Consider the following 72,089-nt stretch of genomic DNA (forward strand, 5'->3'; position numbering starts at 1 on the left):
GTCAGACAAAGTAGTAGTCCTCTTCATCAGACAAGGACGAAGGTAAGCAGGCAGTATAATGATGCTGTGCTTTGCTGTAGTCTTAACAAGACTAGAATGTGCATATACCCCAGTGCAATTGCCGAACACATTGTGTAGATCTCACAGCAGAGTCCGTCCTTTGAGATTTCCAACCTGTGTATTTATTTAGACAACTTTTAAATGTTGCTGATTTGCCTACCTCAACCATTATTTCTGCCAGCTCATTCCAAATATGCACCACCCTTTGATGTAGTTGCCCCTGATGTTCCTCTTAAGTTGCTCATCTATGATCTTAAACCTCAGCCTCTTGTTTTTACCATCAATAGATCTGGGTCTATATAGTTCTAACTTTACACACATGAGGAGAATGAATAAAAAGACCATTGCTGAATATTGCATTGTGGTTTACAGACTGTGCTTTGCTTTATAATTATGAGGCTATGTTTCTCGTGTAATTAATTGAAATTGCAAGGATTGCCAGACACGTAGAGAATGCAGAGTGGTCCCAATCAAAGCAGCATTCAAGCCTGGTAATAGCTGCAGAAACATCACTCAAATACCATAACTTGTTGCTCTTCTTCCATTTGTTTTTTTTTTCATTAATCCACTGATCCCATTGGATCCTCATTGGATGTACAGCTACCAGACATTCTTGCTAAATGAGCCCCCGATGCTTCACCTATTGTCTGCTAGTTTGTGCTCCTTCCCCTTCCCCCACCTTCTTATTCTTGTGTCTTCACCCTCTTTATTTCTAGTCCCGTTGAAGGGACTCAGCCCGAAATGTCAACTCTTTATTCATTTCCATAAATGCTGCCTGATCTGCAGAGTTCCCCCAGCATTTTGTGTGTTGCCCTTGTGTTGTAGTTCTGAGATTTGGCTATTCAGTTAAGGTATTCCCAGTTTTTTTTCTCAAATGTTCTCCATCCATGTACAGTTTCAGCAGTGATTAGCAATGAGAGCTTTTAGCTTCTTCCTACTCTCTAACCCATTGGCACTGAGGCTAATAATGAAAGCTCAGTGCTATATTCCATGTTGAGAACCAAGTCTGGGGATACAGTCATGTCCCTACTGAGATGCATGGCTCTGATATCCACTCATAATTCTCCATCCTCTCCATCTATCAGTACATACTTACAGATGTCCTTCCCCATATCTTCCCCAGTCTATCTCCTGCCAAATTCTTCATCTATATAACTGTCCCCTTCAGACTGATAATTCCTCTCTTGGCCGGATTCCTGTCCTTCACCCTTTGAGCTTTACAAATGTATGTTTTAGGGGCTACAGGAACATCTGGAAAGATTTTGCCTCATTTGTCTCTAAAATATCAGGAAAGACTTTGAAATGAGAGTCAGTCTTTTGAGCTGAGGAAGGCAGCATAAGGATGCAAACTCACACCTATCAGCTTCCACATCTTTGTTATTCCTTGCCAGTGGGTACCTGGGAATCCTGAAGGCATAAGGTCATAGAGTTGTGGAGCATAGAACTGGGCCGTTCAGTTTACTAAACGTTCTAACCTTTCTCGGCATCTATGGTCATCCCATTTGCTTGGAGTAGGTCTATCTCCTTCAGTGCCTTGCGTATTCAAGTGCCAGTCTAAATGTTCCTTAAATGTAGTGATGCCCCGACTTCCTCTGGCAGTGAGTTTTAGTTATCAATTAGCCTGTGTAAAAAGAAAATAATAATAATTCTCTCTCAGGCAGTGGAGGCCAAGTCTCTGGATGCTTTCAAGAAAGAGATGGATAGAGCTCTTAAAGATAGCGGAATCAAAGGTTATGGGGATAAGGCAGGAACTGGATACTGATTGTGGATGATCAGCCATGATCACAGTGAATGGCGGTGCTGGCTCGAAGGGCCTAATGGCCTACTCCTGCACCTATTGTCTATTGTCTCATGTCCCTTTAAAATTCCTTCTTCTCACCCAAAAAGTAACACAGGGGAGCCCAGAATGGGGAATTTGAGACGGGGGAAGGGGGAGAATTAGCAGAAGTTAGAAGAATTGATGTTTATGCTGTCATGTTGGAGATGACCCTAACAGAATATGAGGCATTGCTCCTCCAGAATGACCTCATGGTTGCAAATAGAGGAGACCATGGATGAGCATGTTGGATTGGGAATGGGAAGTAAAATTCAAGTGGGTGGCCACAGGGGAATCCCACTTGTACAGGGTGCTAAACAAAGTGGTCTCCCAGTTTACACTGGGTCTCACTGATGCAGAGGTGGCCGCACCGGGAGCACCGAATATGGTAGATGACCCCAACAGATCTGCATGTGAAGTGTTGCCTTATCTGGAAGGACTGTTGGACCCTGAACGGTAGTAAGGGAGGAGGTAAAGGGGCAGGTGTGGCACTTGTCTCACATGTAGTTATATGTGTGAAGTGGAAGATCAAAGAAGAGGAACAAATGGACAAGGGAATCACAGAGAGAGTGATCCCTGCAGAAAATGGAAAGTTGGGGGGTGGGGCATTCCTTCCTTCCCACCGATCTCCCTCCTGGCACTTATCCCCCCAAGTGGGACAAGTCATGATTCCCTTCACCCCTCCCCCTCGTATTCTGGCTTCTTCCCCCTTCCTTTCCAGTCCTAATGAAGAGCCTCAACCCAATCCATCAACTGTTCATTCCTCTCCACTGATATAGCCCGACCTCCTGAGTTTCTCCAGCATTTTGTGTTTGCTACTCTGGACTTACGGCATCTGTGGAATCTCTCGTGTTTATACCTAAATTTCCTTAGCTCTAGTCTAAGCTCACTTATATCTGGTAAGAAACAGCAGCAAATAATAAAACCTAACTATGCTAATGCTGTAATTGTAGTTTGTATTCTACCTGTGCAATTTTATTCTGGTACATTAGTGCTGCTTACAGGTATTACTGAATATGTTTCTCCTTAGCTGGAGTAAGTCTAACATTAAATAATGATGTTTGAGAATGAACTGCATTAATCTCAAAATGGAGTCTGTCTTGTAAGTGGGTGAGTGGTGCAGTCATCCAGACCCCAAGCCCCACTCAAACATTTGTCACCCATTTGCTAACCTTCAGCAATTTGCAGAAGAGACACCCCAGTTAATTGTGTTTTACTTCACTTGCTATAAAAGGGAGCTTGTGCCGCAACAATTGAAATTGGCCTCTGCCCAATGCACAATAATGGAGCGAAACAAGCAATGTTCAGAGCTTCAACATTTCAATTTGCTTCTTTAATTGTTCACCAAATAAGCAGTTGCAAACAGGGGGCTACATCAGGAATAATTTCAGTGAGGAAGAATTTACATTTAAATTTGTGATTTGAGGATGAGCCAAGCAGCCAACGAAATACTTCGGTCTAGAGATGTGTGTCATTTTTTGGATTGTAAACAATGTGTTAGCCAAGGGCACACGGCAAGACATCACAAACAACAACAAGCTAATGACCAGGATCATTTCTTATTTCAGTATGTCTTGTTACAAAGCAGGAATAGAGACCATTCTGCCCATTAATTCTACATCCCCATCAGTCCCAATCCCCAAATTAAGACCGTAAGATATAGAAGCTGAATTAGGCCACTTGACCCACCAAGTCTGCTTCACCATTTCATCATAGCTGATCCTTTTACCCCCTCAGACCCAGTCTCCTGCTTTCTCCCCATATCCCTTATCCATATCCCTGACCAGTCAAGAATCGATCAACCTCTGCTTAATTATATGTGAAGATTTGACCTGCACAGCCCCCTGTGGCAATGAATTCCACAGACTCACCACTCTGGCTGAAGAACCTCTTTCCCTGTAGATTCTTGCCCTCCTCTGTGGCTTTTCCTGCTGTGCGATCCCATGCTCCCCACCTCTGCTCCACAAATACTCTCATATACACCAATGGTGGTCAAGGGTTTGCCTAGTGATCCAGCTCCAGGCAGAGTTCCCAAATTCAGACAATAGGAAGGGAACAGGTCAATGGTGACTGTGAATTATCATTCTTTCAGGATGCTTTGACACCATTTCATCATCCTTTCTTAGTGTTGTTACTCATTTTTTCCTAGAACTCTGCTATGTGCATTATGACCAAAGAAATAAATGGCTGGAGTCGCTTAGTAATTTAGTGCAAGAGTGTTTATTAGGTGCGTCAAAAATGAAGCTTACAAAAATTATCAAAAATAGTGAAAGGAAAACTGCAAATATTTGCAAAAAGATATCTACCAAAAACCACAATAATAGTTCCATACTTGTACTTTGACAGAATCAGAACCCGATTTATTATCACCTGCATGTGTCATGAAATTTGTTGACTTTGCAGCAGTTCAATGCAATACGATAATATTGAAATAAGTTAATCAATCAATCAGTTACGATAAGTATATATGCATAGCGAATAGATTAAGAATCATGCCAAAAAAGAAATGACGTATATGAAAAAAGTGAGGTAGTGTCCATGGGTTCAAAGTCCATTTAGGAATGTGGATGGCAGAGGGGAAGAAGCTGTTCCTGAATCGCTGAGTGTGTGCCTTCAGGCTTCTGTACCTCCTACCTGATGGTAACAGTGAGAAGAGGGCATGTCCTGGGTGATGGGGATCCTTAATAATGGACGTTACCTTTCTCAGGCATCATGCCTTGGAGATATCTTGGGTACTACAGAGGCAGCCCCGAACTCAAACCTACTGACAGCAATGAGCCCCATTTTGTTTAGGCACGAGGATATACAGTACTATCTTTAATTACTAACCAAACTACACATGAAGGGTCTCGGCCTGAAACGTCGACTGCACCTCTTCCTAGAGATGCTGCCCGGCCTGCTGCGTTCACCAGCAACTTTGATGTGTGTTGCTTGAATTTCCAGCGTCTGCAGAATTCCTGTTGTTCATGAATTAGAATATGAAGCACCCCACAATGCAGTTACAATCATATTGCAAAATAAACAGAAGCATCTACCTTAACTACAGTATACAAACAATAGATACTCATTTACACATCCCCATTACTAAAGAAATGGAATATTCTATCAGCTGTGGTGGGAAAGGCACCATAAACTAACTGTTTAGGAACCATTATGAAAATATACCGGGGAAGATATTGAAGTGCATGCACACAGCACAACGACAGCAGAATGACAAGGCAAGGTTTGAATGTGAGTATGTGTGAATGCACATGTGGAAGAAGTGTGTTAACCAAGGGTTCCTGTCACAACCTCTAGTTTTGATCGTTCCTCCCATCACTGCACTTGCTCTTTCAAATTAAAACTTGAACGTCTTTAATAATATCCAGTTCTGACAAGAGATCATCAGCCTGAAAGACGAACTCTCCACAGATTTTGTCTGACTTGCTGAGTTTTTAGAATATTTTCCATTTTTAGTTCAGATATCCACACCTCTAGAATATTTTTGTTTTGTTAATAAAAAACCATGTCACTGACATCTCTCAAGGACACATGAAAAACTAAAGACATGGGATTGTGGATCCTGCTGTCAGGAGCAACGAGCTTCCTGCTGATCTCAGGAGCAGTGAGCTTCCCACTGGGGTCAGGAATAATGAGCTTCCCCTGGGGTCAGGAGCAGTGAGCTTCCCACTGGGGTCAGGAATAATGAGCTTCCCCTGGGGTCAGGAGCAGTGAGCTTCTCACTGGAGACAGGAGCAATGAGCTTCCCACTGGGGTCAGGAATAATGAGCTTCCCCTGGGGTCAGGAGCAGTGAGCTTCTCACTGGAGACAGGAGCAATGAGCTTCCCACTGGGGTCAGGAGCAGTGAGCTTCCCCTGGGGTCAGGAGCAGTGAGCTTCTCACTGGGGTCAGAAACAACAAGCTTCTCACTGGGGTCAGGAACAACAAGCTTCCCCTGGAGTCAGGAGCAATGAGCTTCTCACTGGAGACAGGAGCAATGAGCTTCCCCTGGGGTCAGGAGCAATGAGCTTCTCACTGGGGTCAGGAAAAATGAGCTTCTCACTGGAGACAGGAGCAATGAGCTTCCCCTGGGGTCAGGAATAATGAGCTTCCCCTGGGGTCAGGTGCAGTGAGCTTCTCACTGGGGTCAGGAGTAGTGAGCTTCTCACTGGAGACAAGAACAATGAGCTTCCCCTGGGGTCAGGAGAAGTGAGCTTCCCCTGGGGTCAGGAACAACAAGCTTCCCCTGGGGTCAGGAGCAATGAGCTTCTCGCTGAGATCAGGAATAATGAGCTTCCCCTGGGGTCAGAAACAACAAGCTTCTCACTGGGGTCAGGAACAACAAACTTCCCCTGGGGTCAGGAGCAATGAGCTTCTCACTGGAGACAGGAGCAATGAGCTTCCCCTGGGGTCAGGAACAATGAGCTTCTCACTGGGGTCAGGAGCAATGAGCTTCCCCTGGGGTCAGGAATAATGAGCTTCCCGCTGGGGTCAGGAGCAAAGAGCTTCCCCTGGGGTCAGGAATAATGAGCTTCCCCTGGGGTCAGGAGCAGTGAGCTTCTCACTGGAGACAAGAACAATGAGCTTCCCCGGGGTCAGGAATAATGAGCTTCCCCTGGGGTCAGGAGCAGTGAGCTTCCCCTGGGGTCAGGAACAACAAGCTTCTCACTGGGGTCAGGAACAACAAGCTTCCCCTGGGGTCAGGAGCAATGAGCTTCTCACTGGAGACAGGAGCAATGAGCTTCCCCTGGGGTCAGGAGCAGTGAGCTTCTCGCTGGGGTCAGGAATGATGAGGTTCCCGCTGGGGTCAGGAATAATGAGCTTCCCCTGGGGTCAGGAAATGAGCTTCCCCTGGGGTCAGGAGCAGTGAGCTTCCCCTGGGGTCAGGAACAACAAGCTTCTCACTGGGGTCAGGAACAATGAGCTTCTCACTGGAGACAGGAGCAATGAGCTTCCCCTGGGGTCAGGAATAATGAGCTTTTCGTTGGGGTCAGGAATAATGAGCTTCCCCTGGGGTCAGGAGCAATGAGCTTCCCGCTGGGGTCAGGAATAATGAGCTTCCCCTGGGGTCAGGAGCAGTGAGCTTCCCCTGGGGTCAGGAACAACAAGCTTCTCACTGGGGTCAGGAACAACAAGCTTCCCCTGGGGTCAGGAGCAATGAGCTTTTCACTGGGGTCAGGAGCAGTGAGCTTCTCACTGGAGACAGGAACAATGAGCTTCCCCTGGGGTCAGGAATAATGAGCTTCCTCTGGGGTCAGGAGCAGTGAGCTTCCCCTGCGGTCAGGAGCAATGAGCTTCCCCTGGGGTCAGGAATAATGAGCTTCCTCTGGGGTCAGGAGCAGTGAGCTTCTCACTGGGGTCAAGAACAACGAGCTTCTCACTGGTGTCAGGAGCAATGAGCTTCCCCTGGGGTCAGGAACAAGGAGCTTCCTGCTGGTGTCAGGAACAATAACCTGCCTGCTGGAGGGAGTCAGGAGGTCAAGCAGCCTCTGTGGGGGAGAAATGAATGATTGACATTTTGGATCAAAACCCTGCATCAGGACTAAGTAAAAGTCCCTGTCTATTGATGGGTATATCCATCAAATATGTTTTTCTGAATGAAAGCAGGGTGTAAATTACTCTTGAGGTCCTCTGTTGGTCATGGTCGACCACGAATGTTGCATCCCAGCTTTCCAGGTGATATTCAAGCCAGTGAAGTATGATATGGAGAGCAAGCGGTTTCCCAAGCAGTCTGCACCCCCCCCTCACCCCCCACTCCGTGCAGCTGATGAATCCAAAGGGATGGCAGAGTCCCAATACTGTTTGGCTTTAGCAGCGTTGCAGGAGTTGACAGTCAGAGTTGAACTCAACGTAGGACTATCAATGCAGAGATTCCAGCTCCTGATTTTTCTTCCCCATGGCCATGAATAGTCGTAAAGCAGTGGAAGTTTGAGATCATAGTTTTCCTCCTTCTGGGGTGAGCTTTCAAGTCTCATTTCCCTGAATTAACAGGTTTTAAGGTGCCAGTAACCCACCTTTGCCCCTTTTTCTGTCAGTAGAAATGGTTCCACAAGGATTAGTAGCAATGACACACTTGAAGCCTAGGAGCTGGACTTGGTTGTCAGAGGCTATTTGAAGCGCACACCATTGAGAGCATTTAATAGGTAGTGGGAGCTTTTCCCCATTACCACTCCTGGCTATAACAACCTTAAGGAATCAGGCTAATCTGTGCAGTTGTTAAAACAGAAATTAATAAATTTGTTCATGTATGCCTCAAAACTGAGCAGGATGGAAAAAATTACATTTAAACCGTGCCTCAGATGTTCAAAACATCTTCAGATGTGACTCTTTCTGCATCTTTCCTGAGTGCCACTTGGTTAGTTATTCCAAAATTACTTTAAGCAAGCTGTCAGCATTTCAGTTAGTCATGGTGAAGAATTAAAGCAGTATGCATATTTATTTGTGGCAGATGGGGCTTGTCAGCCGTGGTTGGCAGCTCATCTAGGAGAAGGAAAATTCTGATCTCAAACCTCTGCTGCCTTGCAGCTCTACCCTCTCATGGGGAAGGCTTCGGGAGTAAACCCCGAGGGAAAAATCCGGAGCTGGAGTCCCTAAGGCAGTCCTACGTTGAGTTCTGTATTACTGCTGCCACCAAACTGCGTCAGTCTCTGCCATTTCTTTGGGTTCATCTGCTGCATGGAGAGGAGGAACTTACTACAGGGGCAACAGCTTGCTCTCCATATTGTACAGCCCAGGCTTGCATATCTAAACAACTAGGACACAATACCCTTGGTCGACTCTGGTCAACGGAGGCCTTAGCATTTTTAGTGACTCTTACTGCCCAGAAGGAAGCTACTTCCCTCATTCCACCCATGTCCAACACAACCCATACTCTCTAAGTTCCTCCAGCATTTTGTGCTTCTTGCTCTGAATTTCCAGCATCTGCAGAATATTTTGTATTTACAATCCACACTGGTGATCTCAATTCCAGTATATGGCATCGTGCCATTGAAAATTCCTCTGGAATCTGATTCCACAATACATTCATTGTGAGGAGATCACATACCATTCCTGAAGACCAAAAGTAAAAAAAATAGTAGATGCTGGAAGTCTGAAATAAAAACAAAAAATATTGGAAAAGCACCATCTGTGGAAAGAGAAACTGTAGTAATGTTTAACGTTACAGAACTTTCATCGGTACCCTTCTGGGCAATGTTGTGTAGTCAGTCCAGGTTAATTTGTCCTCTAGATGTTGAATATAAGGCCCATCTTCTCATATGCTTCTGTGTATGAGTCCGTGACAGCTCGGGGTGGGCACTGAATGTATATTGATATCAGAATTATTTATTAACTACATGTACACTGAAACATACAATACATTAATAACCAACACAATATGAGGACGTGCTGGGTGCCGCCCACAAGTATCATCACCCGGTCTGGCACCAACATACCATGCTCGCCATGTGCAGCAGAATAACTCACGGCCAACATACAACAAGCAACAAAAGCAAAGCAAACCCCTCTCCCACCCACACACCAGCTGGGCCTCCAACCACAGGAGAGGCCGTCCCCAGGCCTCTGGCCTCCAGACTGGCCGCAGACTCACAGACCTTCAGGTTTTGACCTCCAGGTTTGTCAAACTTGGGTTCAGCCTCTGGGTTTGCTGTCCTTGAGGCTTCGACCTCCAGCTTTGCACCTTTGGAATCACCGACCTCTAGGCTTTGACCCCTGAACACTGCTGATCACAGATCTCTCACCTCAGGACCTGACAACCGAGCTAAGGCCTCCAATCCTGGGACTCACTGACTTAGGGGATCACCAGCCTTGGGACCTGCAGGCCTTGGACCTCAGTCCTCCATCACTGGTCCTTGAACTTGGAACACTCCAACTTAAACTCCTAGTTCTTCCCTGAACTCCTCAATTACTACTTTGTGTGGAACGAGCTGCCAGCACACGTGGCGCATACGAGCTTGATTTCAGCATTTAACAGAAGTTTGGATAGGTGCATAGATGGTAGGGATATGGAGGGCTATGGTCATTCAATGGGAGTACGCAGTTTAAATGTTTTGGCACAGACTAGATGGGCTGAAGGGCCTGTATCTGTGCTGTACTTTTCTATGACTCTACTGTCCCTGACCTCTCACACTCTCATCCCTGTTCCTAGCCCTAACCTAACTTCCCAAGCTGTCCCCAAAAGCCCATCCCTACGAGCCTAAAACTAAGTTTGAGCCAGGAATCCGATGGATATCAATATGTTAAACAGTTCTGTTCTTCTGGAAAGGGTGTTGGAGTTGAGATAAAACACTGCAGCAAGGAAGGCTGAATGAGGAGGTAGGCAGCAGTCTTCTTTGAAACTGATGCTCACAGCTAATTGGTTTATTGTTGTTACAGTGTAAAGCTTTGTTTTCATGCCATCAGAATGACCATTTCATATTTAAGCGTATCCAGGTAAAGCTACAGGAAAGTAAAGCATTGCAGAATATGTTATAGTTACAGGGAAAGTGCAGAGCAGACAGAAAAAATGAAGAGCAAGAGTGATGACAATATCGACTGGAAAATCATGAGTTCCTCTTTGTTGTATAAGAATAAAGTAAAGGCATCCGTTAGTCTTGCGAGACCATGGATCTGCGCCTGGAAAGTCTTCACTCTCCAGGCGCAGGCCTGGGCAAGGTTGTATGGAAGACCGAGAGTTGCCCATGCTGCAAGTCTTCCCTCTCCATGACACTGATGTTGTCCAAGGGAAGGGCATTAGGACTGATACAGCTTGGCACCAGTGTCGTCACAGAGTAATGTGTGATTAAGTGCCTTGCTCAAGGACATAACACGTTGCCTCGGCTGGGGCTCGAACTCACGACCTTCAGGTCACTAGTCCAATGCCTTAACCACTTGGCCACGTGCCCACACTGTATAAGAATATAGAACATTACAGCACAGTACTGGTCCTTTGGCCCATACCATTTTGCCGACGTTTTAACCAATTCTAAGATCAATCTCCCCCTTCCCTCCCACACAGCCCTCCATTTACTTTTTTATCCATGTGCCCATCTAAAAGTTTCTTAAATGTTGCTAGTGTGTCTGCCTCTACCACTACTCCTGAGGGTGTGTTCCAAACCCACCACTCTGTGTAAAAAATAAATCTCTGACATCCCCCCTGCACTTTCCTCCAAGCTCCCTGAAACACCTTCTCGTACTTTGTATTAGCCATTTCTGGCCTAGGAAACAGTCTCTGGCTCGTCATGCGATCTATGCTTCTTGTCCTCTATACACCTCTATTACATCACCGCTCAACCTCCTTCGCTCCAAAGATAAAAGTCCTAGCTCGCTGAACCTATTCTTATAAGATGAAGATTCCCCTCCGTTGTGAACCCACTGGTCAGCATGTTGGGATTGCAAGCCACAGCCTAATACCATTCACAATGCAGTTCAGCCTGAGAGTGAGCCAGCGTGAGGGAAATCTGCCCCTCTGATGGTGCTGTCACAGCAGTGAGGGCAGAGCAGAGCAGCTGTGCTCACAATGGACGTAATTTTAGCAGTGCAGCACAGGGGGAATGGAGTAGCTGTTTAGTCAATTACCTACAGACTGCATTTAAAATACCATTAATCCTGGAATGGGGTTTGTCAGCTGCACTGCCAGGCCCTTGTGTGTATATCTTTGCACTGTCTTATGATGTTAGGCCATTTATATCTAAGATGAACTGTGCACGCACCCACTTACAACCAATATAGGGGAATAGTATGTTGGACTAGTCAGCAAGGTGATTTGATTTGCAACAAGGTTTTCTGCGCCTCATTTCATTACCGAGTGCAAACAGGAAGAAAAATCTCCTCTGATTGATATGTTCGCCTTTTCCTGAAGTCTGCATGCTTGGAAGTATAGTGACAGACGGCAGCTGTAGCTCCCCAGCTGAATGAACAGAGCCTCGGCAGAGTCAAATGAATCTCAGCATTTACGAAAGAATATTTCCAGTTGCAATGTTATGTTGATGGAAATTATTGCAAGCAATTTCAAATATTAGTGGCAAAGGATCAGCATACGGTGACTGAAGCAGCAATTAGACTAAGTATTAGGCGGCCATTTTGGGTCTATGTTTTATTCATTTTTCAGGGATGCAGTCAGGGCTCGTATTTAATTGCCTTCGAAAAGATGGTGGTGAGCTGCTATCCTGAAGCACAGCAGTCATTCTGGTGCTCTTAGGAAGGTTCAGACCTGGATCTATTGCCAGACCAGCATAAAAAGTCAAAATCAAAATATGTGTTACGTATACATTCAGTGGCCGCTTTATTAGGTACACCCGTACACTTCGTTAATACAAATATCTCATCAATCGATCATACGGCACCAACTCAATGCATAAAAGCATGCAGATATGATCAAGATGTTCAGTTGTTGTTCAGAACAAACATGATTTTTTTGTACCAGGCGGGGTAGTTTGAATATCTCAGAAACTGCTGATTCCTGGGATGTGTACAACTGTCGCAAGTTTGCAAAGAATGGTGTGAAAAACAAAAAACATCCAACAGTGGTGGTTCTGTGGGCAAAACCGCTTCGTTAGTGAGAGAGTTCAGAGGAGAATGGCCAGACTGGTTCAAGCTAGCAGGAAGGTGACAGTAACTCAAATAACCATGCTTTACAACAGTGATTTGCAGATTAGCATCTCGGAACGTGTCAAACCTTGAAGTGGCTGGGCTACAGCAGCAGAAGACCACAAACCACAGCAGTTTCCACTCCTGTACCTAATAAAGTGGCTACAGAGTGTAAGTCCCACATACAACCTTGAGGTTTATTTTCCTGCAGGCATTTACAGGGAAAGAAATACAATAGAATTTAGTAAAAACAAGACTATACATAAGCAAAGACTGAGAACCAACCAATGTACAAAAGAAGTCTAATATTGCCAGTGAATTTAGATGGTTCATAGGTGTGTTTCTTAAAGGGAAAAGAAAGTGACTTGGAGTGAAATCCACTGTTAATGCCTATTGGTGTGTGACTAGTAGCTGTAGCATGGTGCTCATCGACAACATCACCTTCTGTAAACACAAGAAATTCTGCAGATGCTGGAAATCTTGAGGAACAGATAGGAAATGCTGGAAGAGCTCAGCAAGTGAGGCAGCATCTATGGAGGGGAATAAACCGTTGACATTTCAGGACAAAACACAACATTCATGAAAATGTCATCACTCCTAGATTACCCCACCCTCTCTGCCACCATCAAACATCACACAGTGATGACTTTCCACAAGCATTATCGCTGGGGGACGTCTGTGTGGAGTCTGTGTGACCACACAAGTAATCTCTTAATCTACCACATAGAGGGCTATGCGGTCGGGTATTTCTAGACAGATTCTGGAGTACATAGAAACATAGAAAACCTACAGCACAATAGAGGCCATTCGGCCCAGAATGCTGTGCCGAACATGTACTTACTTTAGAAATTACCCAGGGTTACCTATAGCCCTCTATTTTTCTAAACTCCATGTACCTATCCAGGAATCTCTTAAAAGACCCTATCGTATCCGCCTCCACCACCGTTGCTGGCAGCCCATTCCATGCACTCAACACTCTGCGTGAAAATCTTATCCCTGACATCTCCTCTGTACCTAGTTCCAAGCACCTTAAAACTGTACCCTCTTGTGCTAGCCATTTCAGCCCTGGGAAACGCCTCTGACTGTCCACATGATCAATACGTCTCATCATCTTATACACCTCAGTCAGGTCACCGCTCATCCTCCGTCGCTCCAAGGAGAAAAGGCCGAGTTCACTCAACCTATTCTTATAAGGCATGCTCCCCAATCCTGGCAGCATCCTTGTAAATCTCCTCTGCATCGTTTCTATAGTTTCCACATCCTTGCTCTAGTGAGGTGACCAGAACTGAGCACAGTACTCCAAGTGGGGTCTAAGCAGGGTCCTATATAGCTGTAACGTTACCTCTTTGTTCAATCCCACAGTTGATGAAGGCCAATGCACTGTAGGCCTTCTTAACCACAGAGTTAACCTGCGCAGCAGCTTTGAGCATCCTATGGACTCGAACCCCAGACCCCAATGATCCTCCACACTGCCAAGAGTCTTACCATTAATGCTATATTCTGCTATCATATTTGACCTACCAAAGAGAACCACCTCACACTTATCTGGGTTGACCTCCATATGCCACTTCTCAGCCCTGTTTTGCATCCTATCAATGCACCACTGTAACTTCTGACAGCCCTCCACACTATCCACAGCAGCCCCAATCTTTGTGTCATCAGCAAATTTACTAACCCATCCCTCCACTTCCTCATCCAGGTCATTTATAAAAATCATGAAGAAAAGTAGTCCCAGAACAGATCCCTGAGGCATGCAACTTGTCATCAACCTCCATGCAGAACATGACCTGTCTACAAACACTCTTTGCCTTCTGTTGGCATGCTTGTTCTGGATCCATAAAGCAAGGTCCCCTTAGATCCCATGCCTCCTTACTTTCTCAAGAAACCTTGCATGAGGTACCTTGTCAAATGCCTTGCTGAAGTGCATACACACTACATCTACTGCTCTACCTTCATCACTGTGTTTAGGCACATCCTCAAAAAATTCAATCAGGCTCGTAAGGCAAGTCCTGCCTTTGACAAAGCCATGCTGACAATTCCTAATCATATTATGCCTCTCCAAATGTTCATAAATCTTGCCTCTCAGGATCATTTCAATCAGCTTACCAACCACTGAAGTAAGACTCACTGGTCTATAATTTCCTAGGTTATCTCTACTCCCTTTCTTGAATAAAGGAACATTATCTGCAACCCTCCAATCCTCCGGAACCTCTCCCGTCCCCATTGATGATGCAACAATCATCACCAGAGGCTCAGCAACCTCCTCCCTCGTCTCCCACAGTAGCTGGGGTGCATCTCATTCTGTCCCGGAGAATTACCGAACTTGATGCTTTCCAAAAGATGCAGCACATCCTCTTTCTTAATGTCTATAAGCTCAAGCTTTTCAGTCTGCTGTAAGTCATCCCTATAATCGCCAAGATCCTTTTCCATCGTGAATACTGAAGCAAAGTATTCATTAAGTATCTCTGCTATCTCCTCCAGTTCCATACACACTTTTCCACTGTCACACTTGACTGGTCCTATTCTTTCATGTTTTATCCTTATGCTCTTCACATACTTGTAGAATGCCTTGGAGTTTTCCTAAATCCTGTCCGCCAAGGCCTTCTCATCGCCCATTCTGGCTCTCCTAATTTCATTCTTAAGCTCCTTCCTACTAGCCTTATAATCTTCTAGATCTCTATCATTCCCTAGTTTTTTGAACCTTTCATAGGCTTTTCTTTTCTTCTTGACTAGATTTTCAACAACTTTTGTACACCACGGTTCCCTACCATCCCTGTCTCATTAGAATGTATCTATGCAGAACGCCACACAAATATCGCCTGAACGTTTGCCACATTTCTGCCACATTTCCCTGAGAACATCTGTTCCCAATTAATGCTTCCAAGTTCCTGCCTGATAGCTTCAAATTTCCTCTTACTCCAATTAAATGCTTTCTTTTCCTAACTTGTCTGTTCCTATCTCTCCAATGCTATGGTAAAGGAGATAGATTTGTGATCACTATCTCCAAAATGCTCTCCCACTGACAGATCTGACACCTGACCAGGTTCATTTCCCAATACCAGATCAAGTACAGCTTCTCCTTTTGTAGGTTATATCTACATATTGTGTCAGGAAACCTTCCTAAACACACCTAACAAATTCCACCCCATCTAAACCCCTTGCTTTAAGGAGATGCCAATCAATATTTTGGAAATTAAAATCTCCCAACACGACAACCCTGTTATTATCACACCTTTTCTGAATTTGTCTCCCTATCTGCTGCTCGATGTCCCTGTTACTATTGGGTGGTCTATAAAAACATCTAGTAGAGTTATTGACACCTTCCTGTTTCTAACTTCCACCCACAGAAACTCAGTAAACAATCCCTCTATGACTTCCTCCTTTTCTGCAGCCGTGACACTACCTCTGATCAACTGTGCCTCTCCCCCACCTCTTTTCCCTCCCTCCCTGTCTTTTCTGAGCCATCTAAAGCCTGGCACTCGAAGTAACCATTCCTGCCCCTGAGCCATCCAAGTCTCTGTAATGGCCACAACACCATAGCTCCAAGTACTGATCCATGCTCTAAGCTCATCCGCTTTGTTCATGAGTAGGTTACATGGTCGGCACAACATAGTGGGCTGAAGGGCCTGTAATGTGCTGTAGATTTCTATGTTCTATGTTCTATGTTTTCATCCTGTTGGGGGTAGGCTGATCCTTACAGCTGATAGCACAACTGGCACTATTGGAATGCCTGAGATAGTCCGCAACATGAAATTATTCTGATTTTGCACACGTTAATTCTGTCTCGACTTCCATGAAGACAACTCATGATGGGGGTGGGGGGAGTGAGAAATTGTTTCTAGAATACAGTTTATATAGCAGGAGAGATTTTCCCTGCAGTGCATAGCTGGTGTGCTAATTGGTAATTAGATTGGGGGTGTACTGGGTGCTCAGGGAGGGGTAGCTCCTTTAGTGAAGGAGCTTGTGTGTCCATTCTGGGGCAACTCGCTCTCCTTTGGTCCCCCCCACATACTCAGCTCTCACCTATGGCTCCAAGCAGCTGTTCGCATGTGACAGTGTTGGTACACTCCTTCGACAGGCGGGCTAAACCAGTTGAGGGTAGTTAGAGGGCCTCATACCTCAGTGAAATAAGGACATGCCTATCCTAGCGTGTGTAGTCAGCTCCGGTGGACTGGGTGGATGAGATCAACAGTGAGATCCAATGGCCAGGAAGGCAGTTCTGCAGCCACACCACGGAGACGGAGACGAGGCACAGAAGACGTCATGGTCATCCACTGCAACCAAGGAAGACCCCAGTTTGCGACACTTGCTTATGGACATCAAGGTTGAGAGAGTGGAAGTGCCCCAATATAACAGCTTTGACACTTTAAAAATTCTCCCGCACAGGTTTCCTGCCATTGTCAGACTCAATGGATAATCACCGCTCAGATTAACAAAACACAAGCCTTTTGGGATTACTTTATTTTCTTCCCTTACCAGGCAACTTCATTCACTTTTATTTTATGTGCAAGTGATTTAACCTCCAGCAGAGGAAATTATGTTTTTTCTGTAGCCCTCACATTCTGCCATGTGTAGCTGCTGTCTTCCTCCTGCCAGCACTCCCAACATAACAGAAAGCTATTCTGATGAGCCTATTAATATTTGCCGAGCTATGCAAAGCTTGCTCAGGGTGGTCCAAAACAAAACACTACGTGCCCAGGTACGCACGCATTCAAAAGAAGAGATGATATTCACATACAACACTGCGACAGAATTAGGCCAGTTGGCCCATCACGTCTGTTCCATATGAAATAATTGTTGATTTATTATGCCTTTCCCTGCCTTCTCGCAGTAACCTTTGATGCTCTTACGCTAATCAAGAACCTATCAACCTTCCCTTTAAATGTACCCAATAACTTGGCTTCCGCAGTCAGTTGTGACAGTAAATTCTACCGATTCAGAGAGGGGAAAGAAATAGGTTTTCACTTTGCTGCGCAGGTCACTGGTGAACGCATACAGGTCCGGGTCCATGTCTGACAGTCTCTCTCTTTAGCTCAGTGTTAATAGATGTGGGGCTTGAGGATAGCAGTCACTCTCAGGCTAAATTAGTGTCCTGCTGATTTCAGGTCACATCTATGGTAAAATAAGCACAGACAAAATCCTTGGGCACCGAGGGACGTAGGGTGTCAGGTGGGACAATGGATTTGAAGTGCACAAAGCAGCCGTGATCCAATTGAATGGAAGAACAAGGTCAAGGGGTTGAATTTCATGTCTTAAATGAAGTGGGATTAATAGCAGAGACGGTATTTTGCCTGTGGCAGAAAGAACTATCTGGCTGTTGTATAAAACATCCTTCACAATTTTGTCATGTCCCAGTGGGTATCACAGCCAGTGAGGCCCTGTCTAAAGTGTAATCACTGCTGTAATGGAGGAGGCGTGCCTGCCACTTAGTGGAGAACAAGGTCCCACCAGTCGTCATCCAGTAGGAAAATCTGTGGGATGAAACAAAGCAGGGTCCTTCTTTTCACCTTCTTGAACAGTTACCACTGATTCATTATTAGGAACTGTTGTATACTCTGAACAAGATTTGGGTGGCAGGGTGGAGATGCATCTCGACCAAAGGAGGTGAAAGGCGCCCCTTTCCTCCGCTAGCCTCCACAGGCCACTCTTGGGCAAGGTCTAGGATAATATAGACAATAGACAATAGGTGCAGGAGTAGGCCATTCGGCCCTTTGAGCCAGCACCGCCATCCACTGTGATCATGGCCGATCATCCACAATCAGTACCCCTTTCCTGCTTTCTCCCCATATCCCTTGACTCCACTATCTCTAAGAGCTCTATCTAACTCTTTCTTGAAAGCATCCGGGGAATTGGCCTCCACTGTCTTCTGAGGCAGAGCATTCCACAGATTAGCCCCCAGATTAGGGTCAAATGAAGCCATGGGAGCAGGTGGTGGATGGTCGTATAAGCAGCTAGTGCAAATCACAAGTCCTGGTTATGTGACCACTGATGCCAGGCAGACTATATCTGAAGAGTACTATGGCCGAGATAATAAGTTAATATTATGGCCGGGTCACCCATCTTGTAAAGACACTACCCAGAAAGAGTTAATGGAAAACCACTTCTGAAGAAAAATTTGCCAAGATCAATCAAGGTCATGGGACCATGATCACCTATGTCATAAGACAGGCACATAATGATAATGATTACAAGATTGTAAGACAGTGAGCAATTTTGCGCCTATATCTAAGGCAAGGCGTGCTAGCCCTGGAGAGGATCCAGAGGAGGTTCACAGGAATGACCCCAGCAATGAAAAGCTTAACATATACGCTGGGCCTGTGCTCAACTAGAGTTCAGAAGGATGCTAAATACTGAAAGGTCTGGAGAGGGTGTATCCAGAAGTGGGAGAGTCTAGGATCTAAGGGCACAGCCTCAGAATAAAGGAATGTCCCTTTAGAACTGAGATGAGGATGAATTTCTTCTTCAGAGAGTGGTTAATCAGTGGGCTGTAGAGGTTGACTAACCTGCGTGCATTTAAGGCAGAGGTTGATAGGGTCTTGCATGGTAAGGGGTGTTCTGTTATGGGGAGAATGGGGTTGTAAAGAAAATTTATTCTGCGGGTGCTGGATATCTTGAGCAATGCGCACAAATGCTGGAGGCACTCAGCAGGAGAATAAACGGTTCATGTTTTGAGCTCAGTCCTGATGAAGGCTCTCAGCACGAAACATCGGCTATTCTGCACAGATTCGATAGGTCAAGTGCCCTAATTCTGCTCCGATATTTTGTGGTCTTACATTTGACTGATGGGTAACGCAAGTCCTTGTACAGGGTGACACCTTGGCACAGGTAGTAGACCCACTACCTTGCAGTGCAAGAGACCATGGTTCACTTCTGACCTCCGGTGTTGTATGTATGGGGTTTGCATGTTATAGGGTCATAGAAAAGTACAGCACAGAAACAGGCCTTTTAGTCCAGCCAGTCTGTGCCAAACCATTTAAACTAGCTACTCCCATCGACCTGCACTGGGATCATAGCCCTCCACACCCCTACCATCCATAGACCTATTCAAACTTCTCTTAAATGTTGAAATTAAGTTTGCACGCACCGCTTCTGCTAGCAACTTGTTCAGTACTCTTACGACTCTCTGAGTAAAGATCCCCCTCGTGTTCCCCTTAAACTTTTCACCATTCACCCTTAATCAATGACCTCTAGTTGTATTTCCACCCAACCTCGATGGAAAAAGCCTGCTTGCCTACACCACTCATAATTTTATCTGCCTCTATCAGATCTCCCCTCAATCTTCTACATTCCAAGAATAAAGTCCTAACCTATTCAATCTTTCCTTATAACTCAGGTCCCCCAGAACCGACACCATACGTAAATTTTCTCTGTACTCTTTCAACCTTAATGTAAATAGTAGTAGTAGTATGGGTAGGTGACTAAAACTGGACATAATACTCCAAATTAGGCCTCACCAAAACCTTATACAACTTCAACACAGCCTCCCATTTCCTGTACTCAGTACTCTGATTTATGAAGGCCAATGTGCCAAAAGCTTTTTTAATGACCCTATCTACCTGTGACACTACTTTCAATGAATTATGGACATGTTCTCCCCATTATCACAGGATTTTCCTCTGGGTGCTCCAGTCTCCTCCCGCTATGAGTCGCTAGGTTAATAGGCCCCTGTAAACTTCCCCTGGTGTGCAGGTGACAGATCAAATCGGGGGGATGGTTGAGAATAAATAAAAATGAAAAATTCTGCAGATGCTGGAAATCAAAGCCACACACAAAATGCTGGAGGCAATGACCTGCTGAGTTCCTCCAGCATTTTGTGGGAGTAAAGGTGGGATAAAATAGGGTAACTATAAATGTGCTGGCATGGAGTGGGTTAGTTCCAGAGACTGTTTTATGCTGTATCTATCTATGACTATGATTGTGAGGATGGACATGTTAGGAGACAAACAGCAGTGTGGGAGCTGGGTGGTAGTGGGTCATGTGATACATCTTCTAGGAATACTTGCAGTCAGACCAGGTCCTGTCGCCAGTCTCATCCAGTGACCGGATCCTGTCATGCTTCTGAAGCCTGTGAATGTTTGAACACCCTTGGGCTCTGCAAGATACTGGCTCCTGGCCCACAGCCTTTCTAGGCAGAACACTCAAAGAAAAGCAGAAGAACCCAAAGCAGCGGTAAACAGAAGGACAGGAAACGGGAGTAACCCATTCAGCCCCTTGTGCCTTTCCTCTTCTCTCTTTTTCCACTCCTCATTCTGGCTCTCTCTTGGTCTGTCTCTTCTCCTCATCTACCCAGCACCTCCCCATGGTGCCCTTTCTTCTTTCCTTTCTAACATGGTCCTTCTTCTCGTGCTCCTGATATCTTCCACCTATTAGCTCCCAATTTCCTACTCCACCCATCTCCCCTATATGCCCACTTTCCACCCATCTTCCCTATATACCCACGTCTTCCCTCACCTGGTCTCACCTATCACCTCCAGCTTGTACTCCTTCCCCTCCCCCAACTTCCTTATTCTGGCTTCTTCCCCCATCCTTTCCAGTCCTGACGAAGGGTCTCAGCCCGAAACGTTGAATATTTAGAAGATGCCCGACCTGCTGAGTTCTTCCAGCGGTTTGAGTTTGTGTGTGTGTTGTTCATGGATAATTTGTTACTTTGGTGCTTCTGTCCTCTACTAATCCCTCATCCCTCAATTGCCTTAATATCTAGAATCCTTTCGATCTCTCTCTTCACTATATACTGTGACTGATGTCTGAAGTAGACAATTGTGAAGATTCAATATTCTTCTGCTCTGTTGAACAAAAGAGCTATACATTTCTACATGATCCTAAATGAGATGAAGATTTCTACAACCCAGAAAGGAGCTCTTCGGCCCTCTATGTCTGTAGTAGCGCTGCTGCCAGTCTAGCTGATCCTACCTGCCTGCACATCCCACTATTCCATAACTGTGTCCATGTGTCTGTCTGAATGCTTCTTAGACATTGCTATTGCACAGTATGCGTTCTTCCACCTCCCTAGACAGGATGTTCCTGGCATCTATCACCCACTTTGTAAAAAAAACTTGCTTAGCAAATTCCTTTTAAACATCCACCCTCAAATTAAATTGACACTCCAATAGTGGACATTTCCACCCTGGGAAAATAACTCGCTCTATGATATCTATACTTATCGTAATTTTATGTACTTCTATCAGTCATCCCTCAGTCTCCAATGCTTTAGATAAAACAATCCTAGTTTGTCAGCTGAATCCAGGCAATGTCTTCTGTACTACCTTCATCCTGTCTGTATGCAGTGATCAGAAGTCAAAGTTCAAAGCAAATTTATTATCATATGTGTCACCATATACTACCTTGAGATTCATTTTCTTATGGCATGTATGCTAGAACAAAGAAATACAATGGGGGGGGAACGTCGACTCAGACCGTGAGAAGCCTGCATTGGGCATTTTCATGCCTTACAAGGCGCAGATTGGAAGTCTGTGTGGGGCGCCACTCCTCACACAGACACTAGAGCAATGTGTGATTAAGTGCCTTGCTCAAGGGCACAAACACACTGCCACAACTGAGGCTTGAACTAGCGACCTTGAGATTACTAAACGAATGCCTTAACCACTTGGCCACGTGCCCACACACAAATACAATAGAGTCAATGTAAAACTACTCACAAAGACTTGACAAGCAACCTACGTTTGTGCAAAAGAAGACAAACCGCAAATAAAATAATAATAAAGTTCAAAGCAAATGTATTATTGAAGTATACATCTATCACCATATACAACCCCAGGATTCACTTTCCTGTGGGCATACTCAATAAATCTATCGATTAGTAACTATAACAGGATCCATGAAAGATCAACCGGAGTGCAGAAGACAACAATCTGTGCAAATGCAAATATAAATAAATAGCAATAAATAATGAGAACATGAGATAATGGGATAAAGTTTTCGGATGGACTCAGAGTCGGCTGCGGTCGGGTGCTTCCAATGGTGCTGCATCAGCAAGTTGGTGGCGCTTGGAGATTCATGGCAGGGAGAGTTTCTCCCTTCTGCCGCCTGCGTGAGATGATGAGTCAATCGGGACTTTGAGACTTTTTTTTACCGTGCCCATGGTCTGCTCTTTATCAAATTATGGTATTGCTTTGCATTGTTGTAACTATATGTTATAATTATGTGGCTTTGTCTGTTTTAGTCTTGGTTTGTCCTGTGTTTTCTTGTGATATCATTCTGGAGGAATGTTGTATCATTTTTTAATGCAAGCATTTCTAAATGACAATAAACAAGGACTGAGTGTCCTCATAATCTAATCTAATCTAATCTAAGTGTTTTCAAAGTGATATCATTGGTTAATAATTCAATAAATAAACAAATAATACTGAGAGCCTGACTTGTAGAGTAACTGACAATTAGTCCAGAGGTTGTAGAATCAGTTCAGAGTTGAGGAGAGAAGTTATTAATTCTGGTTCTAGAGCCTGACAGGGAAATAACCCAGTGATGTGGGACCTAAGACTCCTGTACTTTTTCCCTGATGGCAGTGGTGAGAAAAGAGTATGGCCTGAATGGTGGGGGTCCTTAATGATGGATGCTGCTTTCTTATGGCAGCACTCCTTTTAGATGTGCTTAATGGTGTGTACTTTGCTTCACAGAAACATGGCTCAATCCGGTCATTTTGGATGCAGTCCTGCAGCCTGAAGGCTTCACCATCCATTGAAAAGACAAGACATCTGAGTCTCTTTAAGGCAGAAGAGGTGGGGCATGCTTTATGATTAACTCATCATGGTGCACAGAAGTGGCAGTGGCAGTTCTATTTTAGTCCTGCTTACCCAGCCTGGAACATTTAGTGTCATCCATTTTATCTGCCAAGGGAGCTTTCCACTGCCATTCTGGTAGCAGTGTGCTTTCCACCTCCGGCCAACATCAGGCAGGCATGGAGCTGATCACCATACCCTGTCACCTTCCCAATCACTGTGCGGAATTTCAGCCAGGTCAGCTTGAAGACATCTTTGAACAACTACCACCAGCATATCAACTGTGGAACCAGAGGTGCCAACACACTTGACCACTGTTACACCACTATCAAGAACGCTTACCGCACCATCCCACACCCACACTTTGGAAAGTCCGATCATTTGGCTGTGCTTCTACTCCTGGCACTCAGGCAAAGATTGAAGACTGTAGCACCAGTGGTGAGGACTAAGAATGGACAGTCAAGGAAGGCAAAGGAGCGTTTACAGGACCGCTTTGGATTGGTGGGCTAGACAATATTTAGGGATTCGTCCCTGAATCTGAGTTTATATACTGCAGTTGTAACCGATTTCTTCGAGCCCTGTAAGGATGAGTGTGTGTCTTTGAGAACATACTGGACATACCCAAACTAAAATCCATGAGTGAACCAAGAGATTTGTAGTCTGGTGAGGACTAGATCTGTGATCTGTGGCATTGGGAGCACCAGTGATCCAGAACTATGTAAGAAGTCCAGTATGACATATGGAAGGCTATTTTCACAGCAAAAGACAATTCATACTGAAGATAGAGGTCAAATTGGATGTACATCAGCTCTGGCAAGGTTTACAGGACATTACTTCCTACAGGGCAAAGCCTAACATCATGAATAGTTGTGATGTTTCTTTCTCGGATGAGCTCAACACCTCTCATGCACGCTTTAAAAGGGAGAATGTGTGAATCCCTGCCTCATCTGGTGACCCAGTGATCTTCGTCTGGAAGGCCAACATCAGAACGTCTTTCAAGAGGATGAATCCTCGCAAGGTGTAAGTCCCTGATGGTGTACCCGGCAGGGCACTGAGACCCTGTTTAAGGACATCTTCACTCTCTCACTACCGCAGAGCATGAGTTGCAAGGTCCTTGAATGTCAGTCCATAAGTTGTTGAATCAGTTGAGGGGAATGGAGTTGTCAATGCTGGTTCAGGAGTCTGATGGTTGAAGGGTAATAAATGCTCTCGGATCACCATGGTAACTGTTAATGAACCTGGTGGTGTTGAGACCTAAGGCTCATGTACGTCCTTTCCAAGTGAGAAGTGGACACAGCCTTAATGATGGATGGCAGGAAGGTTTGCTGGGGCTCACAGGGGACCGCGTACGCCTCTGGCCACTTTGTGATGTAATCATGGCCACCAGAATGTAACAGTTCCTGGCGTCAGTTCAGGGAAAGGGGCCCCAGGAGGTCCACCCTTATGTGCTAGGCTGCACCGTGGCACTCGTGCGGGGCAGACCCAGGGCACATGGCCTGTATCGCTACACCGGGAGCAGAGATTCTTCTGTGGTACATGGCGGCGCTGGTCGGACCTGTCTCATGGACTCCTCCTTGTCAGTTTCCTCCCCTGCCTCGGTGACACAAGCCCAGGCTCGCGACGTGCAGGGCGATACTGGAATGCCTATGGGGCTAAAATTGCTTCTGCCCTCTCTGCCTCTGCCAGTGACGATGGTGATGTCAGGTGAACAAGTTACCGAAGGCTCTCTGGTGTCAGCACCTTTGCGAAGGCATAGAAGGCAAACTCGTCCTGGGCCGTGGCAGGGAACTGGAGGTAGCCATGCCAAGCCATGGAGGTAGAGATCTGCTATGAATCTCTACCTCTAGCCATGGAGGTAGAGATCTGCTATGAATGCCCCCCAGGCTTTCTCCCACGGGGACCGCCTGCTGCCCATTTCTTCCCTCATTGCTTCCTCCAATGGCGTTTACCTGAAATGCCGCTATGAGGGCCCGGTAGTCAAGCTGCTCAGCTGGTATCAGGTCCAGGAGTGTCTGCAGGGCATCCCCCTCCAGTGCCAGGGCAAAGTTCACAGTTTTCGCACTGATGCTCCACCCGTTGTGCCATGTGCTCCAGGTACCTTTGTATCTGAGGAGCTTCTGGGTGGACCTTGCGGTATTAATTGCTGGCGCCCATTGGCCCTCCTCTTTCTCCAGCGACATTGTCGTGCCTGCCGCATTGCTCGTTCCCCCCATGGCTACAGCGTCTTGGTTTCCCCTGTGAAGAAGGTGGGTGGGGTGCTCTGCCGTGTACCCAGGTTTAGGGAGCCTGGCTACATTCCACTCATCGGGGTTCCTTGGGAAAGCACAATGCTCGGTTCCCAGGTTTTCCCTCCAGGTTGGTGTCCTTTCCGTGGGAGCTCGGCCCCGTGGTGCGGGGGAGGCCACTCCTGATACCAATGTGGTGAGCATTCGGTCCATGATGTCAGACTAGAAGGGCAGAGATCGCCTGTTTCTGTGCTGTAATTGTTACATGGTTATATAGGTCACTTATAAGTCAATAGCATCATAACACTTTAAGTAACGTTTGGATATTCAACACACAGCACATATTTTTTCCGTATGAACATATAAAATCATTGCAACACACCAATATCGCTGAATCAGTGGGAGCCCTGGGCTTGCTTCCCCGCAACAAGACAGTCCCATCGAGGCGTGATGGGAGACAGCGATACTCAAACAGGGTTCCTTATGTCCAGTCTATTCCGCAATTTAGTTTTCGTTGCATTCATTGCAGAGGTACGTTGGAAATGGAAGGAACGTAGAGGTAGATAGAGGTGTATAAGATGATGAGAGGCATTGATCGTGTGGATAGTCAGAGGCTTTTTCCCAGGGCTGAAATGGCTAGCATGAGAGGGCACAGTTTTAAGGTGCTGGGGAGGAGGTACACAGGAGATGTCAGGGGTAAGTATTTTACGCAGAGAGTGGTGAGTGTGTGGAATGGGCTGCCGGTGATGGTGGTGGAGGTGGATATGATAGGGTCTTTTGAGAGACTCCTGGACAGGTACATGGAGCTCAGAAAAATAGAAGTCTATGGGTAACCCTAGGTAATTTCTAAGGTAAGGACATGTTCAGCACAGCTTTATGGGCTGAAGGGCCTGTATTGTGCTGTAGGTTTTCTATGTTTCTATGTTTCTAACCTCAAAGCTCCCCCAGCTCTCCCCTCCCATGCATAAGCAGCAACAAAGTGACGACCCCCCTCCCCCACCAGCAAAAAAGCATCTGAACCCTGCACTGAGCACTCAGGCATGCAGCAAAGCATCAATAAAGACACAGACTTGCAGTACCCCAAAGACTACTCATTCACCCGGTAATTCAACATACCACAGACTCTCTCTCTCCCTGATAAGGGAAAAAGAGGTGTCCCCATTTCACAGTGAGATGGGAGACATAACAAAAACATCTCACCGATTTATGGTGTTAGAAGTCTGCTGCGTCACTTTTTCCGAGCTCTGAACCCAAACAACTTGGGTCTCTGGGCACACAGCCAGCTTGCTGCTTTTGAACTTCCGTGTACTCCCACAACACATCAGGTGGTGGCAGCAACCACCTCAAATCCACCCGTCTCCAGAGTGACGAAAATCCGACACCCTGAAGGCGCACTAGTCTTCCAAGCCGCGTCCTTGGTATATCAAATAGCGGCCCGTCGTGAGACCCCAAGAGCGGGTCCCATTTCCGCAAAGAACCGAAGTCAGCGTGTAACTCCAAGTCAGGGTCTTCAAAAGTACCCTGAAAAGGAAAAAAAAGAGATATTAAAGATAGAAATAGAGCTGTTTCTCAAGATGGAAGCAAAGGTGTCGCCATTAGGTTGTTGCTTGTCACCTATCTCAATGATCTGGATGATCACGTGGTTAGCGGGATCAGCAAATTTGTGGATGATGCCAAAATTAAGACCATAAGACCATATGATATAGGAGTAGAATTAGGCCATTTGGCCAATTGAGTCTGCTCTGCAATTTTATCATGACTTATCCATTTTCCCTCTCAGCCCCAATCTCCTGTCTTCTCCCATATCCTTTCATACCCTCATTAATCTGCCTTTAGTATACCCAATGATTTGGTCTCAACGGCCGCCTGAAGCAACAAATCCCACTGATTCACTGCTGTCTGGCTAAAGAAATTCTTCCTCACCTCCATTCTATTCTGAGGACGTGTCCTCTGGCCTTAGACTCCCCCACCAGAGAAAACATCCACTCTATCAAGGTCTTTCAAAATTCAACAGATTTCATTGTCACATCTCATTTTTCAGAATTCCAGTGAGTAGAGGCACAGAGCCATCAAATGCTCCTCATATGATAAACCTTTCAATCCCAGAATCACTTTCATGAACCTCCTTTGAACCCTCTCCAATGTCAGTACATCCCTTCTTAGATAAGGGCACTTATAAAGCCTCAACTTTGCATCCTCACTTCTATATTCTAGTCCTCTTGAAAAGAATGCTAACATCACATTTGCCTTCCTCACCACATACTCAATCTGCAAGTTAACCTGCACAAGTTCTCCCAAGTCAGTTTGCACCTCAGATTTTTGAATTTTCTTTCCATTTAGAAAATAGTCTACCCTCCTATTTCTCCTACTAAAGTGCATGGTCATACATTTTCCAACACTGTATTCCATCTACCACTTCTCTGCCCATTCTGTAGCCTCTCTACTTCCTCAACACTATCTACCCCCTTCATATCATCCACAAACTTGACCAAAAAACCATCAATTCCATCATCCAAATCACTGGCACCTAATGTTAAATGAAGCAGTGTCATCACAGAAGCCTGTGGAACACCACTGGTCACTAGCAGCCAACCAGAAAAGGTTCCCTTTCTTCCCATGCTTTGTCTCCTGACAATCTGCTAATGCTCTATCCATGCTAGTATCTTTCCTGTAATACCATGGGCTCTTAACTTATTAAGCAGCCTTATGTGTGGAACCTTGTCAAAGGCCTTCTGAAAATCTGAATACACAACATTCACCGATTCTCCTTTGTCTATCCTGCTTGTTAAAATGGGGGACAATACAGAAGACTATCAGAGCTTGCAGTGGGATACGGACCAGCTGGTTAAATGGGCTGAAAAATGGCAGATAGAATTTAATGCAATCAAGTGTGAGTTGTTGCACTTTGGGATGACCAACCAGGATAGATTTTACATGGTGTGCAGTAGAGCATTGAGGAGTGCGGTAGAACAGAGGGAATACAATTCATAATTCACTGAAAGTAGCACCACAGGTAGATAGGGTTGTAAAAGAAGATCTTGGCATTTTGGCCTTCATAAATCAATGTACTGAGAAGAGTTGGGATGTTATGTTGAAATTGTATAAGATGATGGTGAGGCCAAATTTGAAGCGTTGAGTACTGGGTCCAGTTTTAGTCACCAACCTATGTACAAGATGTGAATAAGATGTGAAAGAGACCTGAGTTATGGGGAAAGATTGAATAGTTTAAGACTTTATTCCCCGGAACATAGAAGATTGAGAAGAGATTTGATAGAACCATACAGAATTATGAGGGGTAGGGATAGGGTAAATTCAAGTAGGTTTTTCCACTGAGGTTGGGTTAGACACAATTAGAGGTCGTGGGTTAAGGGTGAAAGGTGAAATGTTTAAGGGGAACATGAGGGGAAAGTTCTTCACTCAGAGAGTGGTGAGAATGTGGAACGAGCTGCTGTGCAAGTGATGGATGCAGGTTCAATTTCAACAATTAGGAGAAATTTGGATGGATACATGAATGAGATGGCTTCACCTAAAGGAAAAGCACATTTGAAGCAAGAGTCTTTCCATAGTTTATAAAAGCACAATAGCCAGCTTTCAACTTTACTGACGGAATCAGTCAAGCGCAATACCCCAGGTTCATGTGGTCACACCCACCTATTCTAGTTGTCAGCTTCCCGATCTCCCGGCACAGTGAGTCAATGGAACATGCACCTTCTTATAACTGGCAACATGACTGGATCCTGAAGAGTTTGTTATAATATTATGAGACAGAGTGCTGGAAACATGGATCTGATGGTAATGTCAGAGCCACACACAGCAATCACTGGTGTATGACCAAAGAATGTTGCCTTTAACCTCCATCTGTAAACACATTCCACCCCTCTGAGAAATGAACACCTTTTACCACATAGCCAGCGCACAGTGGAAACATCCACACTTTTCAGGAGCACCGCGCATGCACTGATATTTGGCTGCCCCAAGCGGAATCACACAGCCCGGCTTCCTACCTGTGCCAATCTGCCCATGGCACTCTCCTCCGCTGATCACTTTGTTGTGGGGGAGAGGGGAGGGCAGATAGATCCCTGTGCATTGTACCTGCATTGGGATGTGGGGCCTGGAGAGTTGGGATCGTCACAGCACCTCACTCCAGTGTCGGAGTTTAAAGAGAGCAGGAAATCTTTCCTACACACCCACCAGGAGCTGGAGACATCACATGCCAAAAATCAGCAAGTCATTTCTTACACGCCTGTGTTAGACCCCTGCCTTCAGTCTACAGTGGAGAAACATTCCTTTGACTTATTCAATGCTTACTATAACATGCGGTTAGTATTGGCAGATTGGTGTAGAAATTCACCGTGGCCTTCCACAGCCAGAAAAATAACACATTAGCTCTGGACTTCTATCTCCCTCCCTGCATTATTGACTCCCAGAGAGCCATGCGCAAAGGGAGAGTATGGAGGAGTGACATATGTTCAAGCACCTGTGGCATAAACAACCCCCCTATGATCTGATAATGTCCTGTATCTGCCTTGTGTAATACTGCTGTGAAGGTAAGGAGGGTACTTATCTTGAGATCCATTCTTCAAAGAAAGTTTCAACAGATGAACTGAAAAGATGACAGTCAGTGACAACCTCAGTATCAGTACCCCTTTTGTTCCAAAGCTGATTGCATTCTTTGGTGGGAAAATGGGCTAGAGGTCTGTGGTGAGAGGGCTTGCCTTAAAGCAATGACCTCTTCTATCAGATTCCATGTTCTTCAGCCCTTTGCCACACCTATCTATCACCTATCAGTTCTTAATTCATTCCCTCTCTCCTTCCTCTCTCACTTGCTCTCACTTCCCCTCCCACCTGTGTAAGGGGGTTTCGTCTTTTACTGCGTAGGCTAATTAAAATGGCTTCTTTGTTATGTTATACTTGGGAATGCTTCTTTGTTATGTTAAACGCTGTGCAAGTTTTTGCACTAACAGCTTGTTTTGGGTTAGGGGGTGATAGGAAGATGTTACGAGGCAATTGGGATAGTTGTTATGATTTTGGTGTATCTGGAAGATTTGTATGCGCGGAGTTTTGGAGGCAGAAGGCGGGAGAGGGAGAGACAGAGGATGGACCAGGTGCTGTGATGTCCGCTAACGGGGTCGGACCCCGAAGAGGGCGTTCGACGAGGAGACGGAGACCGACTCGTGTGAAGAGTCTGGTCGACCACTGTTGTTGGTCCCAGGCGGCCGTTCAAGGTGGTCCGAGGGGTTGCAGGGTGAAGAAGAAGGATCCTGAGCTCCAACTGTTTGTGCACGAAGAGATTAAACTTTGATAAGTGTGGCACCTTTTATTTTCCTTTTATATTTTATTCTCTATTAATTATATAGTTCCAGTAATATCTATAAACTGTAAATCATTTAATCATATCTGGTGTATTGTCTGTTATTTGGGCGAGGTGGGGTACATCACACAGTATCCACACAAACTAATTACCCAGTTTGCCAGGGCCGAGGGCTGTTTCCCTAGACGACAGCGAGTCGAGCGACCTTGAAGTTGGCTAGGGGGGCTACACCTGGATCCAGGTATCACCTGCCAGATGTTGCTTCAACCCTCCTTCTCACCCTATTTGCTGCCTGACTCATTGAGTTCTTCCAGCACTTTGTGTGTTGCACCATAAAATAACAGTTTAGCGCCTTGCTAATCAGGGAAGCAAGAAATGACTTGATGAAAGTTTACTCTCTTGAACATTGCTACTCACCTACCTACAGGAAAGATATCAATAAGATTGAAAGAGTACAGGGAAAATTTACAAGGATATTGCTGGGTCTTGAGGACCTGAGTGAAAGGTTGAATAGGTCAGGACTTTACTCTGGAACTTGGGAATATGAGGGGAGATTTGATAGAGGTAAATAAAATTGAGGGGTAGACATAGGGTAGATGCAAGCAGGCTTTTTCCACTGAGGTTGGGTGAGACTAGAACTAGAGGTCAATGATAAGGATGAAAGATGAAATAATTAAGGGGAACCTGAGGGGGATCTTCTTCACTCAGAGGATGGTGCAAGAGTGGAATGAGCCTCTAGCAGAAGTGGTGGGTGCAGGTTCGATTGCAACACAAGAGAAATTTGGATTGGCACATGGATGGGTTGGGTATGAAGAGCTACGGTCCTGCTGTGCATTGATGGGACTGGGCAAAATAACAATTTGGCACAGGCCAGATGGACCAAAGGCCTCCTTCTGTGTTGTAGTGCTCTTTGACTCTGTGATTCTCTGACCAGGTCATCACAGTGAAAAATGTGGGAGCTCAGTTTCTTAATATGTATAACACTGACATCTCGTGGAGAGGGCTACTGTAGGAAGGCAGCACAGTACAGATTGTTAAACCTGCCAGGACAGTGTATCTTTGTGCGTGTTTGTGCATGCGTGTTCTTGTGTGTAACATATCCCCATCTGTATTTTTATGTAGTATATGTGCGTGTATGTGTCGGTGTTTGTGTCTGTGTGTGTGCATATCTGTATCTGTGAGGATATTTGTGACTTTCTCTGTGTTTGCATATGTGTAAGTACATGCTTATGTGCACTGTCTATGTGTGTGTGTGCATGTATGTGCGTGCATACAGGTGTGTTCCTAAGGTTCTCACAGCCGGGGGTGGTAGCGGGGATAAGCTCCCATTACCTATAAAGTGATCCAAATAGCGTGCGACTCTAATGGCCTCTGACAACAAAGTCCAACTCTTGGCCTTCACATGTGGCTTAGCTACTGGGCCCGGCGGAACTGTTTCTACTGACAAGACAAGGGGAAAAGGCAGACCACTGGCACCTCAAAACCAACTGCTTTGGGCAGGTGGGACTCAATCAGCCTTGGATGGCAGCCCACCTAAGAGAAAGAAAACTGATTTTAAACCGTTGCTGCCTTGCGGCCATACCCACCCATGGGAAGGGCTTCGGGAGTAAACCCCAAGGAAGAAATCCGAGCCGGGGTCTTTAAGGCAGTCTGATATTGTTTACAACTTCACTCTGGCAACCTCTGTGACGACACTGGCTGCAAGCTGTATCGGTGCTTGTCCTTCGCAATGGAGAGGGGGAACCCGCTACACGGGCAACAGCCGGTTCTTAAAATCTTCCCACCCAGGCTTTCGCCCTGGAGAGCACACAGTCCACCAGAGGCGCAAACCCATGATCCCCTGGGATTGATGGCCGCCTACTACTACTGATGTGTGCAAGTGTGTGTGTGTTTGTAAATGCTGAAGTTTGGCCTGAAGGTAAGAGGCAGATGAAACAGGACCCTCCTACACTCCATTCTAGATCGCAGCTGACCAACATTAGCCCTGTGAATACACTTAGCTTTTGCAGCAGAATGTGTGGTGACACTTGCCCCAGTGCATAATTAGGATGTTTTGGTTCCTCATGCAAACAACACATTCCACTGTACCTGTGATAAATAAATAAATCAATCTGCATCTGAAAATGAGTCCCCACGCACAGACAACTTCAATGGGCTTCTGACAGCTCAAACTGCCACAGGTCTTTGCACCGATTCCGAAGAGGGACTACTGACCAGAAATTGTTGAAAAATATTTCAAATAATTACTGTTTGAGAAATCATCAATAATAACACAGAACAGGCCTTTTGGCCCACAAGTTTGTGCTGATGTAAATTAATCCTTTCTGGCTACACAATTAAGTCAAGTCACGTAAAGATTATTGTTATTTAGCTATATACATGTATATAACATACATAACCATATAATGTACATAGAAATGAGTCAATGTTTCTTCAAACCAGGGTGTAGAGCACAATAGTACTCATAACACATGATAACTTATGAAGGCAAGGATAAAATCTACAGATGAATCACACATAAATAACAAACTAAAGTGCTTTAATATTAAATATTGTAAAGTACAGAACAGATTAACCAGTGACACTTCAAATACAACTGACATGGAGATCAGAAACCTAATGGCCTGGGGGAAGAAACTGATTCTCATCCTGACTGTTCTTGTTTTTATGTACGAGAGTCTCCTGCCTGATGGTAGAAAGTCAAAGAGGACGCTGGATGGGTGGGTATGCAGCGCTCCTGATGAATGTTCCCAAATGAAGGTAGGGAGACCCAGTGATCCTCTCAGCTGTTCTCATAGTCATTTATAGAGACGTCTAGTCTGATGTTCAACAGCTCCCATACCAGGTGGAGATGCAACTTCTCAGGATGCTCTCAATGGTGCTCCAGTAAAACACAGTTAAGGCGGTGGAGGGGGTGGGGGGGAAGGTGGAAGCCCTCAATCTTCTTTGGAAGTGAAGTTACTGCTGTGCCTTCTTGTTCAGGGAGGTGTTATTAAGGGACCATTTGAGGTCATCCATGATGTGAGCTCCTGGGGACTTGGTGCTTTTAACTCTTTCTGTTCACAGAAGGAGATGGTTTGTCTGCATCTTCCTGAAGTTCAAAATGATTTCCCTTGCCTTCTCCACGTTCAAGCTAGGTTGTTCTTCTCACACCAGTCCACCAGCCACTCCAGTTCCTCCGTATGCTCCGCCTCATCCTTGTGCTTGACAAGACCAACCACTGCTGAGTCATCCGCAAACTTGATGACACGGTTTGAGCTGGATCATGTGACGCAGTCATGTGTCAGCATCGTGAACAGAAGCGGGTTGTTAAGTCCAGTATCTAATGCCGAGGGAGGTGTTGAGTCCCAGTGAAGACGGTTTCCCCACCAGTTTCTGGGGTATGATGGTGTTGAAAGGTGATCTGAAGTCTACAAACTGCAGTCTGGCATATAAGACCCCATTTTCCAAGTGGAGGTCAGTGGCTATTGCATCATCAGTGGGCTGATTTGAGCGATAAATGAACTGGAAAGGGTCCAGTGTAGCCAGGAGAAAGGCTTTAATGTGCTTCATAACCAGTCACTCAAAGCATTTCATAATGGTTGACGCTAATGCCACCAGACGATGGTCATTTAGGCGGGTTACTGTTGCCTTCTTTGGTGCTGGAGTGACGGTTACTGCCTTGAAAATCGAGGGGACAAAGGATTGTTCCAGAGAGATGTTCAATATATCCGTCAGCTGGGCGGAACAGTTTTTCAGAACCCAACCTGGTATATTATCAGCCCCCACAGCTTTGTGGGTTGACTCAGGCCACGGTCTTCCTCATCTCAGCTTCAGCCAAATAGAGTGACTGCTTCCCTGGGGGTGGGCTGCCTTCCTCACCAGCACTGTTCTGCCCATCACATCGGGTGTGGAAGACATTCTGCCTCTCGGGGAGTGAAGCATCCTGGTACAGGGTAGCTTTGTTGTCCTGTAATCCTCTGAGTTCCCTGCAACATGCACCTCATGTCTCTGGTATTGCAGAAGTGACTGTAAATGCTCTGAGAATGTTCTCATTTCACCTTCCTGATGGGGCAAGAAAGCACAATTCTTGCCTCCCTGAGAGCTGTCGCATCCCTGATTTAAAAGCAGCATCATAATCCCTCATCCTGGCACAGACCTCGGCAGTAAGCAATGGTTTCTGATTTGCCCTCACTTGGATGTGTTTCGCCACGGTAACATCCTCAGTACACTTCTCTCTGTAGATAGTCACAAAATCCACATATTCCTTGCTGTTAACGTGGTTGCCATAGGTAGCAATCTGCCTGAACATTCTCCAGTTTGTATTATCAAAGCAGTCCTGCAGTGCAGAGATTGCACCCTCAGGTCAGATTCTTTACCACCTTTGGAATTGGTTTGACCCGTTTGGTCACTGGTTTGTATGCTGGAATTAACTTTACGGATAAGTGATCTGAGAGTTCAATGTGAGGTCGAGGGGCTCACAGGCACCTGGTATGTTAGTATAAACCAGACCCGGTGTATTTTACCTCTGGTACCAAAATCAATAAGCCGGTGGAATTTAGGCAGGACTGTCTTTAGGTTTGCATGGTTAAAGTCACCTGCGATGATGAAGACACCATCGGGGTGTTTGGTTTGGAAGTCACTGTTGGCGCTGTAGAGCTCACGCAGTACCTCGCCGGTATTAGCAGAGGGGGTTGGGGGGCTATATACAGCCAACAACACAATTGTAATGACCTTCTTCGGTTTATAAAACACTCTGCTCTTCACAAAAGTAAACAGTCATCGGTGAACAATAGGACGCCTCTGCTAAAGCTTCCGTACTCCAGTTCTTATTTCTATAATGTCGCCACCGGTGGTCTTGCTTGAGATCTCTGGATTCCTGTCAGCCTGAAATGTGCTGGATGGCCACGTCTGGGATAGATTCACGAAGCCATGATTCCATGAGAATGAGTGCACAGACGTTCTTCTCTCGCTGGTTCAGTCTCAGGCGCAGGCAATCCAGTTTATTTTTAAGTGAGCGGACGTTCGCCAGTAAGAACGAGGGGACAGCCGGCCCGAAGGGCTTTGACCTGGGTCGCTCCCGGATTCCCGCGCATCTCCCACCTTCTTGTTTCCTTGCGCACCTCTTCCTACGGCGTCACCCACGGAGGTCTGAAACAGGCAACGACGTGCACAATAAGCCCAAGCTGCGGAGCTCCTCTGCAGTTCAACGGTTCACTGGCGAGGTGGAACTGCCGTGCACAGTATGTCTAATATCCAGCAGCATTTTCCAATCATAACGACATACAGGACATGGACGAACTATTACACCTGGAGACAAAGTGGTTGCAGCATCTGAACGCACCACCGTCTTGCATCATGTCTATATCCTTCCATTCTCTGCACATTCATGTACCTATCTAAGATCCTATTGAATGCATTTGCCTTCACCACCATCTTGAGCAGAACATTCCAGGTACTCTCCACTCTCTGTGTCAAAAAAATTGCCTCACACTTCTCCTTTGAACTTCTCACCTCTCACCTTAAATGCATGCCCTATAATATTAGACTGTTTAAACCCAGGAAAAGTACTGCCTGTACACTCTATCCATGTCTCTCATATCTCATAAATCTCTATCAGATCTCCCATCAGCCTTCGCCACTCTACAGAAAGCAACCCAAGGTTGTGCAACCTCTCCCGGTGGTACAAGCCTCTGATCTGGGCAGCACCCCGGTAAATGACTTTCTCCCTATAATGAGGCAACCTAAGATTCAAAGATTCAAAATACATTTATTATCAAAGTATGTATGTGGCATACAACCCTGAGATTCATCTTTTCACAGACAGCCACGAAACAAAGAAACACCGTGGAACCCATTCAAAGACAAACATCAGCCAAAGCACAAAAAAAATAGTGCAAACAGCAACAAAAAGGGGGAGAAACACAGAATATAAAACACAAAATTGAAAAGGTCCAGGCACATTCAGTTCCGCTCAGTTCTAGTTCAATCTAGCACTGTGTCATTTGTTATCTGCAGCTATCACCCCAATAAAATCGTCCAAAATATTAACAATAAAACGAGCAACCAGAAACACATCATAACGTGAACTACAGAGAACAAAACTCAATGCAATACTCCAGATGCAGCATAATCCCTAGTAATAATTAAATAACAATTATTGTGCTTTATAGTTCCTATAAAGCAGATTAATGTATGCGCATTAGCTAAACGTTACAAAGTGAATAAAAATCAAAACTTACCTTCACATTCTAATTAGAGTTGCAGATTAAAATTCAATTAATTGGTGTGGTGTTATGCGCCAGTAATGGGTTGATGTAAAATTAACAGATTGGATATGATGTGGCACTCAACCATTGAGCTCAGGATATAAGCAAACAGCCCCACTGGATCCAGTAGTGAGTTCAGGGGCAGAGCAAGAGGCCAGATTTGTCCTCCTGAGCATGCTTCAATGCACCAGCACGGGAGATGAAAATGAGTATTTTTTTTTGTATTCCAGCTAGCCAGTCGCTTCCTGTGAAGGTGCTCAGTCAGCCGTCAGTGTAATTGGCTGATTATATATGCCCAAAACCCTCAATGTTCTTATGATTTATACAAAGTGTATCCTGAGTATCTATATTAGCTTAATAAAAATCTGGAGTGTCTTGTGGAGAACCTAATAAAAAGTTTCATGAGGACTGATATAAACTGGACTTTCTGTTTACTCTTCTGTAAAGCTATTCACTGGAAGCTTGACTGACTCAGTAAGACTTGCATCTCACGATCATTAGGTAGTGTGTTCAAGTCCCACTTCTGACACCTGGCCTAAGTTCTCTGCTGCTGCACAAAGGGAGTCCCATATATTCAGACTTTAAATGAGATATTAAACCAGCCTCCCCCGTCACCCGGTGTCACCCACTCATTGCACTGCTGTTTGTATGAGACTGACTGATGTGACAACAGTCACTTCTCTTCTATCTGAGGGCTTTGACAAGGTGAGTTCAGGGGCAGAGATACTTATGGCTGATGCAATCTGACAATATGCAAAGTCAAAACTTTTACACTTGATTGAGACCATAAGACAATGGAGCAGAATTAAGCCCTTTGGACCATTGAATCTGTTCTGCAATTCCATCATGGCTGATTTCTCAGCTCTCCTGCCTTCTCCCCGTAACCTTTGACACATTTACTAATCAAGAGTCTCTAATGAGAGTTGGATATTCAGCAGAAGAGAATTATTACTCATTATATATTTTTTATTTATTTAGTGAGATACAGCACGGAATAGGCCTCATGTATATCGGTGAGACCCGACATAGATTGGGAGACTGCTTCACCGAGCACCTACAGTCTGTCTGCCAGAAAAAGCACGATCTCCCAGCGGCAACCCTATTTAATTCCACCTCCCATTCCCATTCCAATATGTCTATCCATGGCCTCCTCCACTGCCGTGATGAGGCCATACTTGGGTTGGAGGAACAACACTTTATATTCTGTTTGAGTAGCCTCCAACCTGATGGCATGAACATTGATTTCTCGAATTTCTGGTAATGCCCCCACCGCCCCATCCTTCACCATTCCCCATCCCCTTTTCCCTCTGTCACCTTAACTCCTTGCCTGCCCATTGCCTCCCTCTGGTGCTCCTACCCCCTTTTCTTTCTTCTATGGCCTTCTGTCACTTTCACCAGTCAACTTCCCAGCTCTTTACTTCATCCCTTCCCCTCCAGGTTTCACCTATCACCTTGTGTTTCTCTTTCCCTTCCCCCCATCTTTTCCATCTACTCCGCAGCTTTTTTCCTCCAGTCCTGCCGAAGGGTCTCGGCCCGAAACGTCGACTGTATTCTTTTCCCTAGATGCTGCCTGGCCTGCTGAGTTCCTCCAGCATTTTGTGTGTGTTGCTCGGATTTCCAGCATCTGCAGATTTTCTCCTGTTGGTGATTGGATCATTATCGTGAATCTCCTTTGAACCCTCTCCAATATCAGCTCATCCTTTCTGAGATAAAGTTCCCAAAACTGCTCACAATATTCCAAATGAGGCCTCACCAGTACATATAACACAGTACAACAACTCACACACAACGCAAAGGTAATATTACTGCAAAGAAGTTAACAATTAATAAGGTGCATTTATGACACAAGTCAAAAATTAAACAGTATATGCTACTGATGCTTCATTCGTGATTTTAGAGCAATATTCTTGTGAGCTTTATCTGCTTGTTTATTGTTCATCTGGAGTTCTTTATTCCTTCTCAGCAAACATCCCTAATGCCCACAAACACATGAAATAAATATCTATTGGTTTTGGTTGGTGAACTTGGCACTGTATCTACACCATGAATGTTTGACTTTAAAAAAGAAACTGTCATCATACTGTCAACAATGAAAGTGAAGTTTGCAAGTGTTGTTTGAGAACTTTAACACCATCTGATATTCGTGGTTGAGACTATGCCACACTACTCCTCTCATACTAGAATCTTCTGAAACAAATTTATTGCACACATTCTTTCTGTGGCCATGTTTCAAAGATTCAAAGTACATTTATTATCAAAGTATGTATACAGAGTACAGCTCTGAGATTTGTCCTCCCACGGGCAGCCATGAAACAAAGAAACACAATAGACAATAGACAATAGGTGCAGGAGTAGGCCATTCGGTCCTTCAAGCCAGTACCGCCATTCACTGTGATCATGGCTGATCATCCACAATCAGTATCCAGTTCCTACCTTATCCCCATAACCTTTGATTCCGCTATCTTTAAGAGCTCTATCCATCTCTTTCTTGAAAGCATCCAGAAACTTGGCCTCCACAGACTTCTTGAGCAGAGCATTCCATATATCCACTCTCTGGGTGAAAAAGTTTTTCCTCAACTCCGTTCTGAATGGCCTACCCCTTATTCTTAAACTGTGGCCTCTGGTTCTGGACTCACCCATCAGCGAGAACATGCTTCCTGCCTCCAGTGTGTCCAATCCCTTAATAATCTTATATGTTTCAATAAGATCCCCTCTCAGCCTTCTAAATTCCAGAGTATACAAGCCCAGTCGCTCCAATCTTTCGACATATGACAGTCCCGCCATCCCAGGAATTAACCTTGTGAACCTACGCTGCACTCCCTGAATAGCAAGGATGTCCTTCCTCAGATTTGGATACCAAAACTGCACACAGTACTCCAGGTGTGGTCTCACCAGGGCCCTGTACAGCTGCAGAAGGACCTCTTTGCTCTTATACTCAATTCCTCTTGTTATGAAGGCCAGCATGCCTTTAGTTTTCTTCACTGCCTGCTGTACCTGCATGCTTGCTTTCAGTGACTGATGTACAAGAAGACCTAGATCTCGTTGTACTTTCCCTTTTCCTAACTTGACGCCATTTAGATAATAATCTGCCTTCCCATTCTTACCACTAAAGTGGATAACCTCACATTTATCCACATTAAACTGCATCTGCCATGCATCTGCCCACTCACCCAGCCTGTCCAAGTCACCCTGCATTCTCATAACATCCTCCTCACATTTCACACTGCCACCCAGCTTTGTCTCATCGGCAAATTTGCTAATGTTACTTTTAATTCCCTCATCTAAATCATTAATATATATTGTAAACAGCTGCGATCCCAGCACTGAACCCTGCAGTACCCTACCGGTCACCGCCTGCCATTCCGAAAGGGATCCATTAATTGCTACTCTTTGTTTTCTGTCAGCCAGCCAATTTTCAATCCATGTCAGTACTCCTGTCCCAATACCATGTGCCCTAATTTTGCCCACTAATCTCCTATGTGGGACTTTATCAAAGACTTTCTGAAAGTCCAGGTACACTACATCCACTGGCTCTCTCTTGTGCAGTTTCATAGTTACATCCTCAAAAAATTCCAGAAAATTAGTCAAGCACGATTTCCCCTTTGTAATTCTGGAACCCATTCAAGAAAACATCAAACACAGAACGCTCAAAAAAAAACACATTGGGCAAATGGCAAAAAGCACATGAACAACACATAGAATATTAAACATCAAACTGGTAGTGTTCGTTTCAGTTCCGTTCAGCGCCGTGCTGCTAGCCAATGCAGGCCACGTGGCCATTCTGTGCCGAAGCGGCCCAATCCACATTAATCACCCTGATCAAACTGCTCAAAAGCAGCAAAGAAAAGGGTAACCAGAAATCCAAGAATGCAGGAAACATGAATTTCAAAGTTCCCCGTAACTTGCCAATCAACTCTGAGTCCACAGTCTTACCAATCAATTCTGGCAAAGTGAACACCAAGACTCCTGCTCTTTCCTCTGACAGCAGCTAGGGGGAGGAGAGGAGGAGAGGGGGACTGGTCGAATACTGGCAGAAAAAAAGTTAGAAAACCACATCAAAGTGGATATAGTAAAAGCTTTTTCAAGTATGCAAAAAATAAAAGGGAGATGAGAGTGGATATAGGATCACTAGAAAATGATGCTACAGAAAGAATAGCAGAGGCCAAGGAGATTACAGATGAATTGAATGAGTATTTTGCATCAGGTTCACTGTGGAAGACACTAGCAGTGTGCCTAATGTTGAAGGGTGTGAGGATGAGAAGTGAGTGTAGTTACTACTACAAGGGAGATGCTGCTCAAAAATCTGAAAGACCTGGACCAGCTGAACTGCACCCTAGGGTTCTGAAAGAGGTAGTAGTAGAGATCGTAAAGGTATTAGTAATGATCTTTCAAAAATTATTGGACTCTGGCATGGTGCCAGAGGACTGGAAAATTGCAAATGTCACTCCACTCTTTAAGAAAGGAGGAAAGCAGCAGAAAAGAAATTATAGACCGGCTAGCCTGACCTCAGTGGTTGGGAAGATATTGGAGTCAATGTTTATAGAGACCTTGATGACACAGAACAATATAGAACAAAGTCAGCATGGTTTCCTTAAGGGAAGATCTTGCCTGATGAACCTGTTGGAATTCTTTGAGGAGATTACATGTAGGGTAGATAAAGGGGATGTAGTGGATGTTGTATATCTGGACTTCCAGAAAGCTTTTGACAAGGTGCCACACATGACACTGCTTACCAAGATAAAAGCCCATAGTATTACAGGAAAGTTACTGGCATGACTAGAGCATTGGCTGATTGGTAGGAGACAGCGATTGGGAATAAAAGGATGCTTTTCTAGTTGGCTGCCAGTGACTAGTGGTGGTCCACAGGGTTTGGGGTGGTTGGGGTTTTTATGCTGTATATCAATGATTTGGATGATGGAATAGATGGCTTTTTGCCAAATTTGGAGATGATACAAAATTGGTGGAGGGGCAGGTAGTATTGAGGAAACAGGTTGGCTGCAGAAAGACTTAGACAGTTTAGGAGAATGGGCAAGAAAGTGGAAAGTGAAATACAATGTTGGAAAATGCATAGTCATGTACTTTTGTAGAAGAAATAAATGTGCAGACTATTTTCTAAACTGGGAGAAAATCCAAAAATCCGATATGCAGGTGGACTTGGGAGTCCTTGTGCAGAACACCCTAGAAGTTAACTTGCAGGTGGTGTTAGTGGTCAGGAAGGCAAATGCAATGTTAGCATTCATTTCAAGAGGTCTAGAATATGAGAGTCTTTATAAAGCTTTGGGGAGGCCTTACCTTGAGTATTGTGAGCAGTTCTGGGCTCCTCATCTAAGAAAAGATGTGCTGGCGTCGGAGAGGGTTCAGAGGAGGTTCACAAGGATGATTCTGGGAATGAAAGGGTTATCGTACAAGGAATGTTTGATTGCTCTGGGTCTGTACTCGTTTGAATTTAGAAGGATGTGGGGGTATCTCTTTAAGAACTTTTGAATGTTGAAAAACCTAGACAGAGTAGATGTGGACAGAATGTTTCCTATGGTGGGAGAGTCTAGGACAAGAGGGCACAGCCTCAGGATAGAGGGGCATCCACTTAAAACAGAGATGCAGAGAAATTTCTTTAGCCAAAGCGTGGTGAAATTTTGGAATTTATTACCACAGGCAGCTGTGGAGGCTGGTCATTAGGTGCATTTAAGGCAGAGCTTGATAGGTTCTTGATTGGACACGGCATCAAAGGCTGTGGGGAGAAGGCCAGGGAGTAGGGCTGAGGAGAGGAAAAAGTATCAGCTATGATTGAATGGCGGAGCAGACTCGATGGGCCAAGTGGCCTAATTCTGCTCTGATGTCTTATGGTCTATGAATCATTGTGGGTAGAGCGAATGAACTGCAAGAGTAATAAAGGCTCTCATGGTAACTATATACAGACCTGCAAATAGTGATAAAGATGTGGTCTAGAAATTATAACTGGAGCTTAAAAATGCATGTCAATAAGCCAATGGTACAATAGTCATCGGTGATTTCAATATAAAGATATAATTGGGAAAATTAAGATGGTGCAGGATCCACAAGAGATGAGGAATTTCTATAATGTCCATGAGATGGCTTTTTAGAGTAGCCTGTGATTGAGCCCATGAGGCTATTCTAGACTGGGTGTTATTCAATGAACCAGAATTGCTGAGAGAGATTAAGGTAAAGGAGCCGTAAGAGACCAGTGATCATAATATGATAGAATATTTCCTGAAAATTGAGAAGGAGAAGCTATTTGAGAGGAACTGACCAAAATTGATTGGAAAAGGAAATTGGCAGGGATTGTGGCAAAGTAGAAATGGGTGGAATTTCTGAGAGCAGTTAGGAAGGTACAGGATATATACATTGAGGAGCGGCCTCAATGACTACAGAACGGTGGCATTGACCTCCTACATCATGAAGACCCTGGAGAGACTTGCTCTGGAGCTTCTCTGGCCTATAGTCAGGCCACACTTAGATCCCCTCCAGTTCGCCTACCAGCCCCAACTAGGAGCTGAGGATGCCATCGTCTTCCTGCTGAACCGTGTCTACGCCCACCTGGACAAGCCAGCGAGCACTGTGAGGATCATGTTTTTTGACTTCTCCAGTGCGTTCAACACCATCTGCCCTGCTCTGCTGGGGGAGAAGCTGACAGCGATGCAGGTGGATGCTTCCCTGGTGTCATGGATTCTTGATTACCTGACTGGCAGACCACAGTACGTGTGCTTTCAACACTGTGTGTCTGACAGAGTGACCAACAGCACTAGAGCTCCACTGGGGACTGTCTTGTCTCCTTTTCTCTTCACCACTTTCACCTCGGACTTCAACTACTGCACAGAGTCTTGTCATCTTCAGAAGTTTTCTGATGACTCTGCCATAGTTGGATGCATCAGCAAGGGAGAAGAGGCTGAGTACAGGGCTACGGTAGGAAACTTTGTCACATGGTGTGAGCAGAATTATCTGCAGTTTAATGTGAAAAAGACTAAGGAGCTGGTGGTAGCCCTGAGGAGAGCTAAGGTACCGGTGACCCCTGTTTCCATCCAGGGGGTCAGTGTGGACATGGTGGAGGATTACAAATACCTGGGGATACGAATTGACAATAAACTGGACTGGTGAAAGAACAGAGGCTGTCTACAAGAAGGGTCAGAGCCATCTCTATTTCCTGAGGAGACTGAGGTCCTTTAACATCTGCTGGACGATGCTGAGGATGTTCTACGAGTCTGTGGTGGCCAGTGCTATCATGTTTGCTGTTGTGTGCTGGGGCAGCAGGCTGAGGGTAGCAGACACCAACAGAATCAACAAACTCATTCGTAAGGCCAGTGATGTTGTGGGGATGGAACTGGACTCTCTCACGGTGGTGTCTGAAAAGAGGGTGCTGTCTAAGTTGCATGCCATCTTGGTCAATGTCTCCCATCCACTACATAATATACTGGGTGGGCACAGGAGTACATTCAGCCAGAGACTCATTCCACCAAGATGCAACACAGAGCGTCTTAGGAAGTCATTCCTGCCTGTGGCCATCAAACTTTACAACTCCTCCGTTGGAGGGTCAGACATCCTGAACCAATAGGCTGGTCCTGGACTTATTTCATAATTTACTGGCATAATTTACATATTACTATTTAACTATTTATGGTTCTATTACTATTTATTATTTATGGTGCAACTGTAACGAAAACCAATTTCGCCCAGAATCAATAAAGTATGACTATGACTATGACTATGACTATGACTATGACATCTCTAAGAGGAAGAAGTATTCTAAAGGCAGGATGACAACCGTGGATGACAAGAGAAATCAAAGCCAATATAAAAGCTAAAGAGAGGGCATATAATAGAGCTAAAATTAGGATTAGAAAGCTTTTAAAAACCAACAGAAAGGCAATAATAAAAGTCATAAAGAAGGAAAAGATGGAATACAAGGGTAAACTAGCCAATAATATGAAAAAGTATACCAAAAGTTTCTAAAGATATATAAAGTGTAAACAAGAGGTGAGAGTGAATATTGGACTGCTGGAAAATCATGCTGGAGAGGTAGTAATGAGGGACAAGGAAATGGCGATGAACTAAATCGGTATTTTGTATCAGTCTTCACTGTGGAAGACCAGAGTAGTATGCGGAATGTTCGAGAGTGTCAGCAGGTAGAAATGTGTGAAGTTGCCATTCCTAGGGAGAAGTTTCTTGTGAATCTGAAAAGTCTGAAGGTAGATAAGTCATTTGGACGAGATGGTGTACACCCCAGGATTCTGAGAAAAGTGGCTGAAGAGATTGTGGAGGCATTAGAAATTATCTTTCAAGCATCACTAGATTCTGGAATTGTTCTGAAGGAATGGAAAATTGCAAATGTCACTCCATTCTTCAAGAAGGGAGAGAGACAGAAGGAAGGAAATTATAGGCCAGTTAGTTTGACCTCAGTGGTTGGGAAGATGTTGGAATTGATTGTTAAGGACGTAATTTCGGGGTACTTGGAGGCAGATGATTAAACAGACTATTGTCAGCAAGGCTTCCTTAAGGGAAAATCTTGCTTGACAAATCTGTCAAAATGCTTTAAAGAAATAACAAGCAGGATATATAAAAAGGAGAGTCAGTGGATGATGTGTACCTGGATTTGTAGAAGGCCTTTAACAAGTTAAGAACCCGTGGTATTACAGTAAAAAATTCTAAAATGGATAGAGCATTGGATGATTGGCAGGAGGTGAAGAGTGGGAATAATGGGAGCTTTTTCTGGTTGGTTGCTGGTGATCAGTGGTGTTCCACGAGGGTCTGTGTTGGGACCACTTCTTTTTATGTTATGTGTTAATGATTTGGATGATGGAGTTGATGGTCTTTTTGCAAAGTTTGCAGATGATACAAAGATAGGAGGGGAAGATAGTGTTGAGGAAGCAGAGAGGCTACAGAAGGACTTAGGTACATTAGAAGATAGACAAAAAAGTGGCAGATGGAATATGGTGTTGGGAAGTGTATAATCATTCACTTTGGTAGAAGAAATAAAAGCATAAACTATTTTCTAAATGGAGAAAAAATTCAAAACTTTGAGGTGCAAAGGGACTTTGGCGCCCTTATGCAGGTTAATTTGTAATTTGCATTGGTGGTAAAGAAGGTAAATGCAATGTTGGCATTCATTTCAAACGGCGTAGAATATAAAAGCAACAGATTTAATGTCGAGGTTTTATAAGGCACTATTGAGGGCTCACTTGAAGTATTGCGAGTAGTGGAGTATCATCTAAGAAAGGATGTGCTGACATTGGAGAAGGTTCAAAAGAGATTCATGAAAATGATTCCAGGATTGAAAGGCTTGTCATATGAGGTGCATTGGATGTTTCTGGGCCTCTACTAACTGAAATTCTGAAGAATGATGGGTGACCTCATTGAAACCTATCAAATATTGAAAGACTTTGATAAAATGGATATGGATTGGATGATTCCTATAGTGGGAGAATCTAAGACCAAAGGACAGTGTATAGAATAGAATGAAGATGAGGAGGAATTTCTTTCGCCAGAGAGTGGTGAATCTTTGGAGTTCATTGCCACAGTCGGCTGTGGAGGCCAAGTCAGTGAGTATATTTAAGGCAGAAGTTGCTAGACTCTTGATTAGTCAAGGCATGAAGGGATATGGAGAGAAGGCAGGAGATTAGGGCTGAGAGGGAAAATGGATTAGCCATGATGAAATTGAGAAGCAGATGCAATGGGCCAAATGGCCTAATTCTGCTCCTGTATCTTATGATCTTATGGTTTAATATCATTGTTAGTCCATTTCCTGCTTTCTGTTGGTAAGATCACTTCTTTCTCCCTGTTGAACATATTCCTTTTCATCCACCTTATTCTAAAATGGTCTTAATGTCTTATTGCAATCAGGATCTTTAGTACACATGAGGAAAATTCCCATTTCAACTGTCTTGTTTAGAGATGTAGGTATTGAAATGAACTGTGTGTGAGTGTGTTGTGTGCACTTCTCATGCCTAAGCACCAATCTTCACATGCATTCCCAGCATGTGGAAAGGCCAGGACCAGGTCATATTCAAAATTGAAGATTGAAGATTGAAGATTATTTATTGTAATTCTTCAGTACACACGTGCAAAGGAGAATGCATTGATCTGATGCTGCATTAGAAAAACACAAAAAGCAGAAACAGCACAAGAAAAGAAGACCAAATAAAAAACAGGATAAATAACATGAACGAAGTCTCCTGTAATTATGAAGAGACTGCCTGGATGATTGTTTTGAAGAGAGCTTATACTGTAAGGCTCGTCCAATGAGTCCTTGGTGTTAGCGCTTGGTGAAGAGCAGTGATGAACACAACAGCAAACTCCCTGAGCAGGCATTCAACTACATGATGCTCAGTTGTCACAGGACAGTGACTGTCCGCTGCAGAAGAGTCTGTGCACCAATCCCTGCTGATACACACGCATACACAGTCTCCCTCCCCTGGATGTCCCTGATAGAAAGCTCCCCTCCGCGCAGAATGGAGATTTCTCTTTCAGCTCGTGAACAGCTTGCTGTGCATTAGATCTCATAGAGTCATACAGAAAAGTACAATGCAGAGGCAGGCCCTTAGGCCCATCTAGTTCATGCTGAACCATCCACTACTCCACTATTTCTTTTCTGTGAGTGAGTTGATATGATTTTTATTCCTCCCTTGCGAACAATTTTTTGAAAAATGCTAAATAACATCCAGAAGCAATTTATCTAGCTGGGGCAGTTTGCTAACACATTAATGTAAATGTTAAACACTGGGGAAATTTTAATCAGCCAACGTTGCTGTAGTGTGAATTTGAAGAGTGATTTGAATGAGATAGCTGCCTTCGCTGCCACACTTCCGTTGATTTCGTTACTTTCCATACCTCTGTGTTCTGTATGTGGAGGATGGAGCTCAATGAGGCTTCCAGTGACGATTCCACCCTGCCTCACTACAGCATTTGATCACTGATGAGCAGAGACAGAGCAGATTGGGCCCGTGTTCTCTTGAGCTTTAGAGAATGAAGGGTGACCTTGTTGTGTCACTCCTGGCGGTGGTGGTGAACTGTCAATGGACGTGGGAAAATCACCTGAAGACAAGTGAGACTGCAGATGCTGGAATCTGGAGCACCAAACAACTATGGAGTCCTGATGCAGGGTTCCGACCCAAAATGTTGACAATTCCTTTCCTCCCGCAGATGCTGCTCAACTTCCTCCAGCAGATTGTTTGTTGTGGTGAGATTTTTTTCCCTGCTGGTGGAGTCAAGAGGTAGAGGATATGGTCATAGAAACATATAATCATTATTATCATCATTATGTGCCTCGTCATATGATGTGGGCATTCATGGTCTCACAAACACGATTGTCCTTGGCAACTTTTTTCTACAGAAGTGGTTTGCCATTGTCTTCTTCTGGGCAGTGTCTAAATGGGATCAGTCATGGTAAGTTTCACCATATTTGCACTAGTAACTTTTTGAGTACTATTCAAATAAGTCAGAACATGTCAGTACTTTGGACACTGACTTAGTGGAAAGAATTGTGAATGAATCCAGTGCAGGACCAAAATGTGATGAAGGAATGGGCAAAATTCTTTTTCACCACTTTAAAGAGAATTATTCCAAGCCAACTGACATGGAGGCATGGGCTACCAAAGAAGGCAAATTTCAGAACAGCATACTACTATAACATAGAAACATAGAAACATAGAAAATAGGTGCAGGAGTGGGCCATTCGGCCCTTCGAGCCTGCACCGCCATTTATTATGATCATGGCTGATCATCCAACTCAGAACCCCGCCCCAGCCTTCCCTCCATTACCCCTGATCCCCGTAGCCACAAGGGCCATATCTAACTCCCTCTTAAATATAGCCAATGAACTGGCCTCAACTGCTTCCTGTGGCAGAGAATTCCACAGATTCACCACTCTCTGAGTGAAGAAGTTTTTCCTAATCTCGGTCCTAAAAGGCTTCCCCTTTATCCTCAAACTGTGACCCCTTGTTCTGGACTTCCCCAACATCGGGAACAATCTTCCTGCATCTAGCCTGTCCAATCCCTTTAGGATTTTATACGTTTCAATCAGATCCCCCCCCAATCTTCTAAATTCCAATGAGTACAAGCCCAGTTCATCCAGTCTTTCTTCATATGAAAGTCCTGCCATCCCAAGAATTAATCTGGTAAACCTTCTTTGTACTCCCTCTATGGCAAGGATGTCTTTCCTCAGATTAGGGGACCAAAACTGCACACAATACTCCAGGTGTGGTCTCACCAAGGCCTTGTACAACTGCAGTAGTACCTCCCTGCTCCTGTACTCAAATCCTCTCACTATAAATGCCAGCATACCATTCGCCTTTTTCACCGCCTGCTGTACCTGCATGCCCACTTTCAATGACTGGTGTATAATGACACCCAGGTCTCGTTGCACCTCCCCTTTTCCTAATCGGCCACCATTCAGATAATAATCTGTTTTCCTATTTTTGCCACCAAAGTGGATAACTTCACATTTATCAACATTAAATTGCATCTGCCATGAATTTGCCCACTCACCCAACCTATCCAAGTCACTCTGCATCCTCTTAGCATCCTCCTCACAGCTAACACTGCCACCCAGCTTCGTGTCATCCGCAAACTGGAGATGCTGCATTTAATTCCCTCATCCAAGTCATTAATATATATTGTAAACAACTGGGGTCCCAGCACTGAGCCTTGCGGTACCCCACTAGTCACCGCCTGCCATTCTGAAAAGGTCCCGTTTATTCCCACTCTTTGCTTCCTGTCTGCTAACCAATTCTCCATCCACATCAATACCTTACCCCCAATACCATGTGCTTTAAGTTTGCACACTAATCTCCTGTGTGGGACCTTGTCAAAAGCCTTTTGAAAATCCAAATATACCACATCCACTGGTTCTCCCCTATCCACTCCACCAGTTACATCCTCAAAAAATTCAATGAGATAACACAGGGGCAAGAAGTCACAGTCAAAACATGAAGTGCCAAACAGATATAGAATCCTATGCCAATAAAAACACTATTAAAAATATCCTTCTCCCTGTTCCTCGTGAATAAATGCAGCAATATGAGTGAGATGCTCACCCTTTTCCACATTGTGATCAGTCTACAAACATATTAAAATCATTCCTTTATTTTTGAGAACTTGTTGTCTGTTCTGTAGAACAGTAAATGTTCTTCAGATGTACTGTATTGATTGAAAAGTACACTGGGACATTTTGAAGAAGTAATAACAAGGTTGAAACTTGTTCACACAGCTCTGAAAATAACTTTGATGTGCCATTGAAAATTAACTTAACTCTTTGCTGAACAAATTTCTGCATGATATAGAGCCCGTCAGGAAATTTGTCTCACTTTGCAGGGTATTTTCATTCTCCCCAGAACATTTCTACCAGAACAAATCTTCCTGTCTTAATTCCCAGTGTAGTACAGCACACAAAATTCATGTGAAGTAGGAATGTCAATCACACTGACCCAGTCAATAACAATTCACTGGTGTCACCATGGAAAGGCTGCTGGTTACTGCCTCACATCTTCAGCAAATCAGATTGAATCCTGCCATCTGGTGCTGACTGTGTCCAGTTTGCACGTTCTCTCAGTAGCTGTGTGAGATACCTCCAGACACCTAGGTTTCGTCCTCTGTTTCAAAGGTACAGCACGGTGCAAAAGTGTTAGGCACATGTAAAAAATTCTGTAAACCGAAGATGCTTTCAAAATAATAAAACTTAAAGTTTAAAATATCAAAAAAGGTCACTATAAATAGCAGTAAACAGTAAAGAACTAAATCAAATCAATATTTGGTGTGACCACCCTTTTCCTATAACGCTACTTCGATTCTCTTAGGTACACTGTTGTGCAGTTTTTTAAGAAAAACAACTGATAGGTTGTTCCAAATATCTTGGAGAACTTGCCACAGTTCTTCTGCAGACTTTGGTTGTCTCGCTTGCTTCTGTCTCTCCAAGTAATCCCAGGGAACCCTGATGGTGTTGAGATCAGAATTCTGTAGAGGTCACACCATTTGAAACCATATAATAAATGTAGGGTGCCTGAGAATTTTGCACAGTCGTGTATGTGGTTTGGTACTAGTTTATTTCTTGAAAGTGGCATTGCAGGTAGATAAAGCACAGGCAGAATCACAAAGAGAGCTTTTGGCATATTGGCTTTCATAAATTGAAGTATTGACTAAGAAGGTAGGATGAAATGTTGAAGTTGTATAAGATTTGCTGAAGCCATATTTGGAATATTTTGAGCAGTTCTGGTCACAAACCTGAGAAAGTTACAATGATGTTGCCGGGTATTGAGCTATGGTGAAAGTTTGAATAGGATTGGACTTAATTCCCTGGAATGAATGAGAATGAGGAAAGATTTGATAGAGGTTTCCATTATTATGAGGCATATAGATAAGGTAAATGCAAGCAGGCTAAGTTTGAGTGAGACTAGAACTAGAGGTCATAGGTTAAGGGTGAAACGTGAAATATTTAAGAGGAACCTGAGGGGAAATTAGTCACTCAGAGGATGATGCAAGTGTGGGTCAAGCTGCCCCATACTCAAATGGTGGAGACAGGTTTGATTTAGTTTGAAGTTTGGTTAAGTACATGGATGGGAGACTATGCTCCAGGTGCGGTCGATGTGATTAGTTTGGCATGAATTGGATGGGCTGAGGGTATGTTTCTATGCTGTAATGCTCTATCACACCAATAAATCTATTAGTATTACTACATGCACCAAGATACAGTGAAAAGCTTGTCTTACATACTGTTTATACAGATCAAATAATTACACAGTGCATTGAGCTAGAATAAGGTAAGACAATAACAATGCAGACGTGGAGACAGAGTTCAGATGGCTCTAAACGGCGACTCCTTTGCCTTCATCTGTTGTATTCTTTATATGTACCATGGGTTACTCATAAAGACACATATTCTGGAAGAACATACCTGTAACTAGAACTTTTATTTAACAGCAAACAGCAACCACGTCTAACACAGAAGCTTCTCGATCATTCTGTCAGTTCTGCTCGTGCTCCGAACTCTGTCACGTGACTCATGATATCACCGCATCTTCCTTTCCTTAAAAAGAACAATTAACAACATTAATCAAAACAAATGCATAATTTAACATGTCTCTATCAGTCTCTCTGGGGGTTTACGAACACGAGTAGACCTTCTAAGTGGTTCACACAGTTCTTGTGTTTCGTTGTTATTTTCATGTTTTGTCTGGTCTGCGTCAGCTAACTGAAACTCCAAAGTTGTTTTTTTCTTGAGGTCTTTGCGATTTCTTCTTAACCCTGCTCTTTCTTCTGTTCGGACCATGTATGATCTGAGTTGTACTTCTTCAAGTGCTGTAGCTTTCTTAATTCCTTCCACTTCCATTTGTAATGAAATACAAATCTTCTTTTCTTCATCTAATTCATTCATTAACTGTGTAATCTCTTTTATATGCTGAGGCTTCATCATTTCAATAAAACTTCTCAATTCCTTCACCTGTGCTTTCACTTCTTCAGTTGGATCCTGATTCTTGTCACTCTTTGGCTTCAGGTCAGTATTGTACTGCACCAGCAAGTCTGGTCTCTGTATGACTTCATACTCTTTCACCAAGTCACTGTATTCTGTGTCACTGTCCAGGACTAATACTCTTTCTACCAAATTCAGTCTCTCACAGGCCAATAAATCCAGTATTGACTGTACATTCTTCGGCACCTCCACAAATGAAAGCGTGTGCACAATATTTTTGTGTGATACTTTTGCCACACATTTTCCTTTAACTGGAAGGTCTGCACCTGAATACCCAGTCACTTTTATATTTGTCTGATGTAACTTTGGTCTTGGCTTTAATGCATTAAACTCAGATTCTGCAAGAACATTTACTTGCGCTCCAGTATCCAATTTAAACAGAATAATGTTTTGGTTCATTTGCAATGGCATAGTCCAGTCATTCTTACTTTGTTTGTTTTTGCAAAGCACATCTATATAAAACTCCTCGCGTTCATTTTCAAGCACTGCATTTACGGGTTTTATTTCCTTTCTACTTTTGCAACAGCGTGAAAAATGATTACTCTTACCACAGTTGTTGCACATTTTCCAATACACTGGACACGTGTTATGTCGGTGCTGCCGCCCACAGCGATCACAAAGATTTTTTCTTTCAAACAACATCTTGCTCTCTGTCGGTTTCGTAGTCAGTTCATTATTTTTTCTATCATGTTTGCGGTTAATCACAGCGTGTACGCTGCAGTTCTCAATAAAAAAGCTCTTTAGCCTGCGACTTTACAGTTTCCAAAGCTTTGCAGAGAGTCAAAGCTTTTTCCAAATTTACGTCTGGTTCTCTTAAGAGTCTTTCTCTCAGAGCATTATCTAGAATGCTGCAAACAATTCTGTCTTTAACGAGAGAGCCTGTCAGCTCTGCAAACTCGAATGTTTTACTGTGGTTTCTCAATTCTGTAACAAATTGATCAATCATTTGACCAGCTTTCTGCTTGCATGTAAAGAATTTATACTGTTCATATATCACATTGCGCTTCGGTATGCAAAATCACTCAAACTTGTCGATTATCACTTTTAGATTCAAATTATCTCTATCTTCAAAAGTAAAATGGTTATATACCTCAACTGTGTCATCCCCAATCACGTGGAGTAGAATTGCAGCCTTCGTTTTCTCTATTTTATTACCTGCTCTGATCGCCGATAAATAAATTTCAAAATGCTTTTTAAATCTTTTCTAGTTTTCAGCTACATTTCCAGTCAGCTGAAGCATCGATGGGGGTTTCAAAACTTCCATTCTTAAAGCTGTTAGCAAACAACAAAAAAGTTTGTGCTCTTTTATTTTCCGATTATCTTCGCTTCTCCCGTGGTAGCGAAATGAATTATTCTTCCAGACCGACTTCTGACACCATGGGTTACTCATAAAGAGACATATTTTGGAAGAACATAACTAGAACTTTTATTTAACAGCAAGCAGCGATCACATCTAACATATAAGCTTTCCCGATCATTCTGTCAGTTTTGTGCGTGCTCCGAACTCTGTCACATGACACATGATATCATCACAGCACTTTTGGAAACAGCTCTATTTCCATCTTTAATGTCTTTATTTTTCCCTTTCAGGGTTCTTTTGAAGACCCTGACCAGGATTTACACGCAGACTTCGGATCTTTGCGGGAATGGGACCTGTTCTTGGGGTTTCAGAATCGGCTGTTGTTGTTCGGCACTGCAAGCATTCAGCCTGAGGGTTGGCCTAGTGTTTGGAAGCCTGAAGACAGGCAGATCAAGGGTCGGGGTCATGGCAGGAGACTCATGTGTTGTCGGGGAGGCCAGAAAATCTTTCCCTGTGGGCCCAAAGACCCGAGATCTTTGCGATCTTTGGGCGTGGAGCTCATAAAAAGCGACATAACAGGCTTTTTAATATCATAAACCAGCAGGTTGTTGTTATGTCTCCCGCTCGCTATGAAAATGGGGGACACCCCCCTCTCCCTTATTAGGGAGAGAGAGAACCTGTGGGTTGCTGGATGAAATGCAATAGTCTTTGGGGTAACTGCAAGGTCTGTGTCTTTGCTATCGCTGAGCTCACACTTGTGCTCAGTAGCAGGTGCACTTTTTTTGCCGGGGGGAGGTGGGGTATCGTTGCTTTGCTGCCACTTACATGCGGGAGGGGGGAGCTGGGGGGGGACTGTGGGGTTCTCATGGTTAACTGTCGTTCATTGGGGCACTTCTCTGTTTTTGTGGATGTTTGCGAAGAAAAAGCATTCCTGGGTGTATATTGTGTACATTTCTCTGACATTAAATTGTACCTTTGAAACGTTGAATGAAGTATAACAGCTACAAAGAAAGTGCAGAGCAGGTCAATAATAAAGTTCCAGATCATAACAAAGGTAGATTGTGAGGTCAAAAGTCTATCTTATCCTACAGGAGGTCCATTGAATAGTCTGATAACAGCAGGACAGAAGATGTCCTTGAGCCTGATGGCGAGAATTGGCCACTGTATATTTTGTAAGTAGATTCTAGAATCCAAAGTATCTGATGGCCATGTGGGGAGAAAAAAGGTCAGATTCGTTTAGAATTAATGTAATCGGATGCTTAATGGTTGTCAAGGTTGTAATGGGCCTGGTTCTCTATTATACAACTAATTGTCATTTATCCACCAAACAACTTGTTCTAATCAAACAGATTTCCCCTGAAACCCATGCTACTTAAAAGTGCCAACATTTAAACTGCGTTCTTTGTTCTCTTGGAAATCTTTGACATCCCATGACCACAGCTACCACCTTACAAATACAACTTGACTGCTTTACCAATTGAGCTCAGGGTTACCGTTACTCTGAACCTCCCAGTGGTGTCACATGGGGAAAGCCAACAAGGTAAATGAAATTCTTGCTTTTGAAAGAAACTTTCACAAGCAAGTTTTATTGCCAAAAAGGGGGTATGCAGCAATTTTTCCATCCATAATCCTCTCCCTGTATCTGTGGTCTTCCAACAGCAAAGTGGGGCAGTACAGTGTGAAACTCTTATGGTTTTTTAGTTAAGCATGTCAGCTTTGCCATTAGCAATAGACACCTGCTCACACATCCCATAATCCTAAACATTAATATGCACATAAATGCTCATAGATAAAGTAACAAGCCCACTTACACATGTTAAACTGTACCTTTGCACACCAAGGCTTTCTTGTTAGTGACAAAATTTCAGCATAATTTACTGTGCAATTGAATCTCGTTTATTTTAGTCCTGACAAGTAGATTGTTAGTGCATAAAAAATGTTAATTTTGAATCATAACTTCCACCAATGTTTAAAAAAACAAACATTTTTAAATAATACAGATGTTAAACAAAGTGTACTTGATGAAAATGACTAGCTTTCTAGAAATGTCCCTTGACAAGACTCAATATTGAATAGATTGTACTTGAAGTTGGGAGTACAAAAATCCAAGCCCATTAACTTTTCCACCTATCACCTTCCAGCTTGTACTCCTTCCTCTCCCCTCACCTTCTTATTCTGTCTTCTTCCCCCTTCCTTTACAGACCTTATAAAGGGTCTCAGCCTGAAATATCAGCTTTTTATTCCTCTCCATAGATGCTGTCTGACCATCTGAGTTCCTCCAGTATTTTATGTATGTTACTCTTGATAATTGGGTATTCAGCATTTTTTCTTTAAGTATTATATTTCAATGGATCATGACATAAAGAGTGTGAGAATAGACCAGACAATACATGCCTATGTGGAATTAACCAACCAAATGAACTAAATCTTGTCCCTGCTTTCTCCAGGATGGATGATCAAAGTTAATGATAGATTTCACCAGTAAATTGTAGTTTTCCAGCTGAATTTCCACCTGATCAAGCCAAAGCTCAGTTCTGCCATTTTGAGAACCAGGTTCCTTTTGGAAGTCATAGTTTGTTTAAAAAAAAGGAAGATTTGGAGGCACGGAGTGGGTAGAGTGGAATATAAATCCCATTGTGGGAAAGATGCTTGGTTCAATAACGTGCTGGCCAATATTATAGCCAAAACAACCAGGGACCAATTGAAGCTGGGGATCTTGAACATTGTTGTCTAAGACTGAGGTGGAATTGGGATGGATTATAAGGTGGATTTGGTGTTTTAGAGTGAGTCTGGCACCCTAACATCGTTTTCCCTTTGATTCCCTCTGATTAGCTTATTCCCGCACATTTCTTCTTAGGTCAGTGCCAGAATAGTGGTCATCTCAAAATTTAATGTTCAAAGTACATATACGTTACCATATACAACCCTGAGAATCATTTTCTTTTGGGTATACTCAATAAATCCCCTTATGACAATCAGAATTTGATCTGCAGTTTTAACAGCTTTCCTCACAACTCCAGTTTAAAATTATTAGACAGATTTTATCTGATGCTACGAAAGGCTTCTACCAAGACAGTAAAAGAATAATTTCCTACAACATGTCACTGATATGAGACCATAAGACCATAAGACATAGGAGCACAATTAGGCCATCTGGCCCATTGAGTCTGCTCTGCCATTCAATTATGGCTGATCCTTTCTTTCATCTCTTCCTCAACCCCAGTTCCCAGCCTTCTCCCTGTAACCTATGATGCAAAAGGTTACCCATTTACCAATCAGAACTATTAATCTCTGCCTTGAATACACCCAACGACCTGGCCTCCACAGCCGTATATGACAACAAATTCCACAAGTTCACTATCCTTTGGCAAAAGAAATTTCTCCATATCTCTGTTTTGAAAGGGCGCCCCTCCATCCTTTGGCTGTGCCCTCTTGTCCTTTTCTCCCATCATGGGAAATGTCCTTTCCACATCTATTCTGTCTAGGCCTTTCAACATTGGAAAGGTTTCAATGAGATCCCCCCTCATCCTTCGGAATTCCAGTGAGTACAGACCCAGAGCCATCAAACGTTCCTCGTATGATAACCCTTTCATTCCAGGAATCATCCTTGTGAACCTCCTCTGGACCCTCTCCAATGCCAGCACATTAAAACTGTTCACAATACTCAAGGTGAGTCCTCACCAGTGCCTTATAAAGCCTCAGCATCACATGCTTGCCCTTGTATTCTTGACATATCATGTATGGTTTCAGGCAGTACTTTGGAATTGAGGATGATTTGCTTCCATTCCAGAATTGTGGGATCTGAGGTGACTAGTGAAGCCAATGTAGGAGCCACAGATGGGGCAAGATGGTAACTAATGGGGTAGACAGGTGGGTGATCTGTGAGCTGATCTGCTCCTTCTGCCACGTACACAGTTCTGTGAGTTCCTGGACTTGGGATTCCAAGTGTTTCTTCCCCAATTTCAGTGGCCATGGCAGGGAGTTCAGAAGTGACATGCCGAGTTTTAGGGTCACAGAGTAATGCAGCGGGGAAATAGGCCCTTCGGCCCAACTAATCCATACTGACCAACGTGCCCATCCAAGTTGGTCCCATCTCCCTCCATTTGGTCATTATCCTTCTAAACCTGGTAAGGCAAGAGGGGGCCTGTCGACATCCTGCAGGCAGCTCAAAAAACTACTAGATATTCTTCTTTTTATATTTTTTCAATTGTGACACAGCATAAAACAGGTCCTTTAGGCCTTTGGAGCCATGCCACCCAGCAATCTGACTAATTTAACACTAGCTTTATCACAGGACAACTTACAATGACCAATTAACCTACCAACTGATACGTCTTTGGACTGCGGGAAGAAACCGGAGCACCCGAAGGAAACCCACACAATCACAGGGAGAACGTGCAAACTCGTTACAGACAGCAGTAGGAATTGAACCCAGGTCACTGGTACTGTTAAGCTTTGTTCTAACCACAACGCTACCACGCTGCCCGAAGTTCTTCCAAGTACATTTATTAGCAAAGTATACTGTATATATACAGTATACAGATTCCATTACCCTGCACCCATTAAAGTGTCAATCAAGATTAAAATCGACGAGGACGAGGGCAGAAAATGAATGGGTGCTCAGCGTATTCTGCCTGCATTTGATGGTCTCCATCTGAGCTGGTGCTAGCGGAAGGTGCAGGGTCCCACGCTGCAAAATTCCATCACCTTGGCGGCTCTTGGCTGTGGACTCATTGTCAGAGGACTCTGCGGTTTGACGTTTAATGTCCTCAGTGCTGAAGGCACTCCATGGCTGTGGGCAGACTGTCGGGGACTTTGCTGTTCCTGTTCCATGTGTTTTATTTACTCTTTTTCTCTATTTTGCGCAATTTGATTGAGATACTTCTGTGCAGAAGTGGCTCTGCATGCTGTGGCCTGTAGCCATCGGCACAGCACTGAACTGTCCGACTCAGTGTCTGTGGCTCTTGGATCGTTTCAGGAGATCTGCGGCCTGGCGTTTAATCTTCTCTCGGTTATTTGTTCGTTTTTAGCCGCTGGCGCAATCTGTTCCTTTTTTCTCGCGTGTTAGGTGTCTGATGGTCTTTGCTGTGTGGGATTTTTAATGAGGTCTTTGGCTTTTCTTTAGTTCATGGCTGTTTTCTGAAAAACAAATCCCAGGGTTGTGTACTGTGTACATACTTTGATAACAAAAAGACTTTGAAACTTTGAAACCTTTCTCATCCACCTACCTGTCCAAAAGTCTTTTAAATGCTGTTATTGTTCCTGTCTGGTGTGCTTCCTCTGGCAGTACATTCCATATTCATACCACCCCTTTGTGAAAAAGTTGCTCCCTCTGGTTACCATTAAACCTTTCCCCCTTCACACTAAACCCATGTCCCCTCATTCTTGATTCCCAAATCCTGAAAGAAAAGACTGTGTTCATTCAACCTTTCTATACTCCTCATGATCTATGTCCCTTCATAAGGATACCCATCAGACTCCTATGCTCCAATGAATGAAGTTCTAGCTGTTCAATCTCTGTAACTTAGTCCTTCCATCCCTGGCAAAATCCCCAATAAATATTTGCTGCACCTTTCTTGCTTCCTTGCATCTTTCCTGTAGCAAGGTGACCAAAACACGACACACTACTCCATGTGTGGCCTCACAAGGGATTGTTACATTTGCAAAATAGCACCTTCTAGGAAGATTGGTTTCTCAAATTTTTGAAAATTGTCCACCCATCTCCCCCCCACATTCACCGTTCCCCGTACCTATTTCCTTCTCTCACCTTATCTCCTTACCTGCCCATCACCTCCCTCTGGTGCTGCTCCCCCTTCCCTTTCCCCTATGGTCTTGTGTCCTCTCCTATCAGATTCCCCCTTTCCCCCTCTTCAGCCCATTACCTCTTACTCCAATCAATTTCGCAGCTCTTTTCTTCACCCCTTCCTCCTCTCCTGGTATCACCTATCACCTACCACCTCCTACTTCTTCCTGCCCTCCTCCACCCTTCTTACTTTGACTACTCCTCTTTCTTTCCAGTCCTGATGAAGGGTCTTGGCTGAAACATTGACTGTTTACTCTTTTCCATAGATGCTGCCTGGCCTGCTGAGTTCCTCCAGCATTTTGTGCGTGTTTCTTCCTGGAAGCTTTGAGGGCATCTTTGAACCTTTTTCTCTGTCCATCTGCTAATCTCTCCCCCATGACAAAGCTTGTGTCAGAGTGTCTGTTTTGGGAATCTGGTCTAGGGCACACAAGTGCTGCAGTCAACATATCTTAAGTGCTTGGGTTGCAATCCTGGGAGAGGGGGCTGCCGCAAATTCATTTATCCTTCCAGTGAATTTGAAGGATTTTGCTGAGATTTGAGAGCTGGAAGAATGCTCTAATAACTACATCACAAACTGGCAGGGGTGCCATGGAAACTAACATTTTAATTTCTAAGTTAACATCTTTTATCTACCCAGGCACTGTCTTGCCTGAGGTTGTCAGATAAACTCTAGATTGGAAGTTTTTCATCCATTCCCACTATAGGGCAATTGAATTGAAATAGATAGAAATGAGATCCAGCAGAGAATTGCATCTTTGATAATGTGGTGAAAGCAGCCATCACATACCACAGAGTGAAGTGCCTTCTCTGTCCTCATCTAAGTTACCCCTCTATTACACAGCCCATAGACCACAAGATACAAGACCAGAATAAGACCATAAGCCCATAAGATATAAGAACAGAATTAGGCCTTTTGGCCCATCGCATCTTCTCTGTCATTCCATCATGTCTGATCCAATTTTCCTCTCAGCCCCAATCTCCTGCCTTCTCCCTGTATCTCTTTATGCTCTGACCAGTCAAGAATCTATCAACCTCTGCCTTAAATATGCATAAAGGCTTGGCATCCACAGCTGCCTCTGGCAAAGCATTCCACAGATACACCACTCTCTGCATATGAAATTCGTTCTCATCCCCGTTCTGAAAGGACACCCCTCTATTCTGAGGATGTGCCCGCTGGTCTTAGATTTTCTCACCATAGGAAACATCCTTTCCACACCCATTCTATCAAAACCTTTCACCATTCAATAGGTTTCAATGAGGTCACCCCTCATTCTTCCGAATTCTAGTGAATACAGGCCCAGAGCCATCAAACACTCTTCATATGACAAGCCATCCATAGTCATAGTCATAGTCATACCTTATTGATCCCGGGGGAAATTAGTTTTCGTTACAGTTGCACCATAAATAATAAATAGTAATAAAACCATAAATAGTTAAATAGTAATATGTAATTTATGCCAGGAAATAAGTCCAGGACCAGCCTATTGGCTCAGGGTGTCTGACCCTCCAAGGGAGGAGTTGTAAAGTTTGATGGCCACAGGCAGGAATGACTTCCTATGACGCTCTGTGCTGCATCTCGGTGGAATGAGTCTCTGGCTGAATGTACTCCTGTGCCTAACCAGTATATTATGTAGTGGATGGGAGACATTGTCCAAGATGGCATGCAACTTAGACAGCATCCTCTTTTCAGACACCAATCTAGAATGCCAGAATCTTTTCAGATTCAATCCTGGAATCACTTTTGCAAACCTCCTTTGAACCCTTCACTTTCAGCACATCCTTTCTAAGATAAGGGGCCCAAACCTGCTCTCAATACTCCAAGTGAGGCCTCACTAGTGCTTTATAAAGTTCAACATTACATCCTTACTTTTATATTCTAGTCCTCTTGAAATGAATGCTAACATTGCATTTGCCTTCCTCACCACAGACTCAACCTGCAAATTAACCTTCAGGGAATCCTGCACGAGGACTCCCAAGTCTTTTGCACCTCAGTTTTTTGTATTTTCTCTCCATTTAGAAAATAATCAATGCGTCATTTCTTTACCAACATGCATGACCATAGACATCCCAACGTATTATTCCATCTGGCATTTCTTTACCCATTGTCCTAGTCCTTTAAGTCCTTCTGTAACCTCTGTACTTCTTCAAAACTATCTGCTCCTCTGCATTATCTGGAAAGTTTGCAACAAAGCCATCAATTTCATCATCCAAATCATTGACGTATCATCTCAAAATAATCAGTCCCAACACAGACCATAAGTCCAAAAGATATAGGAGTAGAATAAGGCCATTCAGTCCATCAAATCTCCTCTACCATCACATTATGGCTGATCCCGGATCCTACTCAATCCCATAGACCTGCCTTCTTGCCATATCCTTTGATGCCCTGATCAATCAGGAAACTATGAACTTCCACCTTAAATACACCCAAGGTCTAGGCCTCCACCATAGTCTGTGGCAGAGCATTCCAAAGATTCACTGCTCTCTGGCTAAAAAAAATCCTCCTTACTTCTATTCTGAAAGGTCACCCCTCAATTTTGAGGCTGTGCCCTCTAGTTCCGGATACTAGAATTAGTAGGATTCAATGAGATCCGCCCACATTCATCTAAATTCCAGTGAGACCCCTGTGGAACATCACTAGTCACCATCAGCCAGCCAAAAAAGGTTCCCTTCATCCCCACTGTTTGCCTCCTGCCAATCAGCCATTGCCTTATCCATGCTGGAATCTTTCCCGTAATCATCCTAGAATCTTTCCCTCTGTCATCCAATTCCTGAATGGACATTGAATCTTTAGACACTACCTTACTTTTTTTTAATATACAGTATTTCTGTTTCTGCACTTTTTAAAATCTATTCAATATATGTAATTGATTTACTTGTTTATTTATTATTATTATTATTATTTTTATTTTATTTTTTTCTCTCTGCTAGACTATGTATTGCATTGAACTGCTGCTGCTAAGTTAACAAATTCACGACACATGCCGGTGATAATAAACCTGGTTCTGATTCTGATTCTAATACCATGGGCTCATAGCCTGTTAAACAGCCTCACATGTGGCACCTTGTCAAAAGCCTTCTGAAATTCCAAGTTCACAATATCAACCAATTCTCCTCTGACTATCCTGCTAGGTATTTCTTCAAAGAATTCCAACAGATTTGTCAGGCCATATTTTCCCTTGAGGAAACTATGCTGACTATGGCCTATTTTATCATGTGCCTCCAAGTATCCTGAGTATTTTGGAGTAATCTCGAATAAGATTGACAAGGGAGAGGCTGTGGATGTTGTGTATTTGGATTTTCAAAAGGCCTTCGATAAGGTGCTACATAAGAGGCTGCTTAATAAGATGAGAGCCCATGGAATTATAGGAAAGATATTGAAATGGGTGGAGCATTGGCTGATAGGCAGAAAGCAAAGGGTGGGAATAAAGGGATCCTATTCTGATTGGTTGCCGGTTACTAGTGGTGTTCCGCAGGGGTCGGTGTTGGGGCCGCTTCTTTTTACGATGTATATCTATGATTTGGATTATGGATTAAATGGTTTTGTGGCCAAGTTTGCGGATAACACCAAGATAGGTGGAGGCGCAGGAAATGTTGAAGAAACGGAAAGGTTGCAGAGAGACTTAGTCAGTTTAGGAGAGTGGGCAAAAAAATGGCAGATGAGATACAACGTTGACAAATGTATGGTTGTACATTTCGGAAGAAGAAATAATCGGGCAGATTATTATTTAGATGGGGAGAAAATTCAAAAATCGGAAGTGCAAAGGGACTTGGGGGTCCTCGTGCAGGATACCCTAAAGGTTAACCACCAAGTTGGATTGGCGGTAAGGAAAGCGAATGCTGTGTTGGCATTCATTTCAAGAGGAATAGTGTATAAGAGTAAGGAGGTGTTGATGAGGCTCTATGGGGCATTAGTGAGACCTCATTTGGAATACTGTGTGCAGTTTTGGGCCCCCTATCTTAGAAAGGATATACTGATGTTGGAGAGAGGTCAGAGAAGATTTATGAGGATGATCCCTGGAAGGCAGGGGCTAACATATGAGGAGCGTCTGTCGGCCCTTGGATTGTATTCATTAGAGTATAGAAGAATGAGAGGGGATCTCATAGAAACGTTTCGAATATTGAAAGGGTTGGACAGAGTAGATGTGGAAAGGTTGTTTCCCTTGGTGGGTGAGTCCAGGACAAGAGGCCATAGTCTTAGAATTAGAGGGTACCCAGTTAAAACAGAGATGAGGAGAAATTTTTTTAGCCAGAGGGTCGTGGATTTGTGGAATTCATTGCCACATATGGCTGTGGAGGCCCGATCATTGAAGGTGTTTAAGGAGGAGATTGACAGGTAGCTAATTAGTCAGGGTATCAAGGGATATGGGGAAAGCCAGAAATTGGAACTAGATGGGTGAATAGTTTAGCTCATGGGGGAGCTGTGGAGCAGACTCGATGGGCCGAATGGCCTTCTGCTTCTTTGTCTTGTGATCTTGTGATCTTAATAATCGACTCCAATGTCTTCCCAACCACTGAGGTCTACAGATTCCTTTCTTTCGCCTCTCTCCCTTCTTGAAGAATGGCATGACATTTGTAATTTTCTAGTCTTTCAGAAACATTCCAGAATCTAGTGATTCTTGAAAGATCATTACTAATACCTCCACATTCTCTTCGGCCACCTCTTTCAGACCCTCTGGGTGTACACCATCAGGTCCAGGTGACTTCTCTACCTTCAACCTTTCAATTTCCCAAGAACCTTCTGTCTACTTATGGTAACTTCACACACTTCATGCCCCCTGACACCTAGATCTTCTGCCATACTGCTAGTACCTTCCACAGTGAAGACAGATGCAAAATACTTATTCTGTTCATCCGCCATTTTGTTGTCCCCCATTACTAACTCTTCAGCATTGTTTTCCAGCAGTCCAATATTCACCCTTGCCTGACTTTTATGTTTTGGTGAAACCCGACACAGATTGGGGGACTGCTTCGTCGAGCACCTCCACTCTGTCCACCAAAACAGACAGGATCTCCCAGTAGCCACCCACTTCAACTCTGCTTCCCACTCCCATTCAGATATATCCATACATGGCCTCCTTTACTGCCATGATGAGGCTAAACTCAGGTTGGAGGAGCAACACCTCATATACCACCTAGGTAGTCTCCAGCCCCTTACAGCCCCGTACAGAGAATTCTCCAACTTCCAGTAATTCCCTCCCCCTCCCTTCCCCTATGTCACTCTGCCCCTCCCCCAGCTGCCTATCACCTCCCTCATAGTTCTGCCTCCTTCTACTACCCACTGTGTTTTCCCCTATTCTTTCTTCACCTTTCCTGCCTATCCCCTCCCCCACCCCTTTATCTTTCCCCTTACTGGTTTTTCACCTGGAACTTCCTCCAGCATGTTGTGAGTGTTGCTTTATATTTTATGTATTGGAGGAAATTTTTGGTATCCTCTTTAATATTATTAGATTAGATTAGATTATGAGGACATGCGGTCCTCGTTTATTGTCATTTAGTAATGCATGCATTAAGAAATGATACAATGTTCCTCCAGTATGATATCACAGAAACACAAGACAGACCAAGACTAAAAAACTGACAAAAACCACTTAATTATAACATATAGTTACAACAGTGCAAAGCAATACTGTAATTTGATGAAGAACAGACCATGGGTATGGTAAAAAAAAGTCTCAAAGTCTTGAAAGTCCCATCAACTCACGCAGACGGTAGAAGGAAGAAAAACTCTCCCTGCCATGAACCTCCAGCGCCGCAAACTTGCTGATGCAGCACCCTGGAAACACCCGACCACAGCCGACTGAGTCCGTCCGAAAAATTCGAGCCTCCAACCAGCCCTCCGACACCAAGCACTGAGCACCATCTCTGCCGAGTGCTTCGACCTTGGCCCCGCCGCCAAGCAACAGGCAAAGCTGAGGATTCGGGGCCTTCCCCTCCAGAGATTCTCAATCCCACAGTAGCAGCGGCAGCGAAGAAGGCATTTCAGAAGTTTCTCTGGATGTTCCTCTGTGCTTCTCACGTCTGTCTCCATTAAATCGGGATTGTGCATGGCATCCTTCTTGACAAATACAGATATCATTCACCGGAGAGGCCGTGCGCACTGCCTCCCCCATATTAGCTAACATACTTTAGTATTCCATCTTTACCTTCTTAATGATTTTTTAGTTGCCTTTTGTTGGTTTTTAAAAGCTTCCAAATCCTCCAATTTTTGCTCTATTATATGCCCACTCTTTGGCTTTTAAATTGGCTTTACTTTCTCTTGTTAGACACGGTTGTGTCATCTTTCCTTTAAAATATTTTTCCCCTTTATGATGAGACCATTCAGCTCATTGTGTCTTCTCTGCCATTCAATCACAGTTGTTTTTATTTCAACCCCATTCTCCTGCTTCTTCCCATAATCCTTAACCCCTTTACCAATCAGAACCTATCAATCTCTGCCTTAAAAGCACCCAATGGCTTGGTTTCCCCCGCCAATGAATTCCACAGAATTACCACCCTCTGGCTGAAGAAATTCTTCTTTATCTCAGATTTAAAGGGATGTACCACTGGATCCTGGCATCACCTTTCAAAATGAAACATCCTCTCCACATCCACTCGATCTTGGCTTTTCAGTATCTGATTTGTCACAATCAAAGTCAAAGTAAAATTTACTATCAAAGTATGTACTGAGTATAAGACTTAGGAGCAGAATTAGGCCATTTGGCCCATTGAGTCTTCACTGCCATTCTATCATGGCTGACTTATTATCTCTCTTCACCCCATTCTCTTGCCTTGTGCCCATAACCTTTGATGCCCTTTCGAAACAAGAACCTATCAAACCCCACTTTAAATACACTCCATGAGTTGACATCTACACCTGTTGTGCAATGGCAATGAATTCCATAGATTCACCATCCTCCGGCTAAAGAAATGTTTCCTTAACTCTGTTCTAAATGGATATCCTTCTAGTCTGAGGCTGTGCCCTCTGGTCCTAGACTCGCCCACTATAGGAAATATCCTCTCCACGTCCACTCTATCTCAGCCTCTCAAAATACAACAGCTTTCAATGAGATCCCCCCCTCAGTCTTCTAAACTCCAGTGAGTACAGGCCCAGAGCCATCAAACTCTCCTCATATGTTAACCATTTCCTTCCTAAAATCATGCTCACAAACCTCCTCTAGATGCTCTCCAATGCCAACCTTTTCTGAGATAAAGGCCCAAAACTGCTCACAATACTCCAAGTGCGGTCTGACCAATTAATTATAAAGTCTCAGCATTACATCTTTGCTCTTATATTCTTATACTTCTCGAAATGAAAGCTAACATTGGATTTGCCTTCCTTACTACTGACTCAACTTGGCAAGTTAACCCTTAGGGACTCTTGCAAAAGGGCTCCCAAGTCCCTTTGCACATCTGGTTTTTAAATTTTCTCTCGATTCAGAAAATAGTCTATGCCTTTATTTCTTTTTGAAAGTGCATGACCATACACTTCACTACCCCACTTTCCATCTACCACTTCTTTGCCCATTCTCCTCATCTGTCTAATTCTTTCTGCCGACCCTCTGCTTCCTCAATGTTCCTTGAGGAATCTTCCTCAATGTTCTTTCTTCTTTCTCCCTCCCTTCTTAAAAAGTGGAGTGACATTTGAAATTTTCTAGTCCTCTGAGACTATTCCTGAATCCATTAATTCTTGAAAGATCATTACTAATGCTTCTTCAGCTGCCTCATTCAAAACGTTGAGCTGTAGAAAAATCTAGTCCAGATGACTTATCTGCCTTCAGACCATTTCACTTCCCAAGCACTTTTTCCTTAGTATTAGCAACTACACTCACTTCTGCTTCTTGACACTCCCAAATTTCTGGTAGACCACCCGTGTCTTCCATAGAGAAGACTGACACAAAATACTTATTAAGTTTGTCCCCTATTACTACTTGTCCTGCATCATTTTCCAGCAGTCTGATATCCACTCTCATCTCTCTTTTCCTCCTTATATATTTGATAAAATGTTAGGTATCATCTTTTATATCATTGGGTAGCTTACTTTCATACTTCATCTTATATATTCTAGTGGCTTTGTTGTCTTCATTGGTTTTTAAGCTTCCCAATCCTGTAACTTCCCACTAATTTTGCTATATTATATAACGTCTCTTTTCCTTTTATGCTGTCTTTGACTTCCCTCATCAGCTATGGTTGCCTCATCCTACCTTTAAAATACTTCTTCATCTTTGGGATGTATTTATCTTGCACCTTCTAAACTGCCCCCAGAAACTCCAGCCACTGTTGTCTGCTGTCAATCCTGCTAGTGTCCCCTTCCAATCAACTTGGCCTGCTCCTCTCACATGCCCGAACAATTCTCTTTATTCCACTATGTATGGATACATCTAATTTTATCTTCTCTCTCTCAAGCTGCAGGGTGAACTCTATCATATTATGGTAAAAATTCTTTTACCTCAAGCTCGCGAATGAAATCTGGTTCATTACAGAACACCTGATCCAGAATTATCTTTCTCCTAGTGGGATGATCCACAAGCTGCTCTAAAAAGCCATCTATCTCATTGGCATTCTTCAAATTCTCTCTCTTGGGATCCAGCACCAACAGTATTTTCCTGACCTACCTGCATATTGAAATCCCCCATTGCCATTTTTACATGCCTTTTCTATCTCCTGTTGTAAGTTATATCCCATATCCTGGCTATGTTCATAGGCCTCTATATAACTCCCATCAGGGTCTTCTTATCCTTGCAGTTTCTTAACTCTACCCATGACTACTCTACGTCTTCCGATCCTATGCCTCCTCTTTCTAAGGTTAAGACTTCATTTTTTCTACCAATAGAACCACCCCCTCTCCTCCTGTCTACCTTCCTGTCCTTTTGATACGATGTGTATCCCTGGATGCTGAGATCTCAACTATGAGTTCTTTCAGCCTCAACTCAGTGACGGCCACAATGCCATACCTGCTAATCTCTAAATGCATCCACCTTATTCTGTATACTGCGTGTATTCAGATATAACACCTTCAGTCAGTCTTGTAATCATGTGGGCACGTGGACAAGTGGTTAAGGCATTCGACTAGCGAAATAAAGGTTGTGAGTTTGAGTCCCAGCCGAGGCAACGTGTTGTGTCCTTGAGCAAGGCACCTAATCACACATTGCTCTGTGACAACACTGGTGCCAAGCTGTATGTGTCCTAATACCCTTCCCTCGGACAACATTGGTGTCGTGGAGAGGGGAGACTTGCAGCATGGGCAACTGCTGGTCTTCCATACAACCTTGCCCAGGCCTGCGCCCTGGAGAGTGAAGACCTTCCAGGCGCAGATCCATGGTCTCGCAAGACTAACGGATGCCTATTTTTTTAGTCTTGTAATCAACACAGTTTTTGACTTTGCCTCGATCTTACAATTCAACTCATCCCACTGACTGCAGTTTTACCCAATCACCTCCCTGTCCTTCCTGCACAATTTCTCACTACACAATTCATGGAATTGTGTACCAGCTGCCCCATCACTCTGGTTCCCACTCCCCTGCCAAATTAGGTGAAACCTTTCCCAACTGCTTTAACTGTTACCATATGCTACCATATATTACGTTGACATTCATTTTCTTGCAGACAAATATATGAAAGTAAAGAAATACAGTAGAATTTATGAAAAATTCTACGTAAACAAGGATTGACAAATAACCAGTGTGCAAGACATGAGTTATGAAGTGTCCTTGAAAGTGAATCTGTTTTAGATTCAATTCAGACTTACGATGAGTGACATTATCCATGCCAGTTCAGGATGTAGCGTAATAACTGTTTCCGATGGTTGTAGGGTACTAACTGTCCCTGAACCTGTGGCCCTGTACCTCCTGCCCAGTGGTAGTTGCAAGAAGAGAGCATGGCCAGGATGGTGGGGTCTTTGATCATTGTGGCTGCTTTCTTGTGGCAGTGCTCCACGTAAATGTTCTCAGTTGTGGGGAGAGCTTTGCCTGTTATGGACTAGGCTCTATCCACCACTTTCTGTATCACTTTCCATTCTTGGGCCTTAGTGTTTCCCTAACAGGCCAAAATGCAACCAATTAGGATACTTTCCACTGTGCATCTATAAAAGTCTGTCAAAGTTTTTTGGTTCCATGCTGAATCTACACAAACTTCTAAGAAAGTAGAGAACCTGCCTTACTTGTGAAGGCTCTTGCATGCTGGTTCCAGGGCACATTCCCTGATATGATAACGCCAAGGAACTTAAAGCTGATGACCTTCTCCATCTCTGATTTCCTAATGTGCACTGGCTTATGGACCTTCAGCTTCTTCATCCTGAAGTCAATATTCAGCTCTTTGGTTTTGCTGACATTGAGTGAGAGTTTGTTGCCGTGGCACCACAATGAGTTCCCCACTGATCCTTCTGATCTCGATTGAGAACAGTTTGAGGGACATCAAACACTCCCTGTACGTTAAGTTTCTCAGATGAATGAGAATATGTGAAGCTCAACTTAGGATACAGAAGGACAGAGAAAGTATGTGGTGTCAGACCCTATATCAATATTACCGTAATATGTCAAGCTCAAATGCAGATGCATTGCCATAGGGCACAGTGCCATCCAACATGCAACGTGCCCTTCAGCCGACCATCAAGTCCGCATCATTACCAGTTCCATTTCCCAGCCTGTTAAATTTCGATGATTCCACATACTTGATAAATGTTGTGAGAGTAGTTGCCTCCTCCACCTGGGCAGGCGCAGGTTAAAGAATTCTCATCTCTTATCATTGAATCGTTGGGTCAAAACAGTGATAATGCAAAGACTGGCTTGTGGTACATGTAGGTAGACAGGGAGAGAAACAATATTGTAAACCACTGTGGAATCGGCCCAGCCCATTGTGGGTAAATCCCTTCCTACCACTGAGAGCACCTACACCGAGCGTTGTCACAGGAATACAGGAGTTCCCAACCTGGGGTCCATGGACCTCTAGTTTAATGGTATAGGTCCATGTCATAAAAAATGTTAGAATCCATGATCGTCAATGACCCTCACCATCAGGCTATGCTTTCCTCTTGCTACTGCCATCCGGAAGAAGGTACAGGAGCCTCAGGATCCATAACACCAGGTTCAGGAACAGTTATTACTCCTTAAACATCAGGCTCTAGAACTGTAGTGGATAACTTCACTCAACTTCACTTGTCCCAGCACTGAACTGTTCCCACAAGCTATGGACTAACTTCTGAGGACTCTTCATCTCATGTTCTTGATATTTATTGCTTATTTATTATTATTACTATTTTCTCTCTCTTTTATATTTGCACTGTTTCTTGTCTTTTGTGCGTTGGTTGTTTGTCCATCCTGTTGAGTGTGTTCTCTCATTGTTCTATTGTGTTTCTTGGATTTACTGTGAATGCCCACAGGAAAACAAATCCTAGGGATTTATATGGTGGCGTACAGTACTTTGATAATAAATTTACTTTGAACTTTTGAAAACTTTATCACAGAACCAAATGCTTCCTTTCTCCATTCCACAGAAGCTTTTACCCTACCCATCCAGCCATCGTTCACACAGAGGGGCATAGAGACCAAGTGTTGACACACCCTGTCATCATGGTTGTGGGGCTTGAGTGCAGCCCTGTCCTCAGCTGCCATCAATTCATGTGTTCTTCTGAAGGAAATGCTGTGAAATTATTGGGATAACTGGTCTTTATCATTTCTGAGACCTATTGATGCTAAGGCCAATATATTATATCCATAATTCCAAATATCTGCTGTTAAATTGAGGAAGGAAATCAATAATCTCTTGTCTCTATAGCTCTCTGGCTTGTCCTGTCCTCACTTTTTAAAAACTGCAGAACTGCAGTAGCCTCCTTCCAGTCCTCAGGAGCTTCACCAGTGACTAATGATGAAACAAGTATCTCTGCGAGGGCTTCTGAAATTCCCTTTCTAGCTTCCCACAAAGTCTGAGGATGCACTCAGTCAGGCCCTGGGCATTTTTCCATCTGAATGCTGTAAGGCCGCAAGTGCTTCCTCCATGGCAATATAAATGCCCACTAAAACATTTCGACTTCTTCCCTCATTTCTTGAGCAACCATGATTTTCTCTTCAGTAAACACAAAGGAGAATCATCCATTTCCTGCTGATCTCTAAAAGGCCCTACTCTCTCCCTAGTCACTCTTTTACTTTACATATTGCTATAGAACCTCTCGGGATTTTCCTTTATCTTCCCTGTCAGATCCAGTTTATACCCTCACTTTGCCCTGCTGATTTTCCTCTTAAGATCATTCCTAATTTATTTATAGTAATCATCCAGGACCACTTAAGTTCAATGTGTGCTTCTTTCTTTTTCTTGACAGAGTTCCAATATCTCACAAAGGTTCCCTAAACTCTCGAGGTTTACCCACCACCCTAACAGGAACATGTTATTCCTGATCACTTGCTAGCAAGCCCTTAAAAACCTAACACATGTTATTCATTCTTTACCTTCAAGCAGTCCCACCTAACCAACCTCTGCTAGATCCTGCCTACTTATCCCTAAATTAGCCCTCCTGCAGTTTAGGACCCTAATCTATGGAAATGTCCTACCTTTTCCATCACTGCTTTAAACTGATAGAATTATGGTCACTACAGCCAAAG

The sequence above is a fragment of the Mobula birostris genome, chromosome 8 (genome assembly GCF_030028105.1).
Source record: "Mobula birostris isolate sMobBir1 chromosome 8, sMobBir1.hap1, whole genome shotgun sequence".
NCBI lineage: Eukaryota > Metazoa > Chordata > Chondrichthyes > Myliobatiformes > Myliobatidae > Mobula > Mobula birostris.